This window comes from Arvicola amphibius, chromosome 5 (genome assembly GCF_903992535.2).
Source record: "Arvicola amphibius chromosome 5, mArvAmp1.2, whole genome shotgun sequence".
In the NCBI taxonomy this organism is placed as follows: Eukaryota; Metazoa; Chordata; class Mammalia; order Rodentia; family Cricetidae; genus Arvicola; species Arvicola amphibius.
This window is the reverse complement of record NC_052051.1, coordinates 28,955,136-29,027,224: the sequence shown is the minus strand read 5'-3', so window position 1 is coordinate 29,027,224 and position 72,089 is coordinate 28,955,136. Positions and strand designations below refer to the sequence as shown.

Genomic DNA, 72,089 nt, shown 5'->3' with positions numbered 1-72,089 from the left:
TGGTGAGACTTCATAGGTGTGTGTACCTTCTGACATTTCTAGGACACACAATCTTACAACAAACTCCCTGTTCCTCTGGTTCTTAGAATCCCCCCTCTTTTTTACAATGTCCCCAAGCCTTCAGAGCAGCAATTGTTTTGTAGACGTATCAGTTGGGCCTGGGTTCCACAACTCTGCATTTTGACTAGTTGTTTTCTAAAAAGGTCTTCATCTGTTGGAAAGAATAGTTTCCTTGATGAGGAGTAAAAAATTATTAATTTTTAATTGTTGATGGATGACACGTCATGACACGTCAGAACCCTCCACCCACCCACACACACACACACACAAATAAACAATTGGTCTAACATAAAACTTATAAATTATTTATCCATTAAGCAGAACATCTGTAATGCAAGAATATCAGATTATCTTAAGGATAAAAACAAGAAAACAAGGCATCAAGGGAAAGGTATTCACTGAAGCATTGTATCTTTTGCCAAGAGGAAGGAAGGGAGGGAGGGAGGGAGGGAGGGAGGGAGGGAGGGAGGGAGGGAGAAAGAAAATCAAGAGAAATCATTTTGCTGTCCAACAGTAAAAAAAAAAGTTTAAATTGTGACATGAGTGTGTGAGATCGGCAGAATGTAAAGAAAGCACAGGCCATGTAGCAGAAAAATACGTTTTTACCATGTAAACAATGGGCAATGAAGTCTTTAAAAGAAGTTCTTCCAAAATGGAGGCCTGTTTATATATTTACCCATGTAAATACAGTTAGTTTAGGTGCATACTTAAAGAGACATAGCAATGGTTACTTCTAAGTGCTGAAAATTATAACTAAGACAATGAAAGCCCGTTCTTCATCTCTCCGTTGTTCACTTGAATAAACGTGAAAGATTCTGAAATCGGGGGTAATGGGACAATTTAACATGCCATGCTTTCTTTAACATGTCACCCTGTGGCCATGCTTTTCCTCCATCTGTTACAGTATGCTATGCTTTTTTGTTTCTCAAAACTTCTTCTCTTAAGAACTAATAATAGCCCAATAGTTTCAGCTGCCTCCCCCACGCCCCAGCGATTGTCCCAGGCTAATTAAAGCGCTTTGATGCATGGCCTATGGTTTCAGCCACCACTTCCTGGATGCTTCAGAGACAGCAGGAGGAAGAGTTTGAGGTACCAGGTGTGGTTCCAGGATGGGCCTTGGCCTCTGGGTCTCCAAACCACACTGGGACTCAAAATCAAAACTCTCCCAGGCGTCAGGGACATGTAGGGCAGCAGCATGAGCTGGACAAGTGAGACCTGCTGAAACCAAGCTGCACCACCTTATGAGCTGCTTGTGTGCTTTCCTCCCTTGAGTGTGCACGTGTATGCACGTGTGTATGTGCATGTGCGAGTGTGTGTACTTGATGGCAGAGGACAACGCTGGGTATCAACTTGAGAATACCACCCACCTCCTTTGACTCTTTTATTGACCTGGGATTCACAAACTAAGCTACACTGACTGGCCAACAAGACCCAGGGGTCCTTTATTTTCTCCCAGCACTGGGATTACCAAGTACACCACCATGTCTGTCATTTTATTATTATTAATTTTTAATTTTATGCCTGCCTGTGTTTTGTTTGTGTGTGTATATGCATGTGGATGTGGATGACCAGAGAAGCCGAAAGAGGGAGTAGGGTCACCAAGAACTAGAGTTGCAGATGGTTGTGGGCTGCCATGTGGTTGCTGGGAACTAAACCCCAGTCTTCTGCAAGAATATAGAGTGCTCTTAACTGCGGAGGCATCTCTCCCTTGACACCTGTGTTTGTGCAAGTTCTAGGAATCAAACTTGGGTTCTCATGTGTGTGCAAACACATTACTGTCTGAGCTACCTCCCCCTTCCCTCCTCCTTCCTTTTATGAGTGTCTTTGCATCTTGCAAAGACTCCTCAGTTTTGCAAGAGTAAAGTCACCCTTTCAAACATCAAAGCTAAAAGTAAGATGTTCACTTCTAAAGGATTTATTATATTAACTACCTGCACTGGGAATTATGGAACATGATAAATCAGATCTCATTAGATATGATTGGATGTGTAAGGCATGGTTCCCTTTTTACAACAGATTTATCATTGGTACCTATATGCCATCCCAATCATCTTTGCCCACCGAAACATCCTTTGACCTCCTTCATCCCATAGCTGCATGAAATCCCTTTCAAAGCCACCATCTTCTACTATGTCTGCCTTCAGCAGCTGCTTTTCCACAATCAATAGGTCTGATTCTGTGCATTCCCTTCTCCCACAATCTGACCATTTCCCTCTCAACATTATACTGAATGTGGCTTCTAAAGACCATCAGGAATCCAGTGGCGTGAAGTCCGTCAGCTTCCCTGTGTGTCCTCACAGAAGCATGGGAGATCTACTGCCTGCAGAGTCTCCCTTGAGTCTATTGGCCCGCTGCTTACATCTGCCCACTGCTCACACTGGTCTTCAGTGCTGACTTCTCTTGCCCCTTGGTATTCCTCTTGTCAACTTTCCAATTCTCTTAGCTTCATCTGTCTTCTTATATTTGTGATTCTTCAGTGTGGACTTTAAATTCACCTGTCCCCTGAACTGATAACAATTCTGAAAGAGCTCCTTCTCCTTCTCAACCCCACTCCATCACATCCCAATTCCTAGCTTCTGCCCTTACTTCCCAGCAAGGAAGTGGGCCTCATGACCATAGCTCATTTTCCATCTCTGGCATCAAGATACCCCACCCCCACTCCATCTCTGTGATAGTCCTTAGAAGGATTACTGAGCACATTCAGTGCCTTTAAAGATCCAAAGAGAAACTTAGGACATGCAAGTAATAACTGTTCCTCCTTAAAACCCTTCACTAAGACCGTCAAAGGAACTGTCACTGTCAGTATTCAGAGTTTTAAGGCCTGTGACTATGAAGCAGCTTCTAGCCCTGGACTTGCGCAGTGACACAGATATGCATGGGTATAGCTAGACTTCTGGTTTGGTTCATAGAATTCCATACCACACTAACTAGTTGGTATTAGTTGACAACTAATTCAGCTGTCAGTTGTCCATAGTTCCAACACATGATTTTCCTACAGCGGCATCCCCAAGAAGTAAAAAGGTTATGTTGCCTTAAAGCTTGAGTTTCCTACCTTCTTGAAGCTTCTATCTATTGATATACTTTAAACACTATAGAACTATTTGGAGCAAGAAAACCGAATAGTATAGAGATTCAAGTTATAATACATAGAGTTGTATTTGAATTTACTCTTGAACATTTACTAATTGATCTTTTTCAAAAAAAAATCTTTACTTCTATTCTCTGTAAAATGGAGATACTATTGTGATTTTTTTTAAAAAAAAATCAGTCTCTAGAATTCTGAGCATTAGTGAAGTAATGTCTCTGCATCTAGGGCTCTCTGTGGCTGAGCCCTGGCTCCTTCTGAGGCTAGTGTTTTAAGCTCTCCCATCCCTGGAAGAGGTTAAATTTGCATCACCTCCCTAGTCCTTACCATGCCTGTCTTCACTGGCTCCTTTTGGGCTAAACAACGACATGAGTTGCCCTGAATATTGCGCTTCTGCCGTGATCCCCAGATGCTGAACCCACTGTGAGTGTTTGAGAGACTCCGCATTATTTATGCAATCAAGAATCTTGCTGGATGCCTGAAGAATTATAGGATACTTTGAACTTGCAAGGAGCCCACAGACAAAGGTGTTTCTACTGATTCTGGATCTTTACTAAATCACCATCCCCTGGGCCTGAATTTGCAGCTTTGGGCCGGAATGCAGCAGAGCCCGGCCCAGGGCTCAGTGAAGGACTTTACCACCTTCCTTTTGAAAACCTTTCACAGACTTCCTGTTTCTGACAGAATAAAAACCTAGGAGTGTTGACATGTGAGGTCTCTGTTCTGCAGAGGGGGTACCTGGAGGTGTTTGAGCATTCCTTGTACTTCGAAGTTTTTAACAAAATGTACTGTTGTCTAATTTGTGTTCGCACATATGCTTCTCTCTGTCCTTCAAGGCTAGGAATTCCACAGTGAATTTATTTCCCTTGTAGCCATCCTCATTCGCCAGACTTCAGTGGGGTTCGGATTCTGGTGGCAATAGGAAGAACAGCCTCAGATGTGTTAAGCTGACGAGCCCGTGACTTCATTTGTCTTGCACAGGTCCACAGAACTCTCTCTGGGTGTGTAACAGCCCTGTCAGCCTGTGCCCCCTGCCCTCCTCCCTTGAACAGCTTTCTTGAATTACATTCGCACACCACAGAATGTACTCATTTAAACATGCAGTTCAGTGCACGGACTATACCCCCAGCCTTTTGCAACACTCACCACACTCACATTGTCAAACGTTCTGGACACTCCCCAGTGGAAACCCTGCATGACTCAGCGATCACTCAGCACTCGCAGTTCCAACTCATGTGAACCCCGAGGTGCTCACTGAGCTTAGATCAGAATGGAACCTGGCTGTCCTTTGCTATTGGTGAAGTCACAGACTGTATGCTTCTTGAGAAGCAAAATTGAACTCTGTTGCCATGCAGGTTGTACTTTTGTTTCATTGCCAAGATAAACAGTGACTGGGTGTCCCCTTCTGCACCCAGTCTGCCCAATGAGCCATAACCTACAGACGAAACACCAGCCAATGGCAAATAGGCATGATTATATCCTCATTTACATAAAGCCCACCAAGCAACACTAGACACACTGAAATTCCTAGTTTGTATAAACAGACAAGAGTGGGCCCCTGGTGGACAGTGTCTTCTATAGAACACTCTTTTTCTTTCCACCTGCCCAGGTTCTCCTTCAATCTGTGTGGCAGGATGGGCTTCACTCAGTTTGACCACAGCTTTTTGAAAACAAGACTTCCTTTTATCTTCTACTTCTTTCCTAGTGAGGTTCTGAGACTCAATCTGACTGACCCTGCAGTCTCTTGATTTGCTACTTCTGCATGCTTCAAGTGGGTGGAATATTAGAGCATGTGGCCTTCCTTCATGACTGCCATCATGACTCTGCACTTGTAATTCCAAAAAAAAAACCCCATGTTGTCATCTGATTCAGTGTTTCACTCCCTTTATTGAGAGCCATATTCTGTTGTGCGGCTATGCCCCATCTGTTTGTCCACCTATGGGCGAATGGCCATGCAGACTGATCTTCCCTTTGTAGCTAAGCACCTACAGTGTTGTGTGGAGAAAGTCCTAGTGAGGCTCGGCAAGCAGAAGGCAGTTCCTGTTGGTGAACGATGTGCAGGGCTGAAGCAGGTGCCCATTGCCATATCCTACTTTGCTGGCCTCATCTGCACACTTGGGTCCCTGCCCTTGAGCAATGACTCCTTCCTTTGCGTCTTAGCTCTTGCCCTTCATCGAATCATGGTTTGTGCTCTGGGGGATTTTGCTGAGAGGTCTGTAGCTCCTACTTGGAACATCAGTGGCATTAGGGTGGGGAGAGCAGAGTCCTGTCCTCAGCTGTAAGCCTGTATTTTCTGACATCCCTGTCATTTCAGACCAGAAACAACACAGGGCGCAAAACTGTCCACCCACCTGTACATGAACCTGGGGCACCACGGGAATGGATTTCAGCTCACTTTCCCCACTACACAAGCATGGTCTGTTTGTTGTTGTTGTTGCCCACTTCTCCCCTCTACACAAGCATGGTCTGTTTGTTGTTGTTGTTGTTTGTTGCTTGTTAATTTGTTTCTATGAAGTTCTTTTTTTCCATTGTAGTCAGAATATCAGTTTCTTTTCAGACAGCATTTGGAAACCCTGGTCCCAGTTCTGTTAATGGTGAAGACCCTTCTGTGTTGGTGTCCCCATCCATCTTCCTGAGAACCAGAAACATAGCCTGGACTGGATGAGTGAACTTGTTGAGTTTTCCTCCAGCGACAGACATACTGTCCTCAGAGGTGATGTTCCTTCAGAGATCTTCTGTTAAAGATTTGCATCTTTCTCTGTTCATAGACATGGGAACTATGTATTTGAAAAGTAGTTACTCTGGAGGCTACAGATTAAAACAAACAAATATCACCCCACAAGAATAGCATGGAGTTGAAGCTATCATCTGCCAGATGGCTTCTGTCTTTCTTTCAATTCGTTTATGGCATGTTGTGCTCAAGTTGAAGCACCCTTGTAGACATACGCCCTATCACCTCTCTTCTTTTTATGACATCATGGTTCCTTCTCAACTCCCATCTTCCTTCTCCACATTGAGTGTGAGAAAAGCAAGCCAGATACCAACACATGCAAGTGAGTGCCTCAAGGGTTTTTCTGCACACTCAGAAACCTCCATCCGTAGCACACGGTACTCCGTCACCATCGTGATGAATGTTGACTTAGCTTCAGGAAGAAAAAAAAAACTAATTAAAGATGTTGAAAATACAAATGTGGTTGATTTAAACAGGCAAAGGGAATTATCCTGATGCCGTTCGCACTATCTCGGCAGTGCTGGAGTCCCTCGAATCAATTAGTTTTTAGAAATCAAACAAATGATCTTCTTAGTCTTTGGATGCTTTGATTGCAAAGGTTTGGTGAAAGCATATTCAACATTATGTGAGAATACTGGCTTTTAAGACATTTCTATTCTCTCTCTCTGTGTGTGTGTGTGTGTTTCTCTCTCTCACTTTTAGAGAGCTGTAGCCTGACATTACTGACTGAATAGTTTGATTTAATTCACAGTGGTTCTGTGGAATTCGCGACGGAGGATTTTTTTTCCCCTTTCTTCTTCACAATGCCTTTGCGCCAGAGTTTCATTTTGGAGTTTATCAGAAGGCAACGCTCTCAGAGCGCTGCCCCCAGCCCTGTTTGCCAACAAGTTCTACTTGAGTAAGCCGTATTTGGACAACCATATATTTCATTTAGGCCTTTTGCAATGACTGGGCCAAGGTCAGTTTCATATTCTGCAGAAATCATAGAGCGACACTTGAGATAAACAGAATGTTTACTCTCTCCCTGTGAGCTGGGGCTGATATGTAAATTCATCCTTATTCTTTCATCAAATTTGCATTTCCCCTCTTAACCAAACACCACAGGGATCCAAATCAAACAGTTTTAATGATGGTCAACTCTTTCTGACCGATGGCCATATCAGAGGGAAAAAAACAGCAATTTAGATTAAAATGAAAAGCTCGATGCAACATAACTCTCCTCTCCAGGTTCCGGTAATTGGAGAGGTGTTTTGATGCTTCGCTGCTTAGCAGTAATTACCAGGGCCTTTGGCTTTGCGTACCTCCCCTTGTGCCCCCTTATCTCCCACAAACACGCCACATTCACCCACCAGCCCAATTTTTAAAATTTTAGTTTTCTGGTCAAATAAATCAAGGCTCTCTAGCAGATTCTTGGTGTTGAAAAGAGGAAATAAAGAGCGGCATGGAAGACTTGGCTACTTCCAACCAGAAAGAGACCTAGGAAACAATAGGATTCCAGAGGAAAAGCAGAACCCTAGTTCTGTGGATGGATGATTGTCTTTCTTCATAACTGAGGGAAGGCTCCCTGCGGGAGAAAGTGTATCACTCACTAACTCTGAGGTGAGCTGGAAACTCTTTCATAGGAAGCCAACAGTATCTAAATAGCCTGAAGCCCCTTGAAAAGCCAATAGCAAGAGCTTCAATCTCTCTGAAGCAGCTAACCAAGAGGGAGCCTCTGCGAACTGAGGGGTAAAGTTAGTACCTGTGTTTGTTCTTCTTCTTTTCAGAACAAAGGGAACTCTTTCTCTGTCGTGAATCTGCAGAACACGGGATTAAACAACAGGACCACACAATTCATTCCCGTTGGTTGGGGCTGGATACCAGACTCCAGTACAGCACCCCCACCCCCGGAAAATGTTTAGTACTGCACCCGCCTCCCAGAGCCTGTTAGATTTTTATCCCTGCAACTTGGGCTGCTGGGGCCTTGCTTAGGGAGAAGGGGGCTGCTGGCTGGCTCCACTGCCCATCTTGCACTGGGTTTTGTTTCTGCACCCATAAGCGATGTTAGCAAGTTCAAAGCAAGGGGTCTCAGAGACAGGCTTCACACAGATGGGGGTTGGGTGGGGAAAGAAAGTGGCATTCTTTCAGATGCTCCAGGGTTCTGTTTCCTGTAAGGAATAAAAATGAAGACTTGGCCCTGAGCCTTGCTAGGTTACTGAAGATCTCCCACTTGGAATGTCAGACACATCAGTAAACGACTCGATCCGGCAACAGAGCTAACATAATTCACGCCATTGACACAACAAGAGGAGTGTCTCTCCCCATCTTCAGTGCTTGTCTTTGAGGAAAAAAGACAACGGAGAAAAAGAAAGAAAGGGAAAGAGAAAGCAGAGCGGCGAGGGGGTATGGGGGTAGAGGCAGAGAACACAGTTTCCTTTTCATCGAGCCTGTCAAATGGCGATCTAATGTGACTGGGCTGCAGGAGAGCAGATAGCTTCTCTGAAGCCTGCAAGTATTTCTGCCATTCAAGGGGCCGGAGGATGCCACACACAGTCTGTTTGTTCAACATAAGCAAACAGATTGTAAACTGGCTGATAATTTTTGTACTGACAATGTCATTTACAGCTGTCAGCCTTTCGTCTGCCTTGTTTGCTTTATTCAAATATGAACCAAGTGGACGTCCCTTCCAGCGCTTTCTTCTGCATTAAAATCACATCCATTCCCTTCCAAGCTGTCTTATCTAAAATTCATTGGAGGCCAATCAGTTGGCTGCATGCTTTGTTGTTTCCATGGAGGCAAGAAGTCTAGTGTGCACTTGCGGGGATTAGGAAGTTTCAGATTTACAGGCTTGAAGTGCGAGCCGTTTTTGCCTAGCTCTTTTGGATGGCGCAGAGGCAGGGCATTTAAATATAATTTTAGGTCTGAGCCGGGAAGCGGCACTTTGAAGCTACTCCCGCCGGTTTTCTGTTATGATGGACCAACTCCCTGCCTTTCCTCCTTGGTGCAGTTCCTGGATTGTGCTGTCCTCACCGTGTGTGCTGCACTGCCCTACCTGCCCTCTGCTGGGAATATTTCTCTCCTGGGTGGCACCGTTACCCAGCTCTTCTTCAAGGAGCCTGTTCTGGCTCCTGTAGCCTGATAAGGTGTTGCTCACAGACTTCAAAGCCTTCTCCACTTTTAGCAGATGTGGTAGTACTTTCTGTTAATGATTCACTTTAGCCTGGCCAGACAGGGACAGGTGGGCACTTGCAGCGTCATCACATTTGTGTGTGCTCCTATTCAAGTGTGTGGATGCTACGTGTGTGCAGGTCAGAGACAGCCTGAATCGGCTTCCTCAGGCACAGTTACCTTTTTTTGTTTGTTTGTTTGTTTGTTTGTGTTTGTGACAGCCCCTTTTGGCTCACCAACTAAGCTAGGCTGTCTGACAAGCAAGCTCCATGAATCCACTTGTTTTTTTTTTGTTTTGTTTTGTTTTTGGTTTTGGTTTTGGTTTTTTTCGAGACAGGGTTTCTCTGCAGCTTTAGAGCCTGTCCTGGAACTAGCTCTTGTAGACCAGGCTGGTCTCAAACTCACAGAGATCCACCTGCCTCTGCCTCCCGAGTGCTGGGATTAAAGGCATGCGCCACCACCGCCCGGCTAATCCACTTGTTTTTGTTTCATTGCCTTTTAAGAACAGTAAAGGCCTGCCTAGTTTCTTTCTTTCTTTATTCCTTCCTTCCTTCCTTCCTTCCTTCCTTCCTTTCTTTCTTTTCCTTTCTTTTTCTTTCTTTCTTTCTTTCTTTCTTTTTTTGGCATATGGCTCTGGGACTTGAACTCAGGTCCTATTGTTTACAAGGCAAGTATTTTACCAACTAAGCCATCTCCCAGGCCCTAGCTGTGGCATGTTTTTCAGAGGATCTTAGTGTGCTTTTCTTTGCTATAGTAAGTTATCAGCTCAGTTGCCTTTCTCCACACATCTGGAGCTGTGACGGAACTGCTGTGCACAGCTCTAAGCCCGAGCTTGGCATCATGGGCAGCATCGACCAGACACGTCCACCCCAGTGGGGAAGGGGCTTCTTAATCAGAGGCTGTTTCCTGGTCAACCTGCCATTCCTGGCCTCTGACCACAAGAGACATACTGTGCCGCCACCGGCCATGTCATATGTGGTTCATTGGTAAGACTGGAACTTGTAAAGCCCACATCCCTGACTGGTACACTATGATTTGGCTTATGATCATAGAAATGACTTTAAACTTACTTTCTCAAGTCCTTAAAACAGTCATAATATGAATCAACTCCAATATGTGGATATTGAGAATGAACCATATGCAATAATAAATCATAACACGTAACTATCTTGGATAAGTAAATCTCATACATCAATTCCAATTTGTCATTTTTTTTCTTTAAATTGTATTCAACCTCAAGTACTTGTTCGGTCTCAATGTTTAGTTTTAAAGATGTAAATTCAAGTAGATGGGTCAAATGAGTCACACTGATGAAGCCATTCCATGAGTCTGTGAGCATCCCTGACTTCGTGCTGAAGGGAACATTCTGGAAAATGAAACAACAGTGAAACTTTAGAGGCTCAAGGTATCCTTAGCAAACATTAGAAATGTGTAGTACAAGCCGGGCGGTGGTGGCGCACGCCTCTAATCCCAGCACTCGGGAGGCAGAGGCAGACAGATCTCTGTGAGTTCGAGACCAGCCTGGTCTACAAGAGCTAGTTCCAGGACAGGCTCTAGAAACTACAGGGAAACCCTGTCTCGAAAAACCAAAAAAAAAAAAGAAAGAAAGAAATGTGTAGTACATTAAGGTGGTGGATAACATTTAGAGCCAGTGTGCTATGACAGATTTAGTATTCATTTGCTGTTGTGTGAATAAAGGCAAAGGCTTTGCCCTGGTCCGTTCTTCAACACAGAATGCTATCAGCAATGTGTTGCCCCAGAGTCATGATGAACCCTGCAAACTTGGGAGGAGACCACATTCCCTATAGTTGAATCCTCGATTCTCCATGATTTCCAAAAACCCTCTCTTGTCAAGAGAAAGCACTCATCTCCTCTTATCTTTATGGCATGAATTCTTTCTTGGTAGGTGGGAGGTTATTTAGTTAGCGCTTAACTCCCTGCTATTTTAAATGACGTTAGAATTGTTATCATATTTCAGTAATAAATAACACAGAAGTGTTCTATTTACTAAGCTTTCCATTCAATTTTAACACCTACTATCTCTAAGGGTTTTTTGATCTAGCACCTATCCCTGACCATATTACAATGAACAGTCATGTACTCTATGTATGCAGCTCTAAAATGCAAGAACTTCTAGTCTGAAGCACCTGCACTGTGCACCAGGCATTTTGTTATTTGATTGTGAGATTTCGCCCCTAGCCCTCACAAGAGGTGTTTTAAATACATGAAATTCACTCTTTCAGATATTTAAATTGCTGTTTCTAAAACCCATGTGAACTCGGGTTTTAGACTGCACAGTACACACTTGTCTGGGGTGTCCACAGTGATTATATAGGAAGCAATTTATCACTCTTGCAGACCATTAAGATTTATAGCTAAGGGGACTCTGCTGTGAACAGGCAATAAGAGACATTATAACCACAACAGGGAAATGTCATTCTGTTTGTGTCTGTGTATGGAGAAGAGCTGAAGCAAGAAGGTGTTGCTACAGTGATCAGTTTGACTGGGACCACTGAGAGCATTCCTTTGTGTTTGGTACAGGAGAGGCAGACAAAAGACAAACAGAAAAGTTGATACAGCAAATAAAACAGAAATGAGCGTATAATCCGAATAAGTATTTGTAGTGTTTGTTGCTATGTCATACAACACTTTTGCAAATTTGAAGTTGTACCAAGTAAAAAAAGAAATTTAGGTCAATAAAACCTCAAAGGAATCAACTAAGAAAGTGAACATCCACAGAACAAAGAAGGCTCATGCACAGCTCTGCTTTTTTTTTTTTTTTTTTCCTTGCAGGTGCCGGAGCTCAAGTGAGGAAGTAATACAGCGAGAAGGGAGAACGAGAGGGTAGTGGGCAACCAAAAAGCAGATGAGAGTAGGAAGAGAGACACAAGGAAACTCTATCTGAAAACTGTGCTTTCACATTATTTAACGATTTTACAGTAATTTGGTGGGAACCTAAGCGTGTGTGTGTGTGTACCATAGGGCACAAGTGGAGATCAGAGGACAACTTGCTAAAGTCAGTTCTTCCTGTCCACTATGTAGGAACTGGGTATGGCACTCAGGTGTCCCAGCTTGGTACCAATGAGCTTTACCTGCTGATTCATCTTTCCAGCCCCGTTTTCTTAATGTGTGCATGCTGGCTATGTCTTCATCTGTGAAATGGACGCAATGCAGGCTTGCTCATCCTGTTGCCATAAAAAGTAGACAGATACTCCAGGATGAGTGTGACATAGGGGCTGCTCCAGTACGATAAAATGTTGCCACTCTTCACTGTGCCCAGCCCCCTGCATGCATTAACTCTGTTCATTATCTTTTTTGATATCTTGTAGAAAACACAAGGCAGTGCAGGGCAGACTCGTTGACACCAATCTTGGTAAAATATCATTAAATTAAAACAGCAAAACCACAGGCAACAAAAGCAAAAATAAATAAGTGGGTCTACCTAAAATTTAAAAGCATCTTCACTGCATAGTAAATTGAAGTGAAAATAAAAGCGCCTTGAAAAATGTGCAAAATACTTGGAAATCTGGGAAGAGGCTAATATTTGAAACATGTAGGGTACTCATACAATTCAGCAGCAAAAGAACCCTCATGTTTACAGTGTACAAGGTACTGGAGTAGGTGTTCCTTCAAAGAAGACACAAATGACCAATAGGTATAAAGGTATGTGTATACTCATGTGTGCATGTATGTATATAAAATATACACTATTAATTAACAAGGAAATTTAAGTCAACACTAAATTGAGCTGCTAGCTCATATATCTCAGAAAGGCTGCTCCTAAACAGACAAGAAATGCTACCTTTGGGTGAGAATGTGAAATAAAGTGTATATGGTTGGTGGGAGTATAAACTGATAGAGTCATTATGGAAAATAGTACGAAGGTGTCTTTAAAAAAATTAAAAATAGAATGCCCCTATGATTCACTTCTGGGTTTATGTTCTAAGGAGAGGAAATAAAAGGTGTGAAGAACCATGCACAACTCCATGTTCTCTGCAGCATTAATTATAATCAGAAAGATATAGGAACAACCAATATACTCATTAAAGACAGATGACTGGGTAGCGGAATTTGGCATATTATCTAGTCATTACAAAGAAGACAATCCTGCCATTTCTGACAACACACGTGAACAAGGAGACAAGGACAGAACAAATACTCCCTAGTCTCACTGATGTGAAGAATCTAAGAATTGATCTCATAGAACTAGAGAAGGATTGGTGGTTTTCACCTGCTGGGAAGTAGAAAAAGTGAGGATGGTCAGAGAGCACAAACTTTGATATAATATGAACACATTCTAGGATCTAATATATACATATTGTGGATATGGTTACTAAAAATGCTTAGTGTTTACTGGAACACTTGATTAGAGCCAGGCCTGGAGGTTCACACCTGTAAGTCCATCACTTTAGAGGCTGAGGCAGTTGGGTTACTGTAAGCTTGAGACCAGCTTAAGCTACATAGTGAGTTCCAGAAGTTTCATTCCAGCCTGGGCTGTAGAATTAGAACTTATCTCAAGAAACCAAAACAACAACAACAAAAAACTTGATGAGATGAAATTGTATCTGTCTTCGCTGCTGCCATGGTAACCTTAGGTAGTGATGGATGGATTACATATAGATCATTGATTCTAATAGAACACTTGTATTGATTTTGCTGAATATTTTTATTCATGGTCAAACATGATTGACTGTGATTGCTTGGTTGTGATTCAAATATGATCTTAAACCTCGAGCATTAGTTAATTCATGAATGTTATGGCCACTCAAAAGAAGCTGTTTATCTTATTGATGAATATAGCTGCAACATAAATATTGGTTTTTGTTTTTATTCTCTGACTATTCACACATGTACACAACATCTCTTGATCATATCCACCCCAAATTCCTCCCTCTATCGGAAGAGAGGACTCAAACTAATACATGAGGACATCTGAAGTTTGGTTTGATTCTTTTTTAATCTGATCAAGATGATTCAGTAGAGAAAGGTTCTTGCCACACAACCCAGTGATATGCTGACTACTGTACAATCCCCAAACCCAAGTAAATGTGGAAAGAGAAAGCTGACTCCATAAAGCTGCCCTGTGACCTCCACATGCACCCCCATACAAACATGCAAATGCATGCATACATGCAGACACCCACATACACCAATACCAAATATTAAGGTGAATAAGCTTTTAAAAAAAACTACAAATTGGCCCATGTTTTATCCATTTCTTTGTATTCTGTTAGTGATTCAGACAGTACCTTCATTCTTTGTGCTAGCTTCTGCTTCAAGGAATTAATACTCTGTAAACAATCTAATAAGTGGACTCATGGAAATGCTGATTTAAGAAAATGCTTGGGAAGCAAGGATGTGTGAGTGTGTGTGTGTGTGACACACACACATTTGAAACAGGGTCTTACTGTGCTCTCCCAGGTTGACCTCAAAGTCGCTGTCTTCTCTGTCTCAACCTCCTTAGTACTGGGATTATGGCTGAGTGTTCCCATGCTAGGATCATTCTCTGCTTCCCTGAGTTAAAATATATCTTTTTATTCCAAATAAGGATCAGTTGGAAGAGAGTAATGCCCACTGAATTATGGAAATCAATGCAGAATCTAAATTGTGAAAAAATCCAGGAACTTCTTGGTGTAGGTTCCTTGCATGGTGATGGCAAGTACTAATGTGACAGCCCTTACTGCTCTGAGTTCCTGAGTGATGAGAAGCCCATTGAGGTGAGACCTCAGGCTGTGTAGGCTGCTTAATCATTGTGGACTTCCCTGAAAATCCTTTCACAGGCTGAGCCCTGGGCTGGAGGGAGGAATGGTGGGTTTCTAAGGCATGACACAGCTTGTGAGGTTTGTGGGGCCCTGCTAAGATAGAGCCCTTGCCTTGTCTTCATCATGCTTCTCTGAAATAGATGAGTCTCTGGCTTGGGTTTGGTGATGCATCCTTTCTGTGGGTGATCTAGCCTCCCAAGTCTGACTGGGTATAGGTGAGGGCACCTAGAGGAGGATCGGGATTCTCTGAGAGACAATGGCTGAAATTGCCAAACTACAGTTCTTGTTTTTCTTGGAATCCGGGAGACATGGTCTTGATAACCCAGTTTGTATTTTGGTCCAAGGGCTGAACGTTAAAAGATCCCCTCTTGTTTGACAGTGTCCTGCTGAAGCCAAGGAGGGCAAAGCAAGGTGTGAAGGTGTGCCATTTGGTGAAAACCTTTATGGAAGTTCAACTCACATAAGTGAGAACAGCGGGTGTGTACCAAGTAAATTTTCACAAGCCAGGTACATTCTGCAACCAGAAACCAGACCTAGAAACAGGGTAAGGGAAATAGATAGGGTATAGAGTGTGAGGTTGTAGTGGAGACAGGAGGGGCAAGGAAGAATAAAAAGAAATGAAAGAGGAAGAAGAGGAAGAGGGGGAGAAACAGCATGAGTCAAGATCCTTCCTCATAACACTACTTCTGGCCACTCATAATGGCTATAACATCAGCCCACAGGTGGCAGAGGTTATAAGGAGCATGAACCTATACAGCTTGATAACATCTTGGTCTACAAGAAAGACCTTGTCTCAAAAAAAGAAAGGAAGGGAGAGATAGAGGAAGTGAGGGAAGGAAAGAGGGAGAGATGGAGGGAGGGAGGGAGGGAGGGAGGGAGGGAAGGAGGGAGGGAGGAAAGCATGAGCAGGTCAACCCCAGAGGTTACACCTTCTCAAATATTACCCACTGCCTTTCAAGTAGAGATTCAAGTTCGAATTCTAAGTGGAACCAACATTATTCTCTCTCTTGTGCCTGGCTTCCTTGCTCAGTCTTATCTTTATGAAACTTTGCCATACAATTTTTGATGAGAACAGGAGAAGAAAACTGGACTGGCAGTTTAGGGTGGGGACTTCAAAAAAAGTACATTTCTGCTTCTTATCCTTGACAACCCAGTCCTGTCTTGGTCAGAAGTTAGAAATATCCTTGGTTCTTGGGAAACTCTATCCTGGCCAGAGACCAGAAATCCTAAAATTGTTTAGGGACACGAGTGTGTGCTCTGACTTCTGGACTTTATCTTTCTTTTGCTTTTACATAGAAACTTAATGAGCACAACTGCCTGAAAGCTGTGTCTGAGCAGACACTTCATTGCTCTGGATAACACGTTCCAAACTCCAGGGAAGAAAGGCACATGGACACCTCAGGGGTAGGATAACTGGACTGACCAGTTCACTCCTGTCTTAGCTGAAATTTCTCTTGCTATGATCGATGGAGGAGGGTCATCTGTCTATGTGTTACTTTCATTGGTTAATAAAGAAACTGTGTTGGCCCTTTAATAGGATAGAAAATTAGGTTAGGCAGAGTAGACAGAACAGAATTGTGGGAGAAAGAAAGCAGAGTGAGGCAGATGCCTCAGGCAGTCGCCATGCCTCTCCTCTCCAAGACAGACGCAGGTTAAGATCTCTCCTGGTAAGCCACCACCTCGTGGTGCTACACAGATTACTAAATATGGGTTAAAACAAGATGTGAGAATTAGCCAATTAGAGGCAGAAACTAATGGGCTAGGCAGTGTTTAAAAGAATACAATTTGTGTGTTGTTATTTCGGGTGTAAAGCTAGCCGTGCTGGAGCTGGGTGGAATGCAGCCCCACCATTCCTTTACACTATGATGAAGCACCATGGCTTAAAGCAGCTTGGGGATAAAGGATTTATTTCATGTATATTTCCAGATAACAATCCATCCCTGAAAGAAATCAGGGAAGGAACTCAAGCAAGGCAAGAAACTGATGCAAAGGCCATTGAGGAGGGCTGCTTATTGGCTTGCTTCCTATGGCTTGCTCAGTCTGCTTTCTGTGGCATCCAGAACCACAAGCCTGGGAATGCTACCACCCATTCTGGGCAGAGCTAATTATGAAAATACCCTACAAGCTTATCAGGCATTTTCTCAGCTGAGGTTCCCTACTCTTAATGACTCCAGCTTGTGCCAAGTTGACATAAAACTAGCCAGCACATCCCCTATGCCTCAATCCAGTAACACTTTTACTAACCCCTAGACAGGGATTCTTGGGGACCCCTTTCTGGGGACACACTCCTGTATAGCAGGACCTGCTTTCTTCCTCTTTCTTAAGCTCTCACTTAATAAGAAAACTCCTTTTTGGAACTCACCCTTCCATTACCTTCAAGCCCCGAGGCAAAGTACCTCGAACTCACTCAGTGTGGTTTTGGTGGCTGGTAAATGTCTGGGACCCCAGTCTCCAGACTTATGCTCACTTATGGGGGTGAGAAAACCTCCATAGTTTTCAAGGACACAAACTTTTATCCCCTTTCCTTTTGAGCTTAACAACTCCATCTTTTCCATTACTGTGTGTGTTCCTCTATGTAGCACTGTATCTCTTCCTTCTGTGAGCATCACTTCCGCTTTAAGACATTCAGAAAAGTTTTTCCAACACAAGCACCTACAGGGTTCAAATCAAAGTTTGGAATCTTCTCTTTATTTCCTCTATTTTCTTCTTAATCTGGTTATCCTAATGAACTTCCAGTGGTGCCATGGCCTTATTCTCCTTCCAACAAGATTCACCTTTTTAAAATCACAGAAAACCACAGATTTGATCACATCCCCATCTGACCCCTGTAACTTGTGGTCTACCCACCCATAGCCCTCTATGAATGGTCCCTTCTTATATCCTATTTATCCCATTTTGAGACATATAACCACTGTTTTCATTCTGGGATTCTGCCACCTCACTCTGAACATTTGGTCAAGGATCCTTTGGTGTAGCATTCTTAATTTTTATCTGTAACTGTCAGCAGCTGCTAACTCAGCCTTGAAGGCACAGCTTACCATCCCCAATTCTGTTTCTAAGGCTGGATGGCATCAACAGCCATTACTCAAGGCTCTGTATCTCCTACTGAGCATTCGGGCAACTAGAATCTTCAGTTTTGCTCCCAGCTTCTTTCTTTGGCTTAAGCATTTGCTTAATGCCCATAGACGTGAGGTTCTGTCATACTCCCTACATTCCATAGCTACCCCCTGTCTATTCCAGAATGATACGTATGGGACATTAAGTCTATCAAGAGATAGCAGACGAAAATACATGCAAGAGAAAACAGAATATTAAGTAAAGAAGAGCAAATACTGTCTTCCTTCCTTTATTTATGAACAATAGCCTTTAGTCTAAGAATTTATCACAGTTTATATCGAAACATGAGTTTCCTTATCTTCTACTATTCTTAGCACTTACTATGGCCTAAAGACTTTCTTACTTGTGGGCTTATGAAAAGCACTGTAGTGGCACAATATGTAATCATAGTTAGCTGCATTTCAAGGGAATTGCCTTCTTTGAAGTTAATACATCATATAAATCATATAAATCCAGAAATATCTCTTCACCATTGCTACTGATTATACACCCAACATTTCCTGTCAGCTGATTAGATTTTTTTTCTCTATGACTCCAGGAGAAAAAAAGAAAAACTAGCAGGATTCTTTCTAACTTGGTAAGGAAGAAATCAGAACAAATTCACATGAAATCCAGGAGGTTTGCTGAGAATAATTCCATGCAGACGATATGAGGTGAAAAGCAGTGAATTGAACTTAGAGCAATAAAAGCTTATCATTTGTATCAATAATATAATCCATTTCTTCGTCTTTTAGTATGTGACCTCAAAATGGTCACCTAAAAAACAAAGTTCTATGAAAACAAAAGTAATGAAGAGTGGACTGGGGTTTCTATTGAATTTTAACTAGTTCATTTGTATGCTTCTTGTGTCCTAGGAGACCAAGTCAAAAGCAATGAAGAGCATAAAGCAAGAGACAGCTGGAAAAAAAAAAAACAAGTCTTGAAATGATCAATGTAATGTTTCATGTCAGCAACTGGAATTTTTTGCTGTGTTACCATCTTGGCTGCTGACAGCATGATTTAATGACCCGGTGGTTGCATGAGTTGACATGGCAACGATGGAAAATGCCATAAATATCTGAGTTGTGGACGTGAATGGTATGTTTACATTGTGTGGGGTGTATTGTCGGACATGTGGTGGCTGTTGTCCTATCCAGTTGGAAACGTCTGGAACTGACAGCCATTTTTTAGAGTCATTTGGACTAAATGACTCTCAAGACAGACACTTTACTGCAAGCCCAGGACTGTGCATTTCTGTGTATATTTGAGAAATTAAACTGGGCATGTAATGGGCCAGAGAAGCTTATCACAATTTGCCATGTGTCATGAGCCACTTGGTGTTTCAGAGTTCAGACTATGTTTCCTCTGTATTCAACAGAGTAACAAATGATTTTATTCAGAATAGAAACCTTTATGAACTTTCATAGACTTACCGAAATCCAAATCTTAGAATTGGAAGATTTTTAAAAATTGTTCCCAGGTGAATGACTATCTTATTCCTTAAGTGATATACCAAAGACAGTAGCGTATTTGTGCTTGCAGCTCTTTAAAGAAAGCAATGACAGCCACACCTTCCTTAGGCTTGGTTAATCTTTACACTTTCAAAGAGATGTCAAGTTTGTGCTGTCGAGTTTGACAAAAAAGGGAAGAACTGAAAACTGTGTTATACTAAATGCCGACTCCACTGATGAGCATTATAAAACCTAAGTTATCAAACAAGACTGACAAAAGCCCAGGACAAAACTGCCTTCTTACCTCTTACCTGTGTTTAAAGACAAAACTAAGATCAGCAGTGCCCTAGGGCCTGAGATGAGTGATTCTCAATGTGCTTCTTACCTTAAGAGAGCTGATCCAGGTCGCACAGATTGTATGGTAGGGTAGGATTCATAGATACGGCAAGGCAGAGGCTTGAAATTGATCTTGTAGAGAAAGCTATGAGACTTAATAAGTAACTTACTTGTTCGGTTGCCTTCTGGGAACCAACATTACTGAATACATAGCTAACTTGCACTAAAGGTTTCCATATCCTGTAGCTCAGGGATAGGAAAGAATGACTAGTTTCAGTTTTGTCTAACAGTGTGACTTGACAAATGCTGGCTTTTGTTTTCTATAACCTTGGAGAAGTCATTTAACCTCATTGGATTTTGTCACCCCATGCATTCGTTCGTTTCTGCATTCATTCATTCTTGCACAGATTCCATACTGAGTACTGTCTCCTACAGGAGACACAAGGCTTACTTGCTAACATTCTATCAGGAACCTGTGGTATAGTCTCCCAGCTCTTCAACTGTGTCACTATCATGCCAGGGTCTTGTGTGTCAAGAAATTAAGTCAAACTCGAATGAGCATTTTTATTGTAAACACTCCTGAGTTTGGTAGAAAGTGTATGAAACCATCTTGCCAGATCTTATGGGAGTTAGAGATAGTTTAGCCATAGTTATGACAGGTACAGGTGTGCTGGTGGGGCCTCTCTCATCTCCAGGTGGTAATAATGTGAATGGCTAAACAGAAACAACCAACATGGATCACTAAGATTTTCTCAGGTTTACACACCACCTCAACGTGTCCTTATTTGTGGACAAGGAAGCTCACAGACAGGCCACATGACCATGAATGTAGGAAATTTTCTGGACCATCTTTGCATGTTGCTCTCTTCAGACCTTCAAAGACTGCCAACTGTCTGGCGTGGATTTCTGCTGCGTAACTGAATTATAAACAATGAAAGGACTGCACATGCGCACAACCATTCGTTTCCATAGTTCTGACTAAACCATACTTCCTTTAAAGACTTTTAATATTACAGGTATTTAAAAATGTTAGGGTGGAGGTGTGTGGTGTGTGTGTGTGGTGTGTGTGTGTGTGTGTGTGTGTGTGGTGCGTGTATGCACGTGCACGTGCACGCATTTGCATTCATGAACACCATGGCCAACTTGTCGGGGTCAGAAGAAAGCTTTCAAGCCTTCTTTCTCCTTTTACTAGGAGTCTCCTGGGGATTGAACAAGGTCCACAGGTTTAGCTCAAGTGCCTTCACCCAGTGAGCAGTTTCACCAGCCCATGCTCTACTTCCTAATATCCAGTTAATTTCTAATTAATAACATCTGACTCTCCACTGGAGTCAGACTTAGCTCTCTTTGCTAAACATATTCTATTATTTTGATTTCCAATATTTTTTTACATTGAGTATGTAGGTGTCAGCTGTATTCATAGCACTGAAGAGGCAGAAGAAGGATGACGAGATAGAGGTCGACCTGAGATGAATAACAAGACTCTATCTAAAACAGAGAACGGAACGAAGGGAAGAAGGGAAGGAGGGAGGGAAAGAAAGGAGGGAAAGATCTTTACTGAATGATTCTGTTAAACTCAAATCATTTATGAATGGCATCTAAATCTGCAAATAGAAACAAACAGAAACTGAGATGGGAGGTCTTAGGCAGTGCAGTCTTTCTCTTCTTTGTTTTCTCTCTCACTTTAATCTTGGTTTTGTTGAAAAAGCAAAATATTGTCAATGAAGACTAGACAAATTTGTCACATGTTAATTTGATGGTAAAGAACTGCTTTCAATCACTGACCTTTATTTCTTTGTCTTGGGATCAAACTGTAACTAGGGAGCCTGTTTTCACAAGAAGTCTGAGAAAAAAAAAAAAGCATTTAACCTCGTTGAAGGTGACGAGCATTCTCCTTCCCACGCTTCTCAGGTATTGACATGTTTGGTTTAGAGGCCCATTCATCATGGCCCAGAGGATTCATCCGTCACATGGAGATGGTGTGTTTATCCCCCAAGCTCCTAATTCACCTTGCTCCAAACTCAGAATTTACCCAGAAGCAGTAAAATATTTCTGTTTCATATATATGCATATATATATATACAATGTGACTGTTTTTTAATTCCTTAGAATTATATATATGCATATATGTATATATGTGTATGTGTGTGTATTATAGATGTTTCCCTTCAACAACAGTAACTCTGACTAGGACAGGGGCTAAAAACATTGCTGAGTGTGAAGACCTGCGTTTGGATCCCAGTCAAGTAAAAAGCTGTGGCTATCTACCCATGCAACTGTCTGTAACCTCAGCACAGAGGGCAGGGCAGGCGGGGACAGCCAGGAGAATTGCTGAGCCTTGCTGGCCACTAGCATAGCTACCAACTGAGTAAAAGACTCTGGCCCTAAAGAATTCAGTGGATAGTAAGAGAGCAGGACCCCAGAACTTCCTCCAATAGACTCTGTGAGTACGTGAGTACACACACACACACACACACACACACACACACACGTGTAAGTGAGAAAAGGCTGGGAAACAGGTAATTGAAAAGCCATGATCGCTAGCCATATGTGACAGTTTGGAAAAATTCTCAGACAGGAAAAGAACACTAGGGAAACACCAAGAAATGCATATTAAGATACCAATATAAATATTTGAATAATGATGCATTAATATTGGTTTGTTAATTATGATAAGTGCATTATAAGATGGTACTGAAAGGAGAAACACAATAAGGTAGTGTATGAGAATTCTCAATGCTACTTTTGAAAGCTTTCTCTAAATCTAAAACTATCCTAAAAGAAAGAGCGTTTGTTAAAAGACATGGTCCCATGTTTATTGTGATATTTCTATAACAGCCAGGTAATGGATTCAGCCTAGATGTCCATCAGTAGATGAATGAAGAATGAAAGTGTGGTATATAAACAATGGGGTATTATTCAGCCATAAAATAAAATAAAATTATGTTACTTTCAGAAAAATGTATAGAACCAGACATCATTGTGCTGAGCAAACTAGGAAATATCTGAAAGACAAATATCGTGTGTTTTCATATGCAGAATCTAGACTCTACATTTTTGGTTTTGTCTAAGGCAGGGTGTCACCTGCATAGCTCAGGCTGGCTGGACCTCACCATGTAGTTCAGACTGGCCTTTCCCTTGCAGGATTCCTCCTGCCCCTTTCTTCTGTGTCTCGGGATTACAAGTGTGTCTACATATCTGATCTTATAATTCAGATTTTTTTTTGTCAAAATGAACAAGCCAGACAAAACCATGAAGATAGATGGAGGACTATTTCAGAAAAAGAGGATCAAGGCACGGGAAGGAGCTAAAAAGGGTAATAATAATAAATCTATCAAGATGCTTAATATTCTAAGGAAACTCGGTATTTCATACAACTATCATATGCTAATAAAATAAAACTGTACTAAATTAAAACATTATAATTAGGGTTATGGTGAAATTCTGAGTGAGTAAAGGCAAGTCTGGTGATCTGAGCTCGATTCCAGAACCTGTGTAAAGGTGGACAAAGAAACTAACTCACAAAGTTGTCCTCTGATGGCCTTATCTGCGCCTCTCCACACACACAGTGCACACAAATGTGGCATACACACAATCTGTAAAAGTTAACTAAAATTATGCAATTAAAATGCCATGTTAAAATTGAGTTTATATTTAACAAATAGTAATTTTAAAATGTAATTGGTATGTCTGTAGTGATGGGAGCGGGCCGTGTTCCCGCCGCCTGGCTTTCAGCCACCGGCTAGCTTAAAACCCGAAATAACAACACACAAATTGTATTCATTTAAACACTGCCTGGCCCATAAGTTTCAGCCTCTTACTCACATCTTGACTAACCCATATCGAATAATCTGTATAACACCACGAGTGGTGTCTTACCGGAAAAGATTCAGCATGTCTGAACTGGTGGCTAGCTTCATCGCATCTCTCTCCCTCAGGAGAGGCATGGCAGTCTGCCCCAGAGAGGAGAGGCGGGGCAACTAACTGAGCCATCTACCTCACTTCCTTTTCCTGTTCTGTCTACTCCACCCACCTAAGAGCTGGCCAAGACAGTTTCTTTATTAGCGAATGAAATCAACACAAACAGAACACTGTCCCACATCAGGTATGTTGCATCAATTTTAACAATTTTATCAATATCATTCTTAAATTAGCAAAATATACAAAGATGTGTTAGTTAGCACAAAAGGAAAGTTCTGGCCTCATTTTCTAAATTAAACGGTTTGTTCTCACAACTCTTCCCTATGAGCAGTCAGCCTGGGTGTTAGTGGGCCCAGCACCATCCTACTTCAGTCCGTCCGTGTTTTACAACACCACTGGGACCATGTTTTCTGTCTCTGGTTCAGCAAGACTGAGATCAAGCAAAAGCAATTTACCTGCTGTTTCCAGAATACTGGGTCATCCACAGCAAGGCTGTCATCTACCCACCAGAGGCTCACTTCCCAAGATTTGCTTCAAGTGTCATGGTCAGAAATTAAACATGGTCTGTCTTTACATGGTCAGAAACTTAAAGCTGATAAACTCTAAATCCTGCCCAGTCACAAAGTGATCCCACCTTGCCAGGCTTGCCTACAAATCCCCAATTCAGGCCCATCACCTCCTCATTCTCCCACGCCACTGGGCTGATGGAGGTGGCACTCTCTCATGCCCTGGTAGAACTAAGAAACTGTGTTTACTTTGTCAGTGGTTTGCTAAGAGGTCTTTAGGGAGCTGACAGTGAAAGTCAAGGTTGGGGCCAAAGAGCTCAGCCTTGGTTTTGAACAATAACTTAGTATCTTCCACTCCCACAACCCCACATTTCGGGTAAACATGGAGAACCACAGTCCTATTTCTGCCTGGGAGTGTCAATTTGGTGTGTAAGCTTTTCCTGAGGAGACAAGGAAACATCTATTCACTCCAGAGAGAGCACTGGTGACAGACCAAAGAAACTTCCTCTCGAATCCAGGTTGGTGAACCAATGAGTTTCACTAGGATTACTTGCAGGGAACATGGGCAATTTATGGATGGCTAACCCACCAAAGAAGTCTCCCTTCCTGAGTCAATGTTAACTGCCTATATATACCCAGGAAGGGGTGGGGGGTCTCACGGACCCCTCCCCCTTCTCCATGAGGAACCCAATCTTGGGTGGGTCTCAAGCAGGTGATCACAGCTGTTGAGACTTCAAGAGAACTCTCCCTTCCTCCTTTCCTCCCTCCCTCCCTCCCTTCCTCCCTTCCTTTCTTTCTTCCCTCTTTTTGACACTTTCCCTTTCTGTATCTCTGTTTGTCTCTGAGTCTCTCTCTATATCTCCTTCCCTCCTTCCCTCCCTCCTTCCCTCCCTCCCTCCCTCCCTCCCTCCCTTCCTCCCTCCCTCCCTCTCTCCCTCCTTTCTTTCTTCTCTCTTTTGGACACTTCCCTTTCTGTATCTCTGTTTGTCTATGAGTCTCTCTCTGTATCTCCCTCCCTCCCTCCCTCCCTCCCTCCCTCCCTCCCTCCCTTCCTCCCTCCCTCTCTCCCTCTCTCCCTCCTTTCTTTCTTCCCTCTTTTGGACACTTCCCTTTCTGTATCTCTGTTTGTCTATGAGTCTCTCTCTGTATCTCCTTCCCTCCCTCTCTCCCTCCCTCCCTCCCTCCCTCCCACTCCTCCTCCTGCCTCTCTCTTCACAGAATCCCCAGAGTTTGAACTCTAAAACCAATTTGTCCTTTAGTCAAGGAGCTAACCTAGGCTGGAGGGAGCGTCCCCTCCCCCAACACACCTGGCAAGCCGCCAACCTTCAGCTGCTGCCTGTGTTTGCTGTGAAGCCACCCACTTCTCTAAGGCAGCCAACACAAGACTCTGAGGCTCAGGCCTAATTTTAGCCTTGTCAGGCCATTGTGCCATTGCCATTCATCCGTGGCCGGCCTGTGTCAAGTCAGGGCCACCCTGGATGTACTCTGCAGCCAGAGTTTCAAGGTTTTGGTTTTCTCAGCTTACCACCTCACTCCACCCAGGACTCAGCAGTCAAATAGAGGGTATCAAGTCACAGACTTCCTCCTGCCTTGCCTCTCTTCCCTCTGCAGTGCCCCCCTGACAGAGACACAAGATGGTTCCTTCTCCTGCAGCGCTGGGATTTCTTTTCTGCCACAGCTCCTTCTACTGAGGTAGCATTAAGTCTGTGACAGACACAGGAATGTGCCTCTCAAATACCCTTCAAGAAAGGTACAGTTATCCAAACAATAGAGTTCAGTGGTTAACTGTTTACCCTCTGCTTTGGTTCAGGTTTCTATGGGTGTAATAAAACACCATGACAAAGAGCAAGTTGGGGCAGGAAAGGGGTATGTTAGCTCCCAGTCTCACATCACAGGCAGTCATGCAGGGGAGTCAGAGCAGGAACTCAAACAGGTGAGAAACCAGTAATCAGGAGCTGATGCAGAGGCCGTGGAGGAGTGCTGCTTACTGGCTTATTCAACCTGCTTTGTTATACACCCAGGACCACCAGCCCAGAGTGGAAAATGCCCCCACAGACTGAGTTCCACAGGCAAATCTTGTGGGGGTATTTTCTAAACTGAGTTTTCCTCATCACCGATGGCTCTAGCTCGTGTCAAATGAACAGAAAAGTAACCAACACACCACCACTGACTTGGCTGGGCATTTGCTTTTGAGCCTGATGGGTGGAGCTTGAATAATGATGGCATAAGACAGTGGCTTAAAGTCTAGTGCACTCCCTTCCAACATGGCCACGCTATGGCTAACCTTCCAGTGAAGGTCTTTGTGTCTTACTGTGGTGTATCTGAGAGTTCTCCTTCCAAGCGTTCCTTTCTCCTCAGCTCATAGACCATCTTTATGTTCTGAGACTATGTGTCCTGTCTACTTCTGCTGTGTCTCCACTTTGTCTTCCTCAGGTGTTGACCATAATACATTTCTTTCTCTTTTGCCTTCATAGTGATATCCACTTCCTGGAGGACACACCCACCTCTACTCCCAATGATCAGTCATGATGGGGCTTGACAACAGAGTTTATGGAAAAACAGGTGAGAACTCCATAAATATTTACAGTTAACCCTCCTGGGAAAAATAAATCTGCTCTGGACATTTTTCTTTGGCTCTCCAGATGTGCCCCATCTTTTCCCACCCACTTGGTCCTTAACTGTCTATGCTATCTGTTCTCTTCCCTTCTCTTTCAGTGCTGCTTAGACAGTAGGAATCATCAACAGGATACTGGAACGTGACAGAAAGGGACATTCAAAAGTGCTTTTCTTAGCTTTCTTCCGGCTAAGTCTCCATGGACTGCCGGTGTCCTCTGTTGAAAGTTGTATCTCTTACCAATGAGTGTAGTTACTTCCAGCCCTGGTAACTGCCCTGTCAGGCCCAATTATGTAACAGCTCCCCATGTGGCTGGATCTAGGTACTGCACCCTTGCCGGAAGTTCCCCAACACTTCTCACGCTTCCAGGACGTTGTCTAACTAAACCATAACTTTAGAGCATCCAGATCCACTTAGAACAAGAACAACAAAGAAAATCCTAAGCTGTTGTGTTTAAATAGCTTACTTGGACTGGTAGAAGAAAAAGATACAATTGCAAACAGATTACAGTTCTATAGAAGTATTGATGTAACTATTGAAAGGAAGTCTATTTGAACTTTGCTACAGAATTATTGGTAACAGTTGACACCACAAGAACACAGAGTATATCCAGTGGTCATATTAGAGCTTATAAAAATTTAGTATATTACTCCAAATTTTCTTTTACAATGCTATCTGGGGGCACAAGTTTCTCAGGTTTAAAGCAGGGAGCCCTGGTTAAGGTGATTGTTTTCAACTTTTGAACAAATATCCCCATATTCAGAGGGATTGCAATTTCTCTCACACATCATATGGTGGATTGAGAAAGGTGACTCAAGACAGCATTTTTTAAACAATTTTTAAAATTTCCTTCTACAATACCTTTGAGAAGTTATAAAAGGTTCTGAACTATCTCTGTAGATACACTCTGAATATGGTCATATTCACAAAACAGATCTATAATTTCAAAGAGTTTTGAAAAAATCTTGTGCCCCATTGGCTTTGGGCCTCAAGTCACAAACTACTGATCTACAGACGTGTAGGGGAACTAGATAACTGTAGAAGACTGTGTTTAGTGGGCCACAACTGGATGCAGACTCACAAGTATGTGTGGCAAACCCACATTCAGATATACATAACTATGTAAAGAAAGATAAATAGGGGAATATAAATAGACATAGTACATATAGTTTTTCAGCTAGTTCTCCTTCTTGTGTGTGTATGTATGTGTGTATGTGTCACAAATGTCATTTTGGAAAATTTATATTTCAAAATATGTGTTATTATTGCAGAGGTTTGTGATTATAGATTAAGTTCCATGTTTTTCAACAAATCTTTGTAATATTTACCAAAATTTGAGTGTTTTCACTAGAGTACATATCGTATGCCTTTAAACCCTTGTCTGAGGGCGCCATCAGCTCTGGGTTCCTTCTCAGCTTTTGAAGCATCACTGATAAACTGAAAGTATGTTGGTCAAGTTCCCTAGAAGAATGAGTATGATCAGATGAACAAATATTTTAAAACGAGTTATTAATTCAGTGTATGTTAAACTAATAACAAGTTTCACACCTACAAGACTGGGAACCTGGTAGTGGCCCCAACTTTAGGTTGGGGTCTCAGCAGCTGCGGTAACCCCACCGCAGTCTTTCACTATGGAAACCGACAGCCTGGTAGTTGATCAACTGGCAAGGCTGGGTGCTTCAGCAGGCTCAGCCTGACACTGGAAACCTGACACTGGAGAGCTGATGGTGCTTAGTCAACAATGGGAGCTGGAAACCAGGATGGTTGGGAGCCATGGAGAACTCAGCAGCAGCAGAACCAGAGTGAATCAGCTCATTCGCATAATGGAAGGCCAGAGAAGTGAAGACAGCAATTTGTCTCCTACCACACCCTCTTTTCTTTTCTGGGATGCTACAGGAAGGTGCCTCCCACTCAGGAGAGGACTTGCCACTTACCACATCAATTAAGGTAGTCAGGACAATTCTTTGGGTAGGGATCCCTACTCAGGTGATTCTAATTTGTGGCAAGTTGATGTCAAAAACAACCAAAACAAAGAGTGACTTTGATGACTTCCCTTCCCTATTAACATACCTTGTTTCGGTTTTGTTTCTCGAGACAGGAGTTCTCTGTGTTACCTTATCGGCTCTCCTGGAACTCACATTTTAGACCAGGCTGGCCTCAACCTCACAGAGATCCGCCTGCCTCTGCCTTCCGAGAGCTGGGATGAAGGCCACCACCGCCTGGCTCTGTTAACATATCTTAGCCATTTTTAAGATCTCACACCTGTTCTTCCCTTCCTAGTCATTGTCCAGGTGTCCAGTGTGGGGGCAGACACACTCATTTTGTTCTCCCCCTTTGTCAGCCTCACAGGCCACTGTTTATCATTCTGAGTGCTTGACTGCTATCTCCTTGCCTCTCCCTGCTTGAGGCAACAGACAGCTTGTTCTTCTTTTCTTCTTGAAGGAGTGCCTGAGCTCTCTACCCCAGGGTGTAAGGACACACTCCCATCTGGGCCTCTTCTTTCCTATTTATCCCCTCTATGCACACCAATGGCACCAAGTCACAGCTATATCTCAATGCCGCATGCCTTTTAGCCTCCTTGGCTTTGCATATCTATCTACCTTGTGTCTTGACTTTCACCTGCTAGAGCAAGGCCTACTCCTCTCTGATGTCTCCATCTAATAAATACCACACTTTCTCTCAGCAGTCCCCAATGGTAACTCTAAGTCAAACCATCACTGTTTTCTGTCACTGCCTAACAACAGTGGCTTCTTTGACAACACACGTTATAGGGCAGGAAACCAACCGTTCCTCTACACTTCCGTTTCTACCAGAAAGGTGTGCTCTCTGAGGTGGGGCCAGATGTTTAACCACTCCAAATGGTTCAGCTGCCTTCCTGCTGCTTGCCATATGGTAGACACCACAGATGGACAGATGCATTTCTACATCTGCTTTAAAAAGTACAGCTCTATTTATAAAGCAAAAAAAAGTGCAACTCACTAATTTTCCTTGCATGCACCTTAAAACAAAAAGCCAACTAATCATATTAAATAACGTTTTTCCCATTCTAACATCTATATGGATTAGGTTGTGAATCTCCAAATGACAGGGCTAGCCAGGAATTAATCAGGAAGGGATAAAATTTCTGTTGTGAGGGGCTGGAGAGATGGCTCAGAGGTTAAGAGCATTGCCTGCTCTTCCAAAGGTCCTGAGTTCAATTCCCAGCAACCACATGGTGGCTCACAACCATCTGTAATGGGGTCTGGTGCCCTCTTCTGGCCTGCGGACATACACACAGACAGAATATTGTATACATAATAAATAAATATTAAAAAAATTTTCTGTTGTGATTGGGAATTCCTAAGGCTCAAGTCAGCAACAAATCCCCACCTTGGTCCTTTGCATATATCCAGGTACAGTGGTTTGGATTTGAGATGTTCTCAAGGGTTTCATCCTTAGGAAGATGCTATTAGGAGGCTGTAGAGTCTCAGGGTGGTGCCTAGTGAGAGTTCTTTGGGTCTTAGGGGTACAGTCTTAAGGAGATGTTGGCACCTTGGTCTGTTTTAGTCTCATTCTTTGCTTTCTGGTTGCCACAAAATGAGCAGCTTTAGCCACGCTGCTCTCCCACCATCATGTACTTACTGCCTCCTCGCAGGCTCAGGTGAGATAAGATCAACCTACTGTGCAGTGGAGCTTTCCAATGCTGTGAGCCAACTAACATTTTCTTTTCAGTAAGTTGATTCGTCTCATGTATTTGTTACAGTAGCAGAATGCTAATATACTACACCTATTCTCTCTCTATGTCTCTCTATATATATGTGTGTGTGTGTGTGTGTGTGTGTGTGTATGTATGTGTCTGTATGTGTACACTAATACACATTTCTATGCATGTGCATATTTGCATCCAGATGTATAAGCACATGTGTAAATGTCCAAGGATGTTAATGCCTGAGAATGACCAAGAGGGCACCTTGTACAGACACACCTAAAAAGTACTTGGTTTCTTCTGTGCACTAAACTATTTAACATATGAATGAAGTGTATCATGCAGACAGGTACATTTACAATAGAGATAGAGATTATAGATACACTGAACTATAAAAGGATGGGGAAACCTGCTGTGCTTCTTGGTGAAATTTTCACTTTACCGTCTGCTCTGCCACCACCTGCTTCCTACTTCAGCCCCATTTTCCTAGCCCTATTCTCCTTCACTGTGGAAGTGACACAAATTCACTTCTAGGGAGGTAGGTTGTTATAAGCAACAGGATTCCTTCTGGGTGAGAAGCAACTAGAAAAAAAAATGATGACATCAGTCAAAGAGGCTCTGGCCTTGGGAGTAGAGGTCAAAGAACACACAAAAGGGAGCATTCAGATTTGCATCACATTGAGGTTGGAGATGAGCTGGTGTTAGGTTACTGCTCTGTGAAATGCTAAGTCAGGTTTACCTTTTAGAGTAAAGAGGGCTCGCAGTAAAGACTTAAAATTTTCTTCCAATTGACCTGCAGATTTATCTGCAAAGTCAGTGCATACACACACTCTCTCACACACATATACATATACATATATACCTATAAGTTGTATGCATTTTCTTCAAAAAGTAAACTATCTAAATCTATACATGTGTACACACAAACATAGGATAATACCCTTTTATGTACACACACAAGTATTGTCTTCATTAATATCTCTAGATTTGTCCCAAATAAAAACTAGACTAATGTTCTAACAAACCTTCTTCTTTTAACTCTAATGCTAACTGCTTCATTAAAGGTCACAGATCTTTCCTTCTTTCTATTACTTATATTGAATCTGTTCTTTGACAATTTCACATCTGTGTACAATGCATTCTGGTTACCTTCACCTCCCCCTTCCCTTACCTCCCCAACACTCTTGGCAATGCTCCTTCTTCCCTACAACCCCTAGTCCATGGCCCTGTCTTATGTTTATTTGTAACCCACCTACTGTAACCAGGGATGTCTGTGTGACCTTGAGTTTGTAACAATCTACTGGAACCTGAAGAACTCACCAGAGGAAACAGGGAGGTTCTGGATTAGGTGCAGTCACAGACTGTGTCTAACTAAGGTAGATTACACTCACCAAGCAATTAGATTGTTAGAACAATTCAGTAACACCAAAGGAATTCCATAGTCTGCTAATGCAACACGTGTGTCCGTAAATCCAAGAAATGGCACCAGGAGAGAGAAGAATTCTAGAAGGCACTACTCCACTTGTAAAATAAATAGTTAATGCTACATAAAGTGAAGCAAAAGCAAACCCAAGCCAGGCCCCTGGAGGTAAATCCAGAGTCGACTTACAACTTGGGAGGTCATCACATGGTTTGAAGAACTGAGAGCTGACTGAAACTCTCTTTCCTATGTTAATCGTGTTCAACACCTTAGATTTTCACAGCGTATTCCAAGTCCCTTAGAAGTCCCCTCCACAGAATGGGATGCCTAACTTTCCAACCACCTCCAAATGTCTATCATAAATGATAAGGCAGGGATGGGAACCACTGGTCACAAAAGTAAAATATGAGGAGCAAGACTAGGGCAAACAGTAAGGAACACAGCTGAAAAAAGGACCAAACACTTCCAACATTCACTTAGATGCAAAATTTAAATCTGTGTTTCACTTAGCCTTCTGTGAGCATGCAGGAGAAACATTTCCTGTCACTGTGGCCCTGGGACTCACAAAGCAGAGCGGTAGACAAGAGGCCAGGAGCCCAGGCATCCAGCTCTTCCCTGTAGATACTGCGTTAGTCATTTGCTCTGGTCACCTGATCCCTGAGTGTCTGTGATCTTCTTTATATATGACTGAGCCGAACAAGTTCATGGTTCCAACACCCTTCTAGTCATTGAACTTTCCTCTTTATCCCCCCAGCTCTTCACTTGGCTATACCATCAGGAGAAATGTCCAAACATTTGTTTCCTGGCTTCTTACTTTGATAAGTTTTAGCCTTTTGAGCCCATGCACAACATTTCTGGGGGGGGGGGGGGGTGGGAAGTATTCAGAATCAGTGAGGTAAGAAACTATAGTAGACCATCCATGGGTAATCGGAGCCCGTTACCCTACAGAACTAATTTCAAGATAATTGGCAAGTCACACCCTGAGCTGAGGATGCGTGTGAGTGGCAGAATATTTAGGAAGCATGAGTAAAAAGTCCCTGGGAGTCCTTGGGCTCTCTCCCAGCATAATACAATAGCGAAAAAATGAAGCAAATAGATCAAGTATCTTGTTTTGAGGTGCTAAGATGGACAGTAAAAAAAAAAATACTAACTTAATATAGAAGTCATTCTAAAAGTTTGATAATAGTTCTGCTTTTCTAAATATAGTATTTCAAATCTAGGTGAATGTTTAATAATTTGCTGTGTTTTATTAACATTTTTAGCATAGTACTATGCCCTCAGTGTGTAGTATACATGGATTGAGTGTCTGTGTGATTCCCACAGCCATGTGGTGAAGGCCTAACCCTGAGTGAAGATCTTAGGAGAGGGGACCTTTGGGAAGGGACCTAGGATTGATGATACCACAACAGGCCCCTGTGATTAAATGAGTTGTCTTTTAAAGAAGAAGGAGAGAGACCTAGCTTTTCTGTCCATCCTGTGAGGACACAACAAGGAGGTGGCCACCCCAGCTCAGGACCCTTCCCACAGTCTAGCATCTTAATCTTGGATTTCACAGCTTTCAAAGCTGTAGGAAAGGATGCCTACATTTAGAAACTGTCCGCCTGTGCTACTTGGTTACAGCAACCTGACCTATGGCTATGTCGGTAAACAGTTTCCAGCGTTAGAATTGAACACTTTTCATGGGTCTTAAAAGAACAAAACAGACAATGGGTTATCTATGTAAGATGGAGAAAACAGGTCCTGGGGAGCCCGCACAATAAAGCGCAGATGCTGAGTTGTGGGATGGAAGTATCCTTGCACTTCCAGGGGCATCCTAGATATTGACCTCTCCTCATTTTCTTCAGGAGGATGAAAAGGTGAATCATAGGAGATGAGCATGGACACATGCCTTAACTCTTCTTAGATGTTTCTTCATCCCTAGTAGGGCCTATAAGGGAAATCTCATAAGTATCGCAAGAGTTCCTTTTGTATGGGTAGTTTTAGAACCACTTTTATCTTCTAAATAAAATGTATTTGTCGGGTTAATAGCCTATCACATAATAAAGAAGGAGTTCCTGTTTTGATATCACTGAGTCATTCAAACTCATATATGGATAGGTAACCACTAGCCCTGATTTGGAAGAAACCTACACAGACCATGTACTGCTATCATCTCTCAGGGTTCTGCAAATTGCCTGGGTTCAGCTGGCCATTTCTCATTTGGGATCTTAGTCCTGTTTGTTTTCTGTTGCTGTAACTGAAATGGGTTGCTGGGTTACTGGTTCTGAAGGCTGGCAAGTCCAAGAGCCCACAGTGCTGGGACCCCGTGAGGGCGTGCATGCTGCCTCAAAACATAGCGAAGAACTGCATGGTGCAGTGCAACTGAGCAGATGTACTCTGATTTCTCTTCCTCTTCTTAGAAAGTCACAGATGCCACACTGGAATCTCCTCCCAGTGGCATCTTTTAGTTCTGAATGCCTCCTAAGTGGCCCACTTCTAAATTCCATTAAGCTGTGACTTTGGGGATAAGAGTCACATACGTAGAAACCGTCAGACAGTGAATAGAGCCAACTCATGGGAAGACTCAAGCATCTGGGCTCATCAAGAGTCCTTATCTGTATGTGGGGCCCACTGCAGTCTCCTGCGGTGTATGATCTAAGAGAACATACTGGATGGGAAAGATCACCCTTTATAATGTATCCTTAGACGTTCCCATAGTAGTCCTCCTACCTTAGCTTAGTTAGGGTTTCTATTACTGTGAAGAGACACCATGACCACAGAAACTCTCATAAAGGAAAACATTTAATTGGGGTAGCTCAAACTTACAGTTCTGAGGTTTAGGCCACTATTGTCATTGTGGGAATTATGGCAATATGGAGGCAGACACGGTGCTGGAGAGGTAACTGAGAGTTCTACATCTGGATCTGCAAGCAGCAGGGAAAGACAGTGACATTGGACCTGATTTCAACCTATAGGGGCCATTTTCATTCAAATCGCCACATTATCCACTTTATGAGAACTGAGTCAGTGAGGTCAATCTTACTCCAAAGGAGGGGAAAGTGTCCCTATCTCTTAAGCTAAGAGGTTTAATAACATACAGAAGCCATGTCTCTCAAGTTGCCAGAACCCTGTGAAATCTCTTCCTGGGACTCCAATTTGCCCTGCATCTTGAACTGCTTCTTCCCCTTCCTCCACCTCCAACCCCCACATAGACTCTTGAAGAAATTCCAAGTCCACGGAATCCATTGTTTCAATAACCTGCTAGCTAAAGAAAGGGCACTAGTGTTTCTAGAATATCTTCACTCCTGCTAGGGCACTCCACCTATGACAGGGAGCTACCAGGGGTCCGATGGCAGGTTCTGAGATGGAATGCAGCATCAGCATGCTCATAAGTAGGTCCAAGATGCTACCCACGCATCCACTGGTTATTGGATGCTCTGCAGAAAGGGACTGAGCTTGGGTGAAGTGGGCTGACAGTGGAGTTTGTCGGCAGGTGAAGGTATACTTTCAGAAGCTGAGAATACTTTCACACAGTCTGTCCTCTGCAAAGAGAGCCTAGGTGGGCCCAGGGCAGTAATTTGTTGTCCAGTAGCAGATTGGGATGGGACAGTTTCTGAGGTTAAACTGGGAGTGTGCTTTATGAAAAGGTTTGTGTTGATTCTTACTCACAGCTAAGTTTCCCTGCAGTGGTTGGATGGGCCTGAATACTGGGGGTGACGGGTGGCAGGGTGTGTGTGTGTGTGTGTGTGTGTGTGTGTGTGTACGCGCGCGCGCGCGCGCGCACACACACCATGACATTGGGTCTGATGAGCTTACCTGGACTCAGTCTCAGAATGCAGTGACCATCAAAGGGTCCCACAGAGCAAAAGTAGCCGCAAGCTCCTTGTATCCAGATGCCCGAGATCATCATGGACTGTCTGGCCCTGGTGCCACTCAAAGAAAGCAAGGCTGGAAGGTGGGCCCAGTTTCCTGCCTGGTCCTGCTGACAAGCTCGAGCCAGTCTTGTCTCAAGGAGAGCTTGTTCAATTGAACTTTCAGCTCCCTAAATTGGCTCATTCCCCTACCAGAGAAAACAGCCATATTATAAACACACAAGACTAGAGTTAGGAGGGGGTGGGAGGGGGGGGTCTCCAGGCTCTTGCCTAAGTCTGGCCTCAGAATTGACTTTTCTGTCAGTGAGAACACAGCTTTGCTTTGACTTCTCCTGTGTGCTTTGGCAGTTTCGGCATGGCTGTAAAATTTATCGAAGGGAAAACTGGCATTTATCTTGGGTTCACTTGCACTGGGCTAAACTGATAAACAGATGGGGGTTGGCCAGGCCACGGCTAATTTGGTTAGCACTTTACAAAATACAAATGTCACCTTTATTTCTGCAGGGATTATTTATTGCTAATTGGGAAGTTATTGGTTCTGTTAGAGTCTGACAGGATAGTTCACACCGTTGAAAACCATCTACTTCCTGGTTTTTGTGAAGCAATATCCATTATAAAGGGAAGGGAGTGTGCTGCCCTGTGTGGGAAGATCTGACATTGATAACAATAAGAGAGTAAAATGATCTTACTGGGTCTGTATATGCACACAAAGAGCACTATCTGTAAGGCTGTGGAGAAAAAAAGAAGGAGAGAAAGGGAGAAAAAAGAAAAGAAAGAAATCCACAAGATCTGAGGGAAGCTTGCAGGCAGAGGAGGCCAGAATTCAGAACAATGTCCTTCCCTGCCGTCTCCGGACTTCTTTTCTTTTGTGTCCGGCTAAAGGCAGTGGGAGGATCAGAGACCTCATCCTGGCTCTGTTTACTTTGGGAACAATCGGTGATATATGAATAATAATGCCTCCCTCTGACCATGACTAATTGAATTGCAGTGAGCACGGTGCCTGGTCTGGGGCTTTGCTGGCCAGTCCATCACGCCATTTCTCAAGTAGCTCGGGACAGTGATGGATGGCCTGAGTCCTTCCAACGAGCACCCTTGAACACCTAAGAGCCGGGGTGTGAACCTGCATTCCAAGTTTCTATTAACCAGGTCCTCAGGGAGCAGCTGCTGGCGGGAGTCAGCGCTATGACCGGTAACGAAAAGGGCAACCGAAGGGAGAGGAAACCTTCTTACCCGGCTTCTTACTCATACCTGACTTTAGGAGAATCTCAGGCTTGGGAATGGGTAGCAAAATATCACACCAGGTCACCATGAGATCGTTTCAGCTGCAACTGACCCTATTAACATCCTGGGGAGAGGTAGGAGTGCTGGCCTAGGGAGTGGGGGACGGGAGCGAGTGCAGGGAGAAAGTGGCAGACCAAGATGGGTCTTGTAAGAGGATATTTAGGAGACCGCTTAAGCTAGTGTGCAATTGGAAACACAATTTCACACTACAGCCACGTCTATAACCTAACAATGGAGAGCCCAGGACCCTAACGTGGCCGGGGGCTGTCTGCGCTGTGTTTACACAGCGAACCCGCAGCTGGGACCCTAGCTCAGCCGGACTTTGTTCTCACAGCATGAAGGTGACCTGAGTGACCTGCCGCCTCGGTCTCTAGGGAGGCTTGGTGCAGTGGAAGTCCCCCACTGGTAGGGTCACAGCCATCCCTCTCAGGTGCGTTTAGTAGGGCCAAGCCCTGTGTAGGCACCTTTTCATCCCAGCTGCGCCAGCCAAGCTGGGGAACACATGCTGACTGGAAGCGAGCTTGCACGGGACTCCTTGCTGAAACCTCTGGAGAAGCAGAGGACAGCCCAAGGGACTTTGTACTTGCCTGATATTGAAAGTCCTAAACCGTTAAATTCCTTCATGCAAGCTCAGAGCAAATGTCTCACCTGCCTCTATGTGTTAACAACTACTAGACAGTATGCCACCAGAGAGCTGAATCTCATTTACGAATAACATATGTTTATACCCAAGTTGAACGTTATAGGTGTAACTGAGGTATCCCATTCTCATTTAAAAAAAAAAAACTTTAAAATAAATATCCAAATGATTACTATTTTTACATTGTTTATTTTGTCTGTAAGTTGGCTATAATCTATTTATCAGTCTAACTGGCTACTAGCTAACAGTCCAACTATCCATCTATGAATGTACCTATCCAACCATCCCACCTACCATCTGCTTGACTAGTTGAGGGGATTGTGTGCTCTGAGAAAGCAGCCCCTTCTTCAGGTGACAGAGAGAAATGGGGTACAGTCCCATGCTACTTTGGGTCTCTTAAGCCAAGCAGAAAAGTTATTGCTTTCTGCTTTGTATATCTTACTTTCTAACCCCACTTGACCAAACAGACAAGATATTCAAGGAAAATAATCATTTCCCTATGCTTATAGCCACATGTGAAATATTTCTAATCCCTTACATTAAAACTGTGAGAGCCTTTTAGTCCCTGTCTTCCAATCCCCAGTCCATCTGCTAAACAAACAGTCTGACCACCCGGCGTGGGCCACACTCCTGGGGTTAAGATATTCCACCCAAAATCCCCTCACTCTTTCTTCGCTGATATTCATGGCCACTGTTCTTGTGCTTTGAATACCAAACAAAGGGAGAGAGAACTGGCTTAGTGGCTGCACAAGTAAGGGAGAGGGATGGGCAAGGCGGTGGTGCATTTACCCCTCTGTTCCTGTTTAGAGTATAAATATTCCAAACCCTTACCCAGGATCCACATTCATCCTGTCATTAGGAAGTAACAAAATGTATTAATAAGAGAAGGCAGAAGCCAACCTAATTTCTAGAAAGACTGCAGAGGACAGCCTGTCTGGGCTCTGAGACAATGCCCAAATTATAACCACCACCTTCTAGTAACCTCTGGTGCAAGGAGCAAGTTGTGCCTTATGATGGAGGGGTTTCAGATAGAACCATCATATATTCTAGCTTCGCATGCTGGGCCTAGACAGCGTCTACTGGTCCCTCTTTTCGTGCATGAGAATAATGCTTGAGGGGGCATTTAGAGAAAAAGTGAACAAAGATCTAGGAGAGAGATAATTACAAAGAGGGATACAAAAGTCTCTTAAAACAAGCAAAGAGAAGCCAGCTGGATGGACAGTGGTCGCGCCTGCCTTTAATCACAGCAATCTGGAGAACTCTGTGAGTTCAAGGCCAGCCTGGTCTATAAGAGCTAGTTCTGGACAGGCCCCAAAGCTACAGAGAAACCTTGTCTCGAAAAAACAGAGAAAGAGAGAGGGGGGAGAGGGAGAGGGAGAGAGGAAGGGTGGGAGGGAGAGAGAGAGAGAGAGAGAGAGAGAGAGAGAGAGAGAGAGAGAGAGAGAGAGAGAGAGAGAGAGAGAGAGAGAGAAGCTAGCTGGAAATCAAAGGTTTTTCCTCAGGCTCAGTTATCACTGGGGCTGGACTTAATTTCCAAAACCTGTAAGGCTGTAAGCCTTAATGTGAGCCCTTAATGATCAAGAGGCAAAGCCAAGTTGCCTTTGAATGCTTCTACTGTCAAAAGCAAATGGCATTTAGTTCCTTCGTACTATGAAGAAGCGATGCTTCCCACAGGCTGAGTGCTTGATACTTCTAATCATCCACAAATATGTCACTCCTCCCAATAATCTAGCAAGAGGCTATCATCATTTCAGCACTATTGATGAGACAACCAGGAACAGAAGGGTCCAGCACATGCCCAGTACATCTGACCCCAGCCTCCTCTGCATTTCATTAACTCAGATCAGTCCTCTTGGCCCTGATTGCAGTACTAATTGGATTCCTCCATCCTTGCCATGAACGGCTGTTCTGAAAATATTCTTCCCTAGGACTTGAACTATAGTGAACACAGCTGATAAGGCCCAGTGAGGTTGTGTGGGAAACCCCTGCTCCCTGAGATGCTGGTCCCTAACAACGTAACACAGGCAAGACTCAGGTCAAAGGCAGATTTCCCTACCTTACAGTAGCATAGAAATCTGGGGCTCCTAAAGCAAGTGCCTCCCAGGAAGCAACAAGTACAATTCAATGACATGTTTTATAAGATGAAATAACTTTTCTGATAGTTCAATTATAAACCGTATGCAAGTGCATCTTTTTATTACCTAGTAATTCTGTGTATGTATGCGTGCACATGCTCATGTTTATTCCACAGAAAATACATAGCTTTGCAAAGGTCTGTTTAAGAATAACCACTGTGGTTTCATCAAAATGTGCAAAGAGAAAGAACCAGATACTTACTTCAAAAAGAATTGTTGAGATAAACTATTTGCATATGTAGATCTGCTGAAAACAACAAAATTCCTCTGTGTTTGCTAAAGTGGAAAACTGCCCAAGATAATTTAAGTAAAAAACTATACACAAATATCATCTTTTATAAAACAATTGTTTTATAAACTGTAATTATACCAGGATATCAGGGTAAAGGTAAATATCCTAATTAATCAGAAATTGTTATGTCTATAAATAGAGTCAAATGGGATAGATTTTTCCTATATTATGTCAGATAGTATTCTTTTTATATATATATATATATATATGTATGTCTTTATAGAGGCATATATATGTGTATATGCATATATACATACATGCATACACACACTCGTGCACACATGCATGTGTGCAGCCTCTTAGTATGTAGTATAGGCTACTCTTAAACTGTGACTCTCAGCCTGCTGAGTGCTAGGATTGCAGGCATGCATCTCTCATACAGCTGCACTATTTCTTTCCTAATGGGTCTGTATGTTTAACAGACAAAAAACAAATTTCAAAGTTATTATTTATTGTTTTGGCTTGAAGGTGTAGCTCAGTGGTAAAGTGTCTGATACGGAAGCATAATAATTCATCAATGGGGAAAAAGTTATTGTTTTACTCAGCAGATACTCAGTGACTACCTGAGGGGACGAGAGGAAGCCCTAAGTGAATGCAATCCTGAGTGGATGTGTATTGTTGACATGGGCACAACCATGCCCAGGATCTCAATGCTTCAGCCCCAGGGGAGTAGAAAATCCTTCCCTTGGTGAAGCTCGGAGGAATGGCAAAGCCTTCCTCTGGTCCTAGTGCAAATATTAACAGTGTGTGCAGATGATGTCCACTGTAGCTTTCTCATCCCTGGATGTTTATGGCCTCAAACTGCTTCCCTACAAAGACTGCTCTTACCAAGATTGACAAAGCCTGTCTCCTCATTTATATACCATAACTCCCACTTCCTTGATTCAATTGTATGCAGTAACTCCTCCCTGTTAAACTTACATAACAAACACTCTGACCTTCCTGGGTACTACAGCTTCAGCATCGGAGAACCGAGACCACCCAGTCCCAGATTTCTGAGTGAATGAATGTCTTTTCTTCAGTCCTTCACTGTCCCAGTCAGATCAAATTCCTAGATCTATGCAGAGTTCAGCAATTCCCAATACCATCTACCATTCTTGCTTTAAGATAGTTTCTTTTGAGGTCATTTAAACTAGCAAGCCAGGTTCTTAAGAGTTCTTTGCAATTAGACAAAATAATGATCCCCTGTTCCTGCCTCTTCTCCATACCTGTTCTTCAATCCTGTTTTCCTCTTGTTTGATATCTGTCAATATTCTAATGAAGCTCATTGTCATTATCCACGAATAAATATCTGTGAACTAGCCTCAACTCGAAGATCTTTTCTCGACCCCAAATTAACTCTAAGTCACTTAGAGATGTGCATCACATCTCCAAAACAGTGAATTGCTCCAGGGACTGTCTGCAACTGAGGCTGGACAAGGCTGCCATCTTGTCTAGTTCACACACTGTGACTAGGATCTTTCCCACAGGCCACTTAATGCTATGTTTGTGTGTCTTTGGGCTTTTTGATAGTGATGATATTGTTTCAAGTGGCCTCCAAGGTGGTATGAACTGCCACCTAGGTCTCCAGAGTTCAAGAAATCTGGGATTTGCCTTACAGAAAACAATGCATTTTAAATTAACTTCATCCAGTCATGAATTGTAGTGCTGTTTGCCACGAGTTCATTCTAGATGGATTAAGTGTACATAAAAAATAAGGTTTCTCCTTAATTAATTAAACATAAAGTCTCTTAAAATCAATCCACATGTATGATTATACCATCCTAAACACAACCAATCTTGTCTAAAAGTTATTCCTAGCCTCTGGTTGTGGCTTCTCACCTCTGTTTCCTGGTCTGCAAGTGAAGTGAACAACCTCCATTACATTCTCCCATTGCTGTGAGCCGAGCTAACCTGAAATACCTTCCTCTCCATGATGGACTGAAACACTCTAAACCCACAAGCCAAAATAAATCTTTCCTTCCTTAAATGGTTGCTGTGCAGTGTTTTGATCATGGTCACACAAAAGCAAATTGATACATTCCATAGATACCAACTCAATGTTTGCCACAACTATGCAGGACACAATTTTTGTGAAAGGCTAATTGTTGTAGAATTGGCTTTCTATATTCCCAGCCACCATGGTCACAGATTCAAATCAACAAAAGATGGGAGCTGCTTGGCAAAAGTCTCATCTAAACTGAGCCTAGGAAGACTCTGAGAGGCAATGATGCCAACAGCAGAGAGAAGGCTTCTTCTCTAAATGATAGAGGTGACTATTTATACCATGCTTACATTGCATTAGGGATTATAAATTATCTAGATAGCATTCAAATTTCATAGGAAGTTGTGCATAAAGTAATACAAACACTCTTCTATTTTGTACAAAGGGCTTAAGTATTTGTGGATTTGTGTGATCTGGGGATCCTTGTGGAAGGAGGCTTGGAACCGATGCTCTAAGGAGTCCAAGGGACTGTTTCAGTCTGGACAATATGGCTGCAGAAAGGCTCAAAGGTTTTCCTAGTTGGTTCCATCTATCATCTTGACACATCTCAGAATAATCTATGGGAAGTTTCAACTGGAGGATTGTCTTGATTAGAATGTCCTATAGGCATGTCTGTGGGTCACTTTATTGATTGTTAATTGTAATACAGGGCTCAGTTCACTGTGGGCAATACCATCTCTCGGCAGGTGGGTCTGGGCTTTTCAAGGAAGTTTGCTGAACCTGACCCAAAGAGCAAACCTGTAAGCAGTGTTATTCTGTGGTTCTGCTTCAGGTTCCTGGCTTGAGTTCTTGCCCTGACTTCTCTCGCTGATAGATTATTACCTAGATATGTAAGTCAAACAAACCTCCTCCACGTTGCTGTTGGTCATGGTGTTTATCACAGCAACAGAAAACGAACTAAGACAAACCTCCTCCACGTTGCTGCTGGTCATGGTGTTTATCACAGCAACAGAAAACAAACTAAGACAGAGGTTAAGCACCTTCTCAAAGCATACATTGCCCTGTGAAACTCAGCAATTGCACCTCCAGGACAGAGGAGTTCTCAGGGAAGGGAAGGCAAACCAGTGGCTCACTCAGGAGCACACTAAGAGGAGGAGAGTGATGTCGCATCATGATGTAAAAGACCTGGAGAAACGGAGAGATCTTTTGCCCTCCATGAATGGTACACAGACCTCTCATGGTGTTATGTCATGTCTCCCTGGTGTTAGTAGTGGTATCCAGGTCCAGTTAGTATCAACCATTAATAAGAGAATACCTAGAGCCTGGGCTTGCCTCTCTGTGTAATCAAAGTCTCCCTGCTCACACCGTACTGACCTTGAAAGTTGTCCCCTAGAAACACCGAAAAAGACAGTGATGAAGGATGCTGAGACAATCCCAAAGGAAAGGGCTGGAGCTGTCCCTTGACCACTTGTTAATTATGGCAGTGAGAGTCTGCATGAGAGGGTTTGCTCTGAGACTCATTTTCAGGATAACTTACAGCTAACCTTCATCACATCGTACTTGCTGGCAGACTCAGGAGAGTTAGGTGGCAGCAGATTGGTTTAACTTGTTTGACTTTCTCTACTTAAGAGATCCCCTTTCTGGCCACATAGCATCCACTGTGGCCTTGAGAATCTCTCTAAATCCATCTCCCAGCTTTAGAGTCGGTGAAATACAAATCAGGTGGCAAAAAGCTCCCTGCAAATGTTCTGAGACTTGTCTAATCGGTTCGCCTGAGTGGCCTTCAGTGTCTGCACCGATAGGACATCTCTCCATGTATTCCATCACCTACAATAGAAACCTAGAAGTTAGTGGAGTGGAAAGTTATTGCTAGTAAATTTGTATTTGCATCTTTATAGTTTTCAAGTCTAAAGCCAGGCAAGCTAATATTAACTAATATTCTCTTGTATGCAAAAAGTACATCTTATGTCTTGATGTACATTTGGGTTGTCAATATTTTCATTTCTCAATGAAAGGGGAAAATGAGTAAAAATTAAATCTTGTCTATAAAGAGTTGGGCTTTTAATCTTTATATTAGCAAATGTCAAACAAGTGTTTTGTATATGAAACCCTCCATCTTATTATATTTCAGTTTTGAGACAGGGTCTGACTTTATGTCCTTTGATGGCATGAAACTCACTATGTAGATCAGGTTTAAACACATAAAGATCTTCCTGCTTCTACCTTCTGCATATTTGGATTAAAGATACCACCACACCCAACCAGAAAGATTCCTTTTTAAATACCTCCAGGTTTATGCAATGAGGAGGGTAGGGGTCCTCTGACCAAATAAAAAGTCAGAGGTGGAGAGCTAGCAAGCCCTCCCTACTGAAAGGTCGCTCTGAACTACAGCAATGTGGGGGTGGTCACAACTGTGAGGAAGATGCTGTCATCAGGTGGCTAATGACTCTCTGAGGAGCACTAAGAGGCACCATGGGTCAAGCATTGAGTGCTGGTTCAAACTCTGACCCAAACAAAGGTTACCTCCTTAAAGAGACACCATCACATATTCCCACATCTTTACATCCTAACTTCCTTTTTCCTTTTATCCTAACTGCTGACTTGTAGAATAAGTGAAGTATATATTTGTTAGAAAATTTTTCTATTTGCATAATGGGAATAAAATAACTACTTTTAACCTAAAGAATTATAATAAAGAGAAAATAATATTGTTACTCTGGTAACATCTAAAACAATTTATACATTTAGATAGATTCTGTCAGTAATAAAATTATGGTTCTGTACTTGGATACAAAAAATTTTAAAGCCTTAGTATTAATGATACCATGCCAAAATTACGCTTCCTAATTTTATCATAGTTCTCACTGGTGAGTCACCCACACAGAAGCAGTGTGCTGTTAATGATACAATGCCAAAATTAAATGTGTTTGTTGATGTCTGTGTTACTCCTATAGAGGCGCTTCCCAGATGATCTATTTGTCTGGTCTCTCAGCAAGGCCTTGATGAGTTTGGCAGTGTCCTCTCTAGATCAGAGCATCCTTAGACATCACTATCTTGGAGGCCCCTGGATGACTCAGTTAAAGTAAAAGCTAACAGCCACGGTCACTGACAAAAGGAAGATGCAATAAGAGGAAAATGACTCTGTGCTCTAACTTTCCAGTTGCTTCCCTTCAAATATCCAGCCAAAGTCACAGGTCTCCTATTTCGAACTGGTTTACTCAACCCACGTATAGACGCTGAAATCCTGGCCAACCCGTTTTGCATGACAATTGCAGGTCTGTGTACATTCCATAACTTAACTCCCCTGTAAAATTTCCACAGGGAAATCAGCATCTGCCTGGATATTTATTTGTTTGTTTTGTGAAGTCAGGTGGACTGTCTGTGTTTATCAACTGAGCCTGGCTTGCATATATATTGCAGATAAGGACAAATCAGGATAGCATTTAGAATGCTGTGTCTTTGGATGCTGTCTTGTTTCTTAATATTTCTGTGATTGGGAGGGAGGCGGGGAAGAGACAGAGGGAGGGAGGCGGGGAAGAGAACACTATTGCAGCTTGAGCAGTTCTTTTTTTCCTCTCAAAAGAAGCTCTGCTTCTTCTCTCCAGTGTAGAGAGGAAAGTATGTATTTTTGAAGAGGACATAGCACTCCTGCATTTTGCTTCAGATAACAGGAATGAGATGAGACAAAGGACACTGGGCTGGACTGTACATGCAAAACTACAGCGTCTCGTTCTTATGACATCAGACTGCCATGCAGCCTCTGAGAGGTGGCCGTTCAAAATTCCTGCTGCTCTCCCAAGCCAAAAGGTGGGCAGCCCAGGGTTTCAATTCAGCAAATGTTTATTAAATCTAGAGCTAGATCAGGATTGTGTGTTCTTTTCTTCCTCAAGAGACATAGAATATGATAGAAAGACAATTGCGTATGTATACAAATAGTTAAAGTTAATTATACGTGATGGGTCAAAAAGTTCTGAAAAAAACTGGCATATCCAGTATATAAAAGTAGTGATGTCAAGAGGTTGAAATAACTTGTAAAAGCTTGGAAAGATGTCCTAGGTAAATCTCTCCTGCGATGGGCTTTGAGTTGATAAGGAGAAGATTAAAAAGAGCATTTCCCGCCCAGGGAACAGCAGGCAGGAAAGAATAGTATATGTAGGTATATTAACGAGGTAGATAATGGACAACATGCTCACCCCCATACCCTGATTCGAAAATAAATGTGAAAGATTAGGTTCTTTTAAACCCCCCACCAAAAAAAAAAAAAAAGTTAGGAACTAAGAGACACAAAATCAGGGACCCAAAATTTCTGCAAGACTAACACACTGGACTAAAGTAGAATACTGTCCAAAGCCAAGATGGGGATCTATTGACTAACATAGCCTTGGCTCTTTTGGAGGATGGAGTCATGGAAGGGGGCTGAAGCTCTGAAGTGGCTGTGAGCAACGGAAAAAAAAAAAAAAAACATAGGATGCTCAAGGGTGATCACTTGGTAGCTTGAGAGGCTGAACAAGAGAGGACTCTGCCTTCATTGCCTGCACCAAACTGCAGGCAACAAAAGAGGCCACTGTGAGGTGGAACTAGAAGGTGAGGCCCCTGGCTAAGATAGGGGAATTTGGTGGTGGTGGGAACATTGTTGATGCCAGGAGGCAGTCAGAGACCCACTCTTGAAAGAGGGGCATGAGCCTATCATTTGATACCCAAGTTACAGCATGAGGAGCAGGTAGGACAGACAGGCTTCTTCAGTAGTAAATGGGGAATTTCAAATTTGGAGACACGTGCAACCAAGATTGTGTAACACTGATACAGTCTCAATCTTGAATGTGTCCCCAAGGTCCATGTGTTGACCATTGATGTGTTGTACTTTTAGGGATGATGCATTGTTAGTAGGTAAGGGGGGGGGGGATGTCAGGCTACTGGGAACAGACCCTGAAAGGGTATCAGGACATTGCCCCTCTGGTCCTGATCTTTCTGTTTATAGATGTGGTAGTAATGGGTCTCCTCTCCCACATGCTCCTTCTACAATGTTCTGTGTCCAAAGCAACAAGGCCCATGTGACCCTGGACTGAATCCTTCTGAAACCATGAGTCAAAACAAACCTTTCCTCCTATTAAGTTGATGATCTCAGAAATTTTGTCACAGTAATGGGAATCTAGTTGACAGTTGCCCAAAGGCAAATGTCATAATGGCTAAGATCAAAAACACTGATGACAGCTTATGTTGGAGAGAATGTGGAGTAAGGAGAATACTTCTCCATTGCTGGTGAGAGTGCAAACTTGTGCAACCACTTTGGAAATCAGTAAGGTGGTTTCTAAGAAAATTAGGAATCAATCTACCTCAAGACCCAGCAGTACCACTTTTGGGCATATACCCAAAGGTTGCACAATCATTTGCACAAGGACATTTGCTCAACTGTGTTTACGGCAGCATTATTTGCAATAACCAGAATCTGGAAACAACCAGATGCCCATCAATCAAAGAATGGACAAAGAAAATTGATACATTTACACAATGGAATATGTGGTTTAAAAAAATACAAGGAAAAACAAAAACAAAAATTCTTGAAAGTTGCAGGCAAAAAAATCTGCATGAGGTAATCCAGGCGCAGAAAGACAAGCATGGTATGTATTCACACTTACGTGGATACTAAATGTAAAGCAAAAAATAACCAAGCTACAATTCACAATCCCAGAGAAGCTAAGTAAAAGAGGGGGACCCTAAGACGGACACACAAGGAGGGGCCCAGGAAGGAAAATATTTAAGATCTCCTGGGTAAACTGGGAGGGGGTAGAAGGGAGGGGATGAAGGAATGGGAACACGAGGGATCAAGAAGACTGAGTTGGAGGAGGAGTGGAGGGGAGAGCAATGAAAGAGATATCTTGATAGAGGGAGCCTTTATGGGGTTAGGAAGAAATTAGGTGTTAGAGAAATTCTCAGGAATTCACAAGCATGACCCTAGCTAAGATTCCTAGCAATAGTGGAGAGGGTGTCTGAAAGGACCTTACACTTTCAACAGATTAGTGACTACCCTAATTGTCATCGGAGAACCTACATCCAGTAACTGATGGAAGCAGATGTGGTGACCCACAGCCAAGCACTGGGCTGAGCTCCCAGAGTTCAGATGAAGAGAGGAAGGAGGGATCATATGAACATGGGGGATAAAGAGCATGATGGGGAAAACCACAGAGACAGCTGACCCGGGCTAGTGGGAGCTCACGGATTCTAGACTGGCAGCTGGGGAAATTGCATGTGGGTGACAGCTGTATGCTTTGATCTGTTGGGGGGACGGGGTGAGTGGCAGTCGCACCAGAACCTATTGCAGGTGCATGAACTAGCTTCTTGGAGCCCGTTCCAGTTGGTGGGATACCTTGCTCAGTCTTGATACAGGGGAGAGGGGGAGGGGCTTGGTCTTGCCTCAAGTTGGTATCCCAAACCTTGTTGACTCCTCAAGGAAGACCTTACCCCCTCTAAGGAGTGGATGAGGGATGGGAAAGGGGGAAGGGGGAAAGAGAAAGGGAGGGAGGGGTAACTGGGGTTAGTATATAAAATGAAAAGTAAATTTTTTAAATAAAAAAATGGTAAAAGGAGGAGGAGGAGGAGGAGGAGGAGGAGGAGGAGGAGGAGGAGGAAATACTAAGGAAGGATACTAATGGGAGATCAGGGTCTGGAGTTAGTTTGGGAGGCCTAGGCAAAAGTCCATGAGAATCTGCAAACTACAGAGGTGAGTTGCAAAATGTAAGTAGTCTTGAGAATGCATGCTTCTCCATATCTGTAACTAAAAGCTGGTTTTTTAACAAGGGGAAAGTCGAAATCAAAATCTTTCCATAGGAATAGTGGAAAGACTCTTTTTAGGACATAATAAAGAGAAGCCATAGAAGAGAAGAAAATACAACCCATAAATGAGACTCCAGAACCGTTATCCATAGACAAGTTGCAATAAAAACAGATACAATGACTCACAAATTCCCAAGATGGAAGTAAGCACGAGGGTGTGGGACAAGAAGAACAAACAGAAGCTTGACAGAAGGCTGAGCTGGAAGCAGGTTCCAGCAAAGCACATGCATAGAAATCCAGAAGTCTGCGTCCACCTGCCACTGCCTCCCAAGAGCAAGACAGAAAACCAAAGGCTCAGTGAGTAAGATATGGAACATACTAAGGGTCCTGGAAGTGCTAAGGAGAGAAGCCAGTTGGTTGTTTTAAGAATAACTAACAACAAATAACTCACAACAAATCAGAATAAAGGGCATTTCTGAATCTTAGAAATACAGTGGAAACAATATATTCAAGACCTAATTTTAAATTTTTTGTAAGCATCACATCACTTTTAAGAGCATCAAAGACAAAGTGAAATAATTTTAACAATTTCACTTAACCATTGTATCCAAAATATTTTCATTTCACTATGCAATTTGTCTAGTAACAAAACATTTTGCACTCTTCTTTCTGAGTCTTCTAACTACAGCAGGTTTTTGACACTGGGGACATCTCTGTATGACTACTTTTATTTTGAGTGTTCAGAACAGCCATATGTGGCTGATAGTAACTGTAGGCCAGCAGGTTCAGTTGATCTCAACATAGTAGGAGAATGGATAAAATAACTCTCTGCTGAGGTCTTATTTTGGGAAGAGAAAAATATTCTAAACAACAATAAGATGAAAAGTACAGTCCACTTAAATGCAGTGTGAGCAATTATAGCACTAATGTCTAAATAATAAAAATAATATGCTCAGTTTTCCATGCATTGCAAAAGCATTTGAAACACAGAGGACTTGGCCAATTCATGAAAAGCCTGTGTGAGCACATTACCCACTCCAGTCATCAGCTAATAGGAAGGAATGAGATTCACTCAGTAAAATCAGTACAAGCTTAGATTTAGATTTAATAAAAAGAAAGAAAAGATCAGAAAAGACAATGCCCTGATTCAGGTCCATGACTACAAAACAAAAATAAAGGTGAACATTGATAATAAGCAGGGGGAAAAGGTGCATAACAAGTATTAACACAAAGTGGAAAGCGCTGAGAACAGACAAATCATATTCACACAAAAACATTTAAAAGGGCAGAGAAAGACAATGAGACAAATGTATTGGTCAAGAAATTTTATATGTTTAAATAATACAAATAATCATGTGGGGAAAGGCATTTGTGGTGCTAAGAATATGTTGGGGACTTTTGCATATTTTTCTTGAAATTTAACATTAAATATGCTATTTTATAGATAATGCTATGTTTTTAAGTACTAAACACTTAGAATATACACCTTTAAAAGGAAATGTTCTTTTTAACATAATCTTAATGCTATATTAACCTTCTTAAATTGAAAATTTTTATATTGCTATTACTTAATATCCAGCCCATTTCCAGATTTCCTTACTTTGCCAATCATGCCCCTATACAGAATTTTTTTTGTTTGAATTAAGGCTCTTGTTTATAATTTTGTGTTGAGGTCTTCTCAACTTCTCTTTTCTTCCCTCTCCCATGTGATTGTCATATTTAAGACACTAGACTTCAGCAGTGTCTGAGTATGTGGAGACAGCAATAGTATTGGGGTGGAGGTGGAGTGGGTAGAATATTTCAGAACGGACAGTTGGCCAAAGGCCAGAAGACTCGCTACTTTGAAGGTATAAGAACCAGTGTCTCCAGCACACTGAGTGGTGCAGGGTACTTCACGTAGCATCACATCAGAATTTACACAATACAGTGTCCCGAATCCAGGACAGTCAGAGCAAGATTTGGAAGGAATTAAGAGACATTTCTGGAAGGTTAGATTTGACACAAAGAAGTTGTGAGAATTCAGGAGTCCCTTGAGACAGAAGAGAGACACTTTTACAAACTTATTCTGAGGGTACGTGGAGAAGGGATTGTGAGTAGGTGACAATGGAAGCATAAATGCCAATTAGGCACTGCAGACAAATGTATGGACTCAGGATGTGTTATGGAAATGTCCTAGGCTCCTGTCAGCAAGGCAGAGGTTGGCCTCTGGAGACACAGAGAGCAGAGAAAGATGGCCCAGTCGTAGTTTTTGAAGGACGGGTGGAGATGAATGTGCCTAGTGCAGGCTAGATGAGTGCGGAGGGTGGGGGGACCCTTCCAACAGTCCACGTGGGCAAGAGCAAAGCGAAGAACCAAAGCTGAGGGGATGACAGAGAGGAAAGTGTCCAGAGATGAACTGGCAAGACTGTGGACTGGCTCTACAGATAATGGGGTAGGAACAAGAATCCGGATAAGTTTCCAGGATAGAACATGGATAAAGGTGTGAAAAGACATCACTTCGAGAATTCAAAGTTTAGGGAGGTGGGAGAACAAATGTCTTTCTCTTAACCAAGCTGCGTTTGTCCTCAAAACGTGGGCCCAAGCATTCTGTGGTCCTGTGTGTGATCCCAGATGAGACTTTTTTAAGGAACAGAGGACCAAGACAGGAAGGCCTCGATGATGAGAACACTGAGTGAGGTTCCTGGATTGTCTCCCAATGACAGACTTCATTGGTTGCTAGAATATTCATGCTTACTACTTGAAAAACACTGCAAAAGAAATGGGATTTCTGGAGAATGAGGAAAAGGGTGGGAGAATGAGCAAGATGGTTAACAGGCAAAGGGGGTAAGTTGCAAAGCACCATTTGTAGGTTAACGAATGCAGGGTAGGCAAGATGCTGGACTAAAGGGGAAAAGGGGCCCCTCTTGCCTGTGGACTGCTCACTCTAGGTGATACTTTGAAAACACACAGGTGAGTTCCTGTCACCTGAAACCAAGCCCAGTCATTTATTACTAACATTAAAATGTCAGCACTACAAATATGCACCAGGTATACAAACACAGCTTTGGCATCATGAATGAATTGAGTATAAGTTTATATTCAGTTCCAGGATCTGTTTCCAATTTTCCATATCAATTTCAATTAGCCATAACCAAAAGAGTATTTCTGATATATGATACACTAATGTGTTTTTTTTATTCTTACCCAAAATGTATATCTGGGGAATTAGTCCACTCTAACAGGTGAATAAAGGAAACAGGTGAACTTCCATTTGTTTCTACTATTTAAGCATTGCTTAGAAATATTTCAAAAAGCCATGCTTACACAATGCTGGGTTCTGACTTTAGAAACCATTGATTTAATAAATCCAAAGAGACTCTCAATCAAGAAGAACTGACATGATTTCATAACATGTCTAAATATTGACCATTGTTCTCCAACTTTGGGGTGTTTCAATCCCAAGATAAGGAAATACCAAGCAAAAATCCCCAGCCTTTTGACCACAGCACACTCTAATTTGGGTAACACACCTGCCCTGACTCTGCTCCCAAAGAAAGCGTCTTACATCAGAACACAACTATCACCTGACTTTGGAAAGTGAAGGAAAAAGAAGGCATGGTCCTAGACCCTTAAGACTTGGCCCACACTAACAGATAGAATGTGTGGTTGTCTAAGGGAATCATGTACTGGTCCTGTCAGAGGTGCATAAACTAGTGATATCCTTAATGGTGACAAAGTCCTCTTGGTGTCACTATGCTTGCAGAACTCCTGGTCATTTTTCAAATAAATGGATTACTTAGCCATATACCTTTCTTGTTTTATCTGCAGGAGTTGGGTGTATTTAATCTGGCAAGAGGATTTTTCTCCCTATTTAAAATCAGTCCCATTGTTCACTCTGGAATCTAGTGGCAGGAAGGTTGTTCATATCAATTTTAATCTGGGCATCCCTCATATGATGTGTAGGAAAATGCAGACTGAGCAATCATTAGGATTTTGGATCTTGCAATGCCGTGGTGTGAGTCAGATTATTTACAGACGAGTATTGATTATACAAGTGTTATAATCAAAGAAAGTTTTCTGTTCCAAGTTTTACAAAGAAAGAAAGATTCTTCAGCTGGGTAGGATGCTAAGATGTTTCTCCCTCCCAGGCCCCATGCACAAACCACATAAATGGTGGCAAGGGAAGCTCTAGGGAGTCAACATGGCAGGTGACTAGACCCACCCACTCAGACCCTTCCTACATTTTTGAATGCTCTCACTCCTGGCTGCCCACCCTTGTACCCCTTTCTTTGACGGTTTCCTCGCTGGTGTGATATGTTCTCCACCCAGAGACTCTGCGGACTGGGAAATCCTAGAAAATTCACATTCCTGGGAGCAGCTCTTGACCAGTTAGTGGGAGTTAGGAGGTTGAGTACCCCCAGCTCCTTCACTGCTGTTGTAGTGCCACATGGATTTCTTGACGTCTCAGAAGGACTAAGGTTGCCGTAGTTTTGGTGACGTTGTCGCTCGCTTGCTAACTATTTCCAATGTCCCACTTTCCCCAGCCCCAACTGGGGTCTCCAAGAACCGCAGTACACAGTACACTCTCGCATACGGCAGCGAGTCAGCCACTCGCACTGGAAATCGCCGATCGCTAGTCTGCTTCTAGAAAACAGCACACTGCAACCTGGTGCCCGTTTCTCCTTGGGCAAGGTACGCAGCCAGGGGAAGGGGTGGACTAGGAAGGCCACAGTGCTTGTGGAGAGCTGGCACTCTAATGAGTTTCCTGAGTTCCAGCTGGGTGAGTCTGACCCACTTCTGCATCCCTTCCAACCCAGCACATGGGCTGCCAGGAGCAGAGAGCATTGGGGTAAACATGACATTTTCCTCACGCTCAGCAAGACAGGAAGTTCATTAAGTTTGGTATAAATCTTTGCCTTTAAAGTGCCAGTTGGTGATTTATTTTCTCCTTCTGTTTAGATTTTTTAGAGTGTAGGTGCCAACCTCTGGAATCCAATCCAAAACCCCAAGCGAAGTCCTGTTGATAAATCAACAAAAGCGCTGTTTGCACAAAGCAAGCCAGATGCAAATCCTTTATCCTAGAGAGGGAGTCTAATGATCGTTTTCCAGTGTTGTAAAAGGTGCCATGGCAAAGCATCTCACTAATTCTCACCTTGGCTTCTAAAAAACATCCGCCGGCTGCCTTTCTTCAAAGAAAATCCACAGATAAATAAAATCTCTAGGAACACCATGGGCTGCAAACACATCCGAGGGGAAAGAAAATTGCAGAGAGGGCACACTCCGTGAGCATTTCTACATTGCCTTTGGGTAACATGATCCGCCAGCCTGAGCTCCTTCATCTGCCTAGGGGCTTTATGAAGGATCCCACGCGAGACCTTCGAGAATTGCTGAGACATTAACCTCTGCTTGCTATTAGCTGCGACTTGGACATGTGACTAACTCCCCTTGATCCTCTATTTCCTTATTTTAGGATTGTCCAAAGGATGAAATGCATTCATTTGTTTGTCCTCCATGTCTGAAGAGTTGATTTAGCACCTGCAGTGTGCCAGAACTGTCCTGGTCTCAGGGATATGTGTGTGTGTGTGTGTGTGTGTGTGTGTGTGTGTGTGTGTGTGTGAACTGAGCAGTTGTGGGTCAATGGGAAGGAAAGCACTGAAAACAAGGGATAGAGAAAAGAGCTGCAGCTGTCAGCATGGCACTAGCCAAACCATACCAGGCCTCAGGAGAGTTGAGTCTTGTTGGTAGGAGCTGTGGAAAGTATCAAAGGGTATTAAGAGGGGAATGGGTGGCACACCTGAATAAGGAGGCATAAAAGAGCTGGTGATATAAGAGATAACAGCCCAAGTCGCCAGCCAGGGGCTGGCACAGCACAGGCATCAACAAACGGAAACACTGGCCCCTCTCCTCCTATCCCAGAAATAAGAGTTACCACCCTGCTCTTAACCTAAGCTCTGAGGCAGAATTACCTGGTAACTGAGAAGCTATCACCTACCACCGTGATCCAATTACCCACACGGGGACAAAGATCATTTATTGTTTGCAAGGAGGAAATTGGAAATTAAGTTTTATGAGCTAACATAGAAGAGGCTTCTGTGTGATAAGGATCATTGTAAAAATCGTTACACATTTCATATCAATATAGGTAGAGAAGCACAAAAGAGGTTATAGGTTCTAAGAGTAGCATTTTAGGACTAAAGACTGCTCAAAGAATTGAGCAATACTCAAAGACAGAGAATGCCTTAAGACTTCTTAGCAGTTTGTTATATTCAGTTTTGGAGGGGTCTCCACACATACCACACATGCACGCACATACACACACACACACACACATTCTATATTTTGAAGATATGAGTATAAATACATGTACTCCGTATATGTGTGTATATCTTCTACACATATATTGACATGCACGCATAAGCACTTGAGTGCACACACACATATGTAGACACACGCACACATACATTTTATATATAGATATGATATATATATATATATATATATGGAAAGGAAAGAAGAGAAAAAGGGAGAAGAGAAGAAAATAAGAAAGAGGTCTCAATATTCTGCCTTGGCTGGCCTAGTACTTATTGTACAAACAAGGTTAGTCTCAAACTTATAACAATCCTCTTTGCTCAGCTTTCTGAACACTGGGATCATAGGTGTGTGTTAAACTCATTTTCTGGTAACTAGAGAATTTGCTATTATAGGACAGCTAACTAGGGAGACGTCACAGTTACAAAAATCTGCAATTAATAAGACTCAAGAGTTTCTGAGGGTGGGACCTAGGCTTGTAATGTTGGAATTCATAGATACGTAAAGATCAAAGAAGACAAATGGTTGACTATGGCTCAGCTGAGATTCCAGCTGTGCTCGCATCTTCCAAACATGCATACTGAACAGAACAAATAGCACCATTATTATCAACGTCTTCAGGAGACAATGACAAGAACTAAATATTCATTATAGTCTTAAAACACAAAATTCTCAGACCTATCTTTCAGGTTTGATTTTGCTATTTTTAAATCAGTAACAAAATAGCAATAATCCGTTACTGACTACAGCTTTAATAATCTATCATGAAGTCTGGGCACTGGAGCAATGGCTCAGTGGCTAACGTGCCTGCTGCATGCCACCACCCATCTAAAATCCTGACGTGACAACACGCACCTGTCAGTCCACCCTGTGATGGTAGGGTCAAGATAAACAGATGCTCGGGGTTCACTAGCCAGCCAGACTAACCATATCAATAAGTTCTAGGTTCAAGGAGAGACCCTGTCTCCCAACCCCCAAAAGTGAAGAGTAATGGAGGAGGATGCTTGACATTTCAACATTGACTTCTGACCTCTGTACATACATTGATGTAATGTGTATATGCGCATGCGCGCGCGCGCGCACACACACACACAATCATACACATATACACACACATAGAAAACTCAAAAAGGGGGAAGTAAAATCTGAAAATTGGCAATTTAGAAAAGAAAATTTCAGACTTACTGCTGTATTAATACATTTCTGATTTTTATCATGGGAACTGAAAGATTTAGCAAATGATTTTTTAAAAAAGCTATGGAGCAATCACAAATGTCCTAATGCTTCAGAAAATTCAGTGTATCCTTCAAATAAGTCAAGTTCTTTGTATTCATATTAAATATTCTTAAATATTCAGACTTACTAGGCTGTATTCTAGAAATGGCCAGCAAGGCAGTCTATGGTGGATTCCTAGACAGATTTAAGAATAAGATTTCAAATATATTAGTTCTGAGTTCAGAGTAAAGAGGGAGCGTCAAGAATCAAGATAATCTCACTACAAATAATTCCTTCCCAAAATTGTTGATTTCATTCTCTGCTGTGTTTCCAAATAGGGAAATTAGAGCACAAAATACAGCCACTGCCACCCACCAGCAAAGAGAGACTTGCACTGGGCACTCCAACTCCCAGATAAGCTTGTCATCAAAGTGGACCATGGATGAATATCCATCACCTCCCACCTTGTGTTCAGCCCCATTCATTTCTCTATCTGCCTTGGATTCAGGTTTCCTTTGACATGAGTGCACAGGTCAAGGCATAGTATAGTCCTCCCCACAAGGTACATCTTGTGCAGGAAGAAACTCCCATCATATGAGATGCTATGCAAATGCCACTTCATATCATCTCCGTCACAGATAGCTACCGTCATCCTTTCTGTCGTGCAGTTAAGTCGCCATTGTGTGCGCGGGAGTAAGGGCCTTTGTTTGGAATTAGTTTAGCCATAATCACCAGGTGATCCTGGATTGACAATGGCATGAAAGTTCCATCAAGGAGACAGAAGCACCCAGCCAGCCCTTGAGAAGTGCGTTAGCTTGACAAGGAGTTGGACAGGCTCACTTTCCCATGGCTGTGCTCCTCTAGGGAGCTCCATTCCAACATGGCCCTGGAGAAGCTCAGAGAGACGGCCTTACATCATCTGTACTATATGTACACTTGGTCAGGCTGTGTAAACTTTGACATGTGGGTGTCAATCTTTCTCATATTTGCAGATGGCTTTATCAGAGCGTGATTAGTTTCCAGAACAAATTTGAGCAAAAGAAAACATTACCTACAGTATGTAAGCCAACAGACCAGCTAGTTTTCAGACTTGTCTATTTACATGGGCACTAGATGTTTTGCTAAAGCTCTCTAAAACTGATGGTAATTGAACAGTGCCAGTGTGTTAGTGGAAGCTGATGAATTGTAAAGGTTTTATAAACAACCAGGGTGGATTTGGCCACAGCCTTCCTAGTAATGTTTGTTAATCTCCCTGAGCAAGTGTGCCCCTAACACAATGTAAATATGCCAGAATTTGGAGGTGTCAATAGTGTAACTTTTACTGTTTGTAAAATCATTCTTTGATATCATCAGTAAGTTTACTGAATGTCCCATGGCCAAATATAATAAAACCTTAAGTAAGCGCTCACAGAGAAATAAGGGAAAACATGTGTTTTATTTTCACCCGCTGCGTGTTTGTTAAAGGCTCGCCGTCGACTGATAAATACAGCCGGTGTGTAGGTTCCTGTCTGGCTTCCAGGGAAAGTGAGTTTATTCTGGGCTGAAAAGGGAAAAGATCTATTTGAAATTATTAAATGGCCATGTTTCCGTGTTTGACTGAAGATTCTAGCCCTTCCAGGGGAAGTCTTTATTGATTTAAAATTATCTGCCAATTCAAAACATCTTTAAGATTTATTTCAGGTAGCAATGAGGATGCAGCTGGTGAGAACTGTGTTCAGGCATAGAATTCCTGTACACACACCTGTCCATGGGTGTGGATGCCATGAGGATGCTATCAAAAGCTATCCAGTGAGCCTTCCATTGTGTCTAAGCTCCCTGGTTAACCACTAGAGGGCTTGTCTGTTTCCAGCAGACAGACAATAGAGAAACATGGTTTCAAGTATCAGAGAAAAATACTTGAAAGCCTCTTTTTGTTTTGTTTCCCTTCCCTCCCTGGCTCCATCCCTTTCTTTTTTTCCTTGGGAAAAATCTCATGGTCACCCGTTTTGATGGCACCTGTGAAAATTTTGGGAACCTGCCATACTCCCCCCAACACTGTAGGGTATCTAGGAAGACTAGAGCCCTGGAGGTTAACAGGAAGCCCTCTGGACTACAATATTGATGGCAGAGAAAATGAAATGGTGGTGACATTTTAAAAGAGGAATTTGTGAACCACAGATCAGCATGGCCGGCAGCACATAAAATCAATACAAATAACCGAAACCTTAATACCTTGATCCGGGGGAGAGGCTAGCTTTATCAGGCACCGGGAAGGGGGGCAGCGGGAGGGCCATCTGCTATTGACTGACTTGGGAGATGCGTTAAGCCAACCACAATTATGGCTGAGGTGTTTTGTTTGTTTGTTTGCTGTTTGTGTGTCTTCCTGCCACATTGATCTAGCAAAAATGAGACAGGCTTCCAGGTTCTGCAAGTCATCGTCTGCATTTGAATCTGTTAAAGGCAAGCCTGTGGCTCTCCGGGCCTTTCCCTAGTGTGGTGTCTAAATGCCAAGAGGAAGTCTCACACATTGTGAGCTTGCGTTTATTGCTCTCATGGTTCACTGTGAGGAGGAAAAGTCATTTTCTCTTCACTGTGGCCTGAAACTTCACTGTGGTTGATTAAGTTTGTGCAGCTAGCCAAAAATAAAAAAATAAATAAATAAAAATTAATGAGAGTTTAGACCTAGTATTATAAAAGAGTGATTGTGGTAATTGCAATATGAAACTTTTTGTACAGTTGCATCAAAAAAATAGATTTAATGTGAAAAAGATAGGCTAAAAATACTAAGCTTTATACTTCGCGAGCGTGCGTGCGTGAGCATGTGCGTTCGTGTGTGTGTGTGTGTGTGTGTGTGTGTGTGTGTGTGTGTGTGTGTGTGTGTGCGTCCTTTTGGTAAGCTGTAGCAAAAAGTATCTTCTTCCAGGAAAAGTAACATTTGCAAAAAAGCACAATGCTTGGAACATGCTTTTCACCAATTTTCCTGTGGACTGCCGTTGTCAGGCAGGTTTGATTCAGAAGGCATTAGCAAGTCCAGTCACCATCAGATAGCAGTATGGAGGTCCTGTCTAATACCAAGCGAGAAAAACTGTCTCCTCTGAACTCCCGCACCTCATGCTTCTAGACATAGGTATATGGGGAACCAGAAGTGATCAAGCCACCTTGTTTACAACTCCCAAAGACTTGGTCCACCAGACCTAGGGCAATCTTTAAAGAGCTGTGAAGCAAAATTCTGAAAAACATTGAAAATTACAAGAAACCATTTGGGGTTTTTCGTTTGTTTTGTTTCCTATTTTTTATTTTGTTTGGGTTTTTATTTGGGGGTGGTTTTGTTTGTTTGTTTTGCTTAGTCCATCATCCGGTGAGTGAAGGGATAGGAAGCAATTGACATCCTAGGTGTCTGTGTGAGCAGGAAGACAAAATGGTAGATTCTTTTTTCACTGTGAACTATTTACTTTTTGCAAATGGTAACTTCTGCCTTTGAATTCTGAGATATGGGGCATCTGGGCAGGGACGTGTGTGCCCAGCAGCACTTTGTCTCTGTGGACTCTCAAGAACTAGAAAACCAATTGGCCCCTCCTGTTCCCCACACACTAGGACAGGTGGGTGGGTATTAGAGACAAATGTGTCTCAGTCAAGCAGGAATCTCACTTTCCCCGTGGTCTTCCTCCGCCTTAGACATCAAGGATAAAAATTATGATACTGAAGGCCCTCAGGAGACAAATCTCCTCAGGGTTCTGGAACCTTCTAAGTCCTCTGCAAACTCATGTTATGAACTCATGGCTCTGAGAAGGCAACAACCCAGCAGGCCTGCGTTGCGGTTGTTAATGTGTGCACAGAGTAACTCTGTTTGTTTGTAGGTCCTTAGTAGAAGGGTGTCTGATGTTGACTTTTTGAGGCTAATATTGTTTGAATTTTCTCTCCGACTCTGAACCACCTTACAGAGGGCTCTTTTTTTTTTCCTGTGATGTTTGTACATTCATTACCTTTTAAAATGTCTTGAAGTAGTAAACAGTCCAACACTTTGCCCCTCCACACATCCATTGTCAGAAAGAATAGAAACCAGACCGCCAAAGACGGCGTCAGATGCTGTCGCCTGCAGCTTGCCCTGGTCATAAATATCTGAAGCTTTGGAAAGCGTGGGGAGAGCATTCCCACAGCACAGGCCAGCATGGTTAAGGCCCCTTCAAATGCTTAGAGAGAAACCCATAGCCATTGCTAGGAGTGTAGTTGATCTAACTTTGCGTTCATGTTTTGATCCATAAAATGTCCTGAGGGGAGTGAGAGCTGAGGTTTCACAGTCCCCTCTGTGTCTTCATGAATGCAGGTTTTCTTTAATGTGCACAATATTCAATTTCTTTGCCTTTCTCTTTAGCAAGAGCTCTGAATAAGAGTTGGTCTCTTTGCCTGGGGGGGGGGGGGTAGGGAGAAAGTAGGGGAGATGGGGGAGGGCAAATCATTTCATGACAGTTTCTTACTCCCAATCTCTGTGCGAAGAACTGAGTGTATATCTCTAAACTAGTGGGATTTGGAGTGGGGAAAGGCTAGGGCTGGGGTGTGTCCTTCTTCTGCCTCTTGGACACTCTCTAGGTGGAGAACTCTTCTGTGTTCTCACAGGCATGTAATAGCTACACTATTGATCGAACTAAAAACCATGCCATCCTGTGGCCTGTCAGCTTAGGAACTTCCTTTTGTCTTTCAAGGCTCTACCACGGCTCTTTTCAGTATCTCCCACTCCTTGTTGTGTAGGGTAAGAAGGCAAAGCACTTCTCAGCCTACTCCTCTCCAGAAACACCCATAAACAAGCTCTGGCCCATTTCATTCTTAGAGATGTACATCCCCTATGGAGCCATGTGATGCAGCACACAGGAGCAACGGGAGAGACGTGAGAGCTAACTGACAGCAACCAACTACTGTCTTCAGGAGCGAAGGGAGCCTACCCTACCCAAGGGGCCATCTTCTCAATAAAGTCACCTCCTTTGAAGCAATCGTGTATTTTCAGGAGGTAGGCCAGGTGTGTGATCCCTCACTCAGGCCCAACGTAGTGATCCAAGGAAATCTTTGTCTGGTCAAGGACCCTGGGGGTTCATGATCTTGTGTGGAAAAATGGAGGCTTGAGTCTCCATCTCTGAGTATCTACGAGCTAGAACGTGGCTCTGTGAATCTCATCCATTCAAAGCCCACTGGGGAGGATTTTCTACTCTATCAAGCTTTAACAACTGCCAATCAGTTAACAGGAAAGAAAACAAACAGTCGATTGCCATGTTCAGGGGTAAAAAACATCAAGATTGGATATTTAGGGAAGAGGATGTCTATGATATGTGCTACCTGTGGTTGGAAAGCAAGAAGAACACGGTGAGCAGAAAGAGCAAAATGAAAAGCATCTACCCCCACTATCAAGTCCAACTTTTAATAGCACCTCATTAGGGAGCCTCCAACAGGGCTGCCTCTGGTCAGAGTAAAGTATAGGTACTTAAAACAGTTTATAAAGACAGAGGCAAGTCTTTAAAACCAGTTTAGGGGCCTGGACATGACTCCCAGCCCATTCTTCTTGTCTGATAGAAGGGATTTTCATTATTCCTGTTAAGCCCCTTTCTTGGACTGGGCTTCCTTAGAAGCTGCCCCTAATGTGAAGTTAAGTACCTGAAGCTCATTGGGGGAAAATGGTGTCAAAGGAAAAGGAGAGGGATGAGTTAGGAGGAGGGATCTGGCCACAGCACACACCTAGTAAAGTCCACACTCAGGGAAGCTCAGAGCCAAAGGGTTTGGGGGATACTCTCATGTTGGGCAGAATTTGTCCAAGGCTTGGACCCCTGACCTGCTCTGGCATTGTCCAGAAGCCATTTTGGAAAAACTCAAACCTGAAGTGCATCCGTCAGCTCAACCCAGTCATCCTAGTGTAACAAAGAGCCCGCGGCTGGAAGGAATTCTGCATGGCACATCTTCACATGGATCGCACCAAATAATACTTCCTTCCCCATCACCAACCTTCCCGTCAGCATTCAGGAAGCGAGCACTCTGCAAAGACAAACCCCTGGGGAGAAGCTGATCCACTGCCATGTCTTCACTCCTTTGTAACAACATAGTTGCAAAGCCAGGTGTGGTGGCTCATGCTGTCTGAATACGGATATTGAAATCTAGTGCACCACTGAGGAAATTCTAGTTATACTTGAATGTGTATTCTGGTTGGTCAGGTTTGCCTTCCGTTTTACTCCAGGTCCCATTTGCTCCCTTCCTCAGGCAATGTCTGCCTCAATATCCATCTGCCTTAGTTTCTTTGTCCTGTTCCTTTGATAAATCCCCTAGGAGAAGCAGCTTCAGGCAGAAGGATTTGCTCCAGAGTATGCTCCACCATGTTGGGGAAGTCAGGGTCGCAAAGACTTGAAACAACTGTTCACACTGTATCCACAACTAGGAAGCAGAGAGCAACCAACACACCTGTTTCTTCACTGTGCAGTCAACGATCCCATCCAAGCAATGGCAGCACCCACGGTGGCAGGTCTTTTGTGGCTCGATTTATATGACCTAGGGAAGTCTCTGCAAGCATGCGCAGAAGCTCCTCTCTCATGAGCGCCTAGATTCTGCCAAGCTGGCAATTAACGCTAGCCCTCACTTCGTGACAGCCAGCCCTGTGCCCTGTAGTGCAACACTGGTGTTTACAAAGAACCGCAAGGTCTTCTGAAAAATTTTGTGTGTACTTCTGTCTGTGACATGCCACGGCAGCACACACCCTCACCAGGTGTCCAGCCTCATCTCTAGAGGGCCCCACCTGCACTCAGGTGACATGTGGCGTGGCTCTGAGTCTCAGTTGGAAACAGACCTGTGAGTCCTTTTTTGTGTGGTTCTGAAGATGGAATCAATGCCCATGCAGACCACTTTTGACCCAGGTGACAATGTTGGCCTCACGTCCCATTCCCGGATCCTCTAAAGTCCCCACTACATCCTAAAGCACTAAGTGTAGTTTTGTGAATCAGGCCACATCTTAAACCCACAGACATGCACTGTCTGTCATCTGAGCTCCTTGAAAGAGTGGCAATATTTGCATACTTTTTTCTTTTTCACTTTCCCTATTTCTCTATAGGCACTTCGCCATGTCAGAAGGAGCGTATTAAGTTGGCAATAGCTATGACTGAAGCACCCCTAAAATTGAATAGAGGCAGTGCGTAACTGTTGCGGAATACTTAACTACACACAAAGATGTGTTGCATTTTCGTATCTTGCAGAATATTTAACTGTGTGTAGATGTGCTGTGATTGTTTAATTATGTAAAGGTGTATTGCTCTTTAACCTTGCCTGCCGACGGCACCTGATTGTTCTAATAAGAAGCGGAATGGCCAATAGTGAGGGAGGAGGTAAAGGTGAGACTTCCAGGCAGGGAAAGTAAGAGGAAGAAGGCTTGAAAGAGAGAAAAAAGAAAGAAAAAGAGATGCCAGGGACCAGCCAGTCAGACACAGAGGACGCAGAAAAGTAGGACACACAATATAGATAAATAGAAACAGGTTAAATTAAGTTAAAAGAGCTAGTGGAACAAGCCTAAGCTAAGGCTGAGCATTCATAATTAATGACAAGTCTCCATGTGTTTAATTTGGGAGCTGGTTGTAGCCCTAGTAAAATTCCGACTGCAACTTAAGTGTTCTCTACCCTCACCCGTGATCCCAGTTAGCTGTTCTGTCTGAAGGAAAAATAGCACAATAGTGGCCAGCATTGCCTCTTTATTTGAAAGAGAAGCTGAAGCACTGCAGCCCCAGATATTGGGGAACCTTCCTTTCTCCAGCACTCAGGTGGGCTATGAAGATGACACACAGTCATCTGGAGCAGGTAGGTGGGAAGGTCCCTACCCTTCTTCATCATCAGAGACAGTGGAGGAGCGCTAGATGGCTTTCTGGTCCCTAGCACCAGAGAAAGATAGAGGTAGGACTATCCTAGCCCAGTGGGATCTCTAAATGGGAAGCTTGCTTCTGAATGGAAGCCCCACAATGTATTGTGCAAAGAGGTGTGCGTGTCACAATGACATGGAGACACTGAAATAACACCAAAGAGAAGCTTTGCCTCTGACCTCACTTTTCTTCTACATCTTCCCTACATCTCCCAGCATCTTCCCTGTACTCTCCACAATTATCAGCGTCTAACTGATTATTATTATTCGTAGTAGTAGTAATAACAATAATAATGGTAGTAGTAGTGTTCTTAATACTAGATTCTGTTATCCCTTGGGAAAGCTAACTGACTTGCACCCTGGGAAAAATGCAAACAGACCCCACTGTGAAGTAAGAAGAAACTAGGTACTCTCAACATTTAAAAAAAAAAAAAAAAATTGGGCCGGCAAGATGGATTTACTGGGTAAAGTGGATTGCCAACAAGCCTGATGACCTAAATTTAATCCCAGGACTCAACAGTGGAAAGAGAGAACCAGCTGCTACACATGTACTTATGCACACACACACACACACACACACACACACACACCACACACACACAGAGGCTTACACACACACACACACACACACACACAAATGTAATGAGTATTTTTAGATAAAAATAAAATTATATTCATGGTTGATAATAATATATATGAATTGTACAATAAATACAATCATGTATTTGAAGCATGCGCTCCTCCTGAACTAGGGTGTGCTTGGTTCAAACCCATTGGAGACAACAGCACACAGACCACTTCCAACACAAATATCCATCTCATTCACGCACAAACTCAGTTATTCTCAAATATGAACTTTCAGAAGAGGCAAACAGTACCAGTGCTTTGCAAAGGGCAGAGCTAGTGTTAAATTGCCAGCCTGATATAATCAGAGCTGACCTTCGCCTGGCTTTGTGTACGTTTCAGTTTCTTTCCACTTCCGCTTTGCCTACACAAATAACACCAGTTTGGATGAGTTAGGAATATTAGCTTCAATATCACAGTACACATTTTGCTCTTAATTGAGTGCCTCATTCTGGAATGAGAGCCATATGTCACAGCTGCCCAGGGGCTGAAAGGCAGAGATCACAAAGGCTAATGCCAGGGTCTATCTCTAGGTCTCTCAAAAACAGGCTCAGTCACATTAAATCTCTGTCACCCACTCCAGGGACTCCCAGATTCTCGCCGAAAGCCCCACATGCCGCTGAGTGTCTCTGTCCTTCAGGGAGACCAATTCTCCTGCCTCTGACTTCCTTTTCTCCACTTCCCTATTTCATCCCTACATCTACACCATTTTTTGAAAGCCACAAGAAGTCCCTGATAGCCATCTAGATGTCTCAGAGCAGAGGTGCTAGGAGCTGAAAGATATCCCGTGAGCACACCCAGGAGTGCCTACCTGTTAGCTCAAGACACCCACAGAGGGAGTCAGGAAGCAAGAATTGCTAACTTCCTGAGAGTTGAGCCAGTGGGTCTCAGGAACTAGTTAAGAATTGCCACAGAACTTGGTCAGCAGAGCCTGGCTTTATCGTCTTCCTGAACATGAGGCTCACCTGGAATGTTTGTGTAGGGTCCCAAGGAGACACCATAGTGGAGCCTTGGTGAGGATCAGGCCACACACTTCTTCCGTGTACCCATCCGTACACCTGTATCTTGTGTGTGCATCTCTCAAACTCATGGTAAAGTTATGAGAATTTTGGGAACAATAGGATCTTGGCTTTAGAAAGTGCTTTATTCTGGTCCTACTCAGAAGGGGGTTTTGGCTTTGTTCCATTTGGCAGTCCTGACCACTAGGCTCCTCTGCTTTCTAATTCTCATGATAAAACTTATGACACCTCAGTCTGCTGGCCTCCTGAAGGATTTTGGTTCTGCCACATGCAGGTCAACACAGGGCCTTTGCCCTTCCCTTGGAAACGCCTTCCCAGGGCCTCTCCAACATAGCAGCTAAAAGTAAGATATCACTAAAAGTAAGAGCCGGTGCCCAGAGAGTCGTCCTCTTACCTGACGACGTAAACAGTCTTCCAACTCCTAACCTCATACACCTACTGGCTATAGTTTTCTCCACAGAGCTTACCGTTCTTTAATAGTACATATTCATGCATTTACTTTTAAATTATATGTTGTCGGGGCTGGAGAAATGGCTCAGCGGTTAAGAGCACTGCCTGCTCTTCCAAAGCTCCTGAGTTCAATTCCCGGCAACCACATGGTGGCTCACAACCATCTGTAATGAGGTCTCGTGCCCTCTTCTGGCCTGCAGGCACACACACTGACAGAATATTGTATACATAATAAATAAATAAATATTTTTAAAAAATTATATGTTGTCTTCATTTGGCAGGAACTCAGCCTTCTTTACCATTGTGTTCCAGCATCTCAGATACATTGCTGTCTGTTTGTGCAAGTAAGTGCATGAATAAATGAATGAATGAAGTATTAGTTACAATGTTTACCACAGAAAGGCCCAGTAAATCAAATCTCTCTCTCTCTCTTTCTCTCTTCCGTGTGTGTGTGTGTGTGTGTGTGTGTGTGTGTGTGTGTGTGAGAGAGAGAGAGAGAGAGAGAGAGAGAGAGAGAGAGAGATCAACATCCAATGTCTTTCCTCAATCGCTCTCCACATTGCTTTTTGAGACAGGGTCTCTCACTGAATCTGGAATTTGCCAATTTGACTAGACCGGCTGTCCAGTGGGATTCAGACATCTTCCTGCATCTCTCTCCCCAGCCCTGGGACTATAGGCATAAGTCGAAACACTTGGCTTTTACAGGAGCTTTGAGGACCAAACTCAGGTCCCCGTGCTTACTGGGGAGGCAGTTTACCAACTGAACCACCTTCTAATGCTTTTAAATACTAATGAGGATGGTGACAATATTATTATTATTAGTGAAGTAAACAGAGAAAACAGAACTCATTGTGAAGTCTATCTACCATGGCAACCCGTGGCCAGATTTGGGATCTGTTTTCCTGTGGCTGTCTCTCTTCATTTAATTTCCTTCCTGAGCCTGCAGGGTAAATCTCCTCCTCTGTTGCTATTTTTCTTTCTTTCTCTCAGGTCTTTGTTCCTGGGAGCCCAGGGCTCCCTCCCTACAGTAAGCTGTCAAGACAAGGAACACCCTGGCAGTGATGATTGATGGCAGGTGAATGACTCCCAATGATTTTTCTTTGCGCCTGTGTTTATTTAATAGGTTTAAGTTTCATTTAATCCCATGGAAAGGTCCTAGATACGGACTAGAGATCCACAGAAAAGGCCTGCAGGCTTGGCTTGTGTGCCAGAAGCTCAAAGTTGCCGGATTCTGATTCTTATTTAACAGCACCTAGCCCACCCACTGGGCTCAGTTCCTATTAATTCTCAGACCTTCCCAGAATTCCGGGGCCCTTGGTTCCCTCCTTACTGCCCAGAAGACGGCCACACAATCCTTGCTCTGTGCCCACTCATAGGGCAAACTGGGAAGTTCACAGACATTGCCTCACTGGTCTCATGAGGGCCAGTTACCAGAGACAATAGGGCTCAGACCCCAGGGACATCCAAACAAGTAAGTGCTGGACAGTCACATAGAATAAAGCGTATAGCTGATGTTTCCAGTCCACAGGACAATGGAACCCGCACAGCAGTGAGTGTCTGAGACATATTCTAATGTCCAGAGCATGGCCAGACTTAGCAAGTGGACTCCAACCTATCACAGGACAGAGGTTTCACTGTGAACTGTGGTGACTGATGCCCCAGATGTCAAACAAAGGTACAAAACTTGTTTTCTGTTAACTAATCTAATCTTTAAAAGGTTTTGTTCCGGATAAAAAAAAAGCAACCTAGCAGCCCCACCAGCCCTTGACCTTGGAAACCTGACCAGTAATTTCTCCTGAGGTTTTAAAAATAATTTACAGCTTTATTTCCTTTTGATCTAGAAAACAAAGGTTCTCCTGGAAAAGCTTGTTTTTTTTTTTATATAGAAAACACGGCTAGACAAAAAGTAATAGGCAGAAATCCTCCCACAAGTCTGCCACATCCAGGGAAACAACTCCAATCTGCTTGTGAAGTTGACTCCATTCTGCTTGCAAAGCTCAGCTGTGTTTCCAGTCTTTGCTGTGACTTCTCAAGCTTTTGTAGAAAATGTGCAGGAAGGACACACACCTGTCAGCAGAGAAGAAGTGCAGAGGAATCGCTCTGGGCTGTATTGGAAGTGGATGGGAAAGTCAAGGAGAATGTGATCTGATGGGCCAGCTTCCTAGGGAAAGGGAAGTGGGATGAGAAGGTGTCCCTGTGTCAAGGAGAGGGGAAGGGAAGAGCAATAAGCCACTGGGCCTCACACCACCTTAGCCAGCTCACATGTGTTCTGTGATCACAACTTCCAATGGCCTTCTTTGTACCCCCCCTCCCCCGGGTCTGTGGAAATGGATGTTTACAGATCTAGAGTCCCTAGTTCATTAGGACAAAGGTGATCAACCCAGCCCAGGAGAGTGACCATAGTGCTGTTAAATATCATCACAGGCATTTTTAAACGTTGGTCCCCTCCACTGAGGAATTTGCACGTATCTAACTCACCTTGGAATGATGTTAGGAGAACAAGAAGGGCTTTCTTTTCCGGTCAAGTACTATGACTCACTAAATCCTAGACTCACGTAAAAGAAAAAAAAAACTGCTATGCCTTCTATTAACTTTACTCAGCTGCATGGAAATTAGCTGGTTCTTCTCTGCCGAAGATGGTAAAGTGTGCAAGTTCAGAGCAGTAGCATTTGGAACTTTTGGTGCAATCAAGTAAGATGCATTTCCAACACTCCATGTTAGAGAAGACAATCCCAATGTAGTCAGATCGTGCACACGTGCGCATGTGCATGCACACACCACACATCACTGTGGGTGCAGTCAGACCAGTCTCAGGATAGTGCCTCACGCTAAGAAAGCTAGGACACCTGGAAAGCTTGGAGTTGGCACAATGTCACCTCTCCATTTGGCACTCGGGTGTCACTAACACTCCTTTTCAGAGCTTGGCCTGCTTGTGGTGCATCTGGCTTTCAATAATACCTTAGGTACAATGTAGACTGATGGCTAATCAAAGGGAAAGGGTAGTGTCCCATTTCCCTCTCTTCAGGAAGTGAGGATTGACATGGAAACGAGACCAGATCATCTACAGTAGCTACTTGATGGACAAATGCTCCACTGATCAGTTTGCCTACACCCCCACCTCTTTCTCTCCCTTTCCCTCCCCTTCCCCTCTTTTCTTCTCCCTTCCCTTTATTGCTCCTTTACATCACTCTCTAGTGCTTTCTAAATTAATCTTCCAAATACATTTATTGTCCCTATACCTTTGTTTCTTTCTTTCCTTCCTTCCTTCCTTCCTTCCTTCCTTCCTTCCTTCCTTCCTTCCTTCTTTCCTTCCTTGTTCTCCCTGGCACCCAAGGTTGTGTCAGGAGTGTGTCCCATGAACTTTCTGCACAAACAAGGTCCTCAACCCTGTTTCTTAGCAACTAGAATGTCTCCAGAAAACAAGTACACACAAGAGATGAAGCTGACTGAGCCCACTCCCAACCTCGTGGTTCACCCAAAGACTTCAGAAAGCTAACTCCAGCTCCAAGCTGTCCTGGCTTCACCTCCCATGGAGGTCCTCCTCCTGGGAAGGGCTTATCGATCAGTGTTCTCTGGGACAGAGATGTTGACAATTTGCCTTTTCTCAGAAACATGCAGCAAAACAACCTTTCAGACGTAGCCCAACCTCCATTGCTCAACCCGGGTCTTTTTCCTGGAAACGTCTGATTGGAAAGGGATGTTAACCATTGATAAATCATTTCTCAAGTCACTTTGGACATATGGACCCAAGTGTACAAAAGACATGGACTCTAAACTTTGAGGGTTTAGTCTTCTCTTCCAGCAGATTCCTGCCCAGGAAGACATAAACCTATTTCTTTATCCCAGGGACATGTGCCTCCAAAGTGGCTTTAAGTTGATGTCCCCAAGTACTACCACATTAAGTCACATCTCTAGTTCAGACAAAAGTACCAGAGAAGATTTTCATGGGACTGAACTTGAAATTACTATACCTACAAATGGCATCCGATTAACTCTTTGGCCTGAATCCAAAGTAAATGACTCCTGTCCATTGTATTCTCAAGTGAATGTGCCTCTCCCGTGGCTGCAATAGTTGGGAGGCAGCAAAGAACTGTGAAGTCATGGCAAGATTCCCTGGCTGCTTTCTGAAAACCTGTCCACCAATTCCTCTTCAGGGCAGTTGCAGTCCCTGGAAACTGAAAACATATGAACAGAGATTAGTTTTCTAGAAACCAATCACAAGAAGAAAAAAAAAAAGCACAACAAAAATTGAGGTGGTGCATGTGGAGTCTTTAGAAGAAGAAAGATGGCCTCGGGCCTGCTGGAAAAGCCTGTGAGGTCTCAGCTGAGTGTGTGGGGCTCACAAACCCAGAAAGTTCTTTGCCAAAGCCTTTCTGTGAGGAGAGACTATACTGACCTAACTTCGCGTGAATTTGGATAGATGGCATCAAGTCAGTAGGAGACTCTGTGCTGAGACTCAAAGTTCTGGCTTTTCTGCAACAAGTGACAGGAAATACCAGTGTTCCAAGGTGAGTTGGGTAGGTGGCTAGTGGATTTCTTTTTCTGTGGCTTCATGCTACCAGGTTGGACCAATGTAACTAAGCTCTGAGCCCCGGTGGACACGCACATTTACACAGAGGGGTGGGGAAATACTAGAGAGACAATGAAAACATCACCTGTCCAGTTCACATTGTGCAAAGCCCAATCCAGGAAGAGGCTGAAGACGACTATAAAGAGAAGCCTAAGCAGGTGCTCGGAAAACAGCTGCTTCACACAGAGAGAAGCGCATAGGAAGGGCAGTGTGTTTACTAGAGTATTGTATTCACCTATAATGTCCCCTGGGCCTCATTCATGCTCCCACTGAATGTCTCATTCACACAAGGAATTCATTCTTCTCCCTCTCCCTACTATGCACCCAGACATTCTGTACAAACCAGAGCCTGATTCAATGTTGAATTTGGAAGGCTTTATCCTGACATTGTATAAACTGGTAGCTGAATACAGTGACCAAGTTAATGAGACTTTGGCTCTGTCTTTCTGCCCCACATCTCATTTCCATCAATAAGGCATTTCATAGAAGTTATATCTGGTGTGGGTTGGTCTTCCTCTCACTCAGGCAGAGCGAGAGAGTAAGCAAAGCCTCAGAAGAGGGTCTTTGACTTAAATAGAGCCATATTGAGTGCCCTCCATCTCTTAAAGTCACCTAGTAAATCTGTAGAGAAGGAAGGTATAGACCTGGGAGGATTCTGGAAATCCTGCATGGGAGACGAAGGAAGGATGGACTGTGTCCACTGAGGTCCACTTAAGACACTCTGGCTTTGTTTGAATTTTTGTTTTGTGTGAGGCAATGCCTCCCTATGCAGTCCATCCTTGCCTCAAAACTTACTGTGCAGCCCACGCTATACTCAAATTCACGTACTCCTCTCTGAGCCTTCTGAACACTGGCGTTCCAGGCATGTGCCATCGCATGCAGCCACTAATACAGAAAAGATGCCTGAGCTTTGCTTTTAAACTAATCACAATAAAGTAACCCTCTTCGTGTAATAAATACATGTCTCATCTTCTAAAAATTAATTAAACATATTCTTGCCTTAATCAGGCATATTCATTGCATGCTTAATTGCATAAGTAAATGAGGTTTAGTGTGATGTTTCTGAACACACACATTGTTTGCATGGATCACGTCTATGGCAGGTCCTCTGTGTATCACAAGGCAGCTACTCTCTAAGAAACTCAGACTTGTGTGTGGCAAAAGACTGTTCAGGATGATCTGAAGAAGCCATTTCAGAACCTTGTCTACAACTGTGAGCACAGAGATTCCCTTCATTTGCTTCAGCCAACTCAACACAGCGATGAACACACTCAGAGGGAAGAGAATTCAGCCATCTTTGTTAAGCCAAATATTCAAGATACCTGTAACTTTTTAATGTAATAATTGTTTTTCTCTGGAAAAATCT

General features: G+C 43.1%; 1 long non-coding RNA gene across 1 annotated transcript; it reads left to right on the top strand.

Moving 5' to 3' along the window:
• The first annotated feature begins 26,566 nt into the window (after positions 1–26,566).
• On the top strand, positions 26,567–61,168 carry LOC119814159. The gene is made up of 2 exons (XR_005285367.1): positions 26,567–26,654; positions 61,013–61,168. It is a non-coding gene; the product is annotated as an uncharacterized LOC119814159 (long non-coding RNA).
• The last annotated feature ends 10,921 nt before the right edge of the window (positions 61,169–72,089 follow it).